The sequence below is a fragment of the Aulonocara sp. 'chitande type north' Nkhata Bay genome, linkage group LG20 (assembly GCF_057382095.1).
Source record: "Aulonocara sp. 'chitande type north' Nkhata Bay isolate Kocher_YH1m ecotype deep benthic linkage group LG20, A_spYH_male_GT1.1, whole genome shotgun sequence".
Classification (NCBI taxonomy): Eukaryota; Metazoa; Chordata; class Actinopteri; order Cichliformes; family Cichlidae; genus Aulonocara; species Aulonocara sp. 'chitande type north' Nkhata Bay.
Genome location: NC_141363.1, coordinates 23,465,651 through 23,537,417, shown reverse-complemented (window position 1 = coordinate 23,537,417; position 71,767 = coordinate 23,465,651). Strand labels below are relative to the sequence as shown.

Here is a 71,767-nt window from a genome sequence, read left to right as displayed (position 1 = left end):
ACACCGTTTTGTGAGTGAGTTGATTTTTTCAACGTCATACACACACTCACACGCCCCGTGTGAGTACGGGGAAACTTGTGAACACAAAAAATAAAATAACAATAATAATATTTGAAATCCATAAATGACAGCCAGTGACAAAAATAGAAACATGATGATTTATTTATTTATTTCTAAGCCACACTTGCAGACACATGTTCTCTTTGTTAGAGCACAAAATATAAATGTTTGTACAGGAAAGATAAAATTTAAGGCACGTTTTATTTCCCACGCACAAACCGCAAAACTACAGAAGAGTGTGAAGCTGCTGAAACTCAGAACGAACGATAAATTATATTTACAGAGCCACAGACTCACACCAGACTTCAGAACAGTCCTCTTTATTCACAGGTTTAAAACACACACACGGCTGCAGGTCTAAATCTGAGGCAGACCTGCAGTGTGTTCATGTCTCAGTTTTGTCTTCCAGGCTTTTTGCAGAAACATCTGTGAACCCGCAAAAGCAGAGGACATCACGTGCATTCAGGTGCACCTGATGTCTGTTTGCTCACTGACGCCATCGTTAGAAGGTTCATTAGCTAATCGCTGACCTTTGTTTACTCACATCACTGATGACAAGCTCCTGATGTTAAGCATGAACTAAAAGCTGAAACACGGCTGAGACTACACAAACTCCTGCTGCAGCTTCTTTTAAACCCTGTATATATATATATATATATATATGTATGTATGTATATATATGTATGTATGTATATATATATGTATGTATGTATGTATATATGTATATATATATATATATATATACATATATATGTATATATATATATATATATATATATATATGTATATATATATATATATATATATATATATATATATATATATATATATATATATATATATATATATATATATATATATATATATATATATATATATATATATATATATACATACATACATACATACATACAGGGTATTAGAGAAAATTGACATTTTTTGCCATTTTTCTTGTTTGTTTGCACATTATTATTGTGTACATATTACATATGTAACATTATTGTTAATATTATTATTAGATATCAAAGATACAATTTGATTAAGGGTTTTCCTGTCATAACTTCAATACAAATGCAATTACACACGTAAACAATAGGATCAAAATAAACTTTTAAAAAGTCTGTTGATCAAATGCTGATTTTCAAAACATTCTAGAGGAAAACAGATAAAATAATCTGAACAGTAACAGTGATCTTGGATGATGATGGAGGCTTCAATGGATTATTCTGTTTCAATCAATAGGTTCGTATCTATGACAATAATTTGATAAGTTTAACAGGTTTGTTTAGGCCTGGCAATACTGGAAATATTCACAAACTTTTGTTTTTGAAGAATGTTTATCTTTTTTGGGATGAAGCTATCTGGCAAAATGAGACAACCCTTTTAACCTCATCTGTATGTCTATCATGTGGCTATGATACTGGATTTTGGTTTGATGCATATGCAGGTTACAGCTGGGGAATGGCAGTATGTTGTGGATTGATTTGGCATGTTCAACCACTGTTACACCAAACTCTCTCACTTATAACATGATAAAGGCCTCTTACTCAGTGTCATGGATTTTCTATACTTTTGGGGACACAGGGCCAAAGTCTGAGGCAATAAGTCAGATCAAAGAAGGCAATGATTCTAAAATGGGAGTTTACTTATGTCATTATATATATCCAGGAATATGTGCCTGAGGATAGTTGTCATGAAATCAATATTAAATCAAAGTATTCCTTAATTACCACAGCTGACACGAGTTCTCCATAGCTGCCTGCTGTCTCAGGATCTGTCTCCAAAAAGGACCAGGGAGCGCTAACATGTTATGTTCTAAACTGATGAAGAAAATGCACATTAAACATAACATAAACTTACTGAGTGAAGTAATGTCAAGAGGATTCCTTTAGCTCCTATTGGGTTGGTTCCTTGATCAATGCGATACAGAATCATTAATCTGGTTTTATGTAATGTCCTTAAAACATGTCAAAATGAGGCTCACTAGTCTGTGTGGCCTCCACATGCCTGTATGACCTCCCTACAACACCTGGGCAGATGCTCTCCTGATGGATCTCCTCCCAGACTCCAGGACTAAAGCATCTGCCCACTCATGGACATTTTGTGGTGCAGTTGGTGGATGGAGCGAGACATGATGTCCCAGATGTCCTCAATTGGATTCAGGTCTGGGGAATGGGCGGGCTGCACCAGCATATGGTCTCACAAGGGGTCTGAGGATCTCATCTCAGTACCTAATGGCAGTCAGGCTACCTCTGCCGAACACATGGAGGGCTGTGCAGCTCCCCCAAGAAATGCCACCCCACACCAAAACTGACCCACTGCCAAACTCATGCTGGAGGATGTTGCAGGCAGCAGAAGGTTCTCCACGGCGTCTCCAGACTGTCACAAGTGCTCAGTGTGAACCCGCTTTCATCTGTGAGGAGCACAGGGCACCAGTGGCAAAGTTGCCAATCTTTGTATTCTCTGGCAAATGCCAAACATCCGGCACGGTGTTGGGCTGTAAGCACAACCCCACCTGTGGACGTCGGGCCCTCATACCACCCTCATGGAGTCAGTTTCTGACCGTTTGAGCAGACGTGCACATTTGTGGCCTGCTGGAGGTCATTTTGCACAGCTCTGGCCTTTCTTTCCTACCCCACAGTACCTTACCATTCATTTCCTACTCTTTTACTTCTTCTTTGATGACGGTTGTCTTTCTAGATAAGCAATTTCCATTTGCTCTGGGGCGAGTCACTGGCTCGGGTGCATTCTGGGACTGTCAGTTCACCAGTGTGCTGGCATGCTTCTTAACAAACACACCACTACAGCAAACATCTCAATTGTACTTGTTGATTTCTTCGACAAAACACTGAACAAAAAATTTACTTGTGAGTGTGCTGCCTGGTGCTTTTAAATTTTGTGATAATTTGAGCAGCCCAGAAAGCATCCCATAAATTAAATTATGTTATCGTATCTGAACATGTACACTAGTCATTAAATTAGATGGGAAAGAATGATTCAGGGTAAACAACTGCACCAAGGAAATTCCATTTTTCTTCTCAAAATGTAAAATGTCTGTTGAAAAATCACATTAAACAGAGATGTGATTAACTTTTTATTTTACCAAACATAACATCAATGATGACACAATCGGTCTTCATCAGAAGTGCTCAAATCACTCTCAGTGGCATCGTCTGGAATGTCCTCCTCCTCCTCCAAGTCCATTTCCAGGAGTGGTTGGTGGCTGAGGATTCTCTTGTACACGTCCTTTACTTTGAGCATTTCAGCTTTCAGTTCACTTTGTTTTTTTAAAACCAGGCTACAGAGTCCCTTCTGTGCATTCTCCGACATGCCAACAAAGGAGGCTGTAAAAAGAACAAAACAAATAATAATTATGAGTAAAGTAAAAAAAACAAACAAACAAAAAAAACCTCACCTCATAAACACAAGGAATTAGGATCCTGTAATTAAAAATAGTTTTTAAAGGGAGAAGGCAGTGTTAGCTAGCAATCTAGATATAGGTAAAAGATCCAGTAAGACTTTAGCATCTGCTCTTATTTTCAATCGATTCATCAAAAAATTAATAAATAAAAGATGTGCTTACAGTCTGAGGAGATTGTCCCCAACACCACAGATCGCATTCGCAACACTGTCCAGTGAGACCGCATCTCTCTGCAAAGGATCATCTCCTCCTCTCTCGGGCGCCTCACAGCCATCACCTTCTCAAAGACCTTTCTCTTTGTCCGGAGGTCAGCAGCAGCTACAGTTTAACAACATCAGATGGGAAAACATAGTAGCATATTATGATTCAAGAACAAAACATTCAACTACTGCTCAGATACTGGGAGTTTGTTTAAAAAGGATATTTATAAATCAAGAGCTTACGTTCACATCTGTAGCCTTCATGTGCTGCATTATCATTGGATAACAAGTATGTTGGTGTTCAGGTTTATAAAACCAACTAGTACGACATCATTTCAACCCAATTTGATGAAACGCAACAACTCTGCCATAAATTCTGCTTTTACAAGGCTTATTTTTCATTGTTTGTTGACACTGTCAGAAAGATCTTAATTCTTCCTTAAGTTCTTTAATGAGGCCATGGTGGGTCCTATTGTTATACACGAGTGTATTATATTGAGAATCACCTTCAGCCCATTTCTAGACATCGGCCACCCATTGCTGCAGTGTGTCGTCATCCACACCCAGCTCATTTTTGGTCGCATTCAGGCTCTCCACTTGTTCTCTAAGGATCCTTATGATCTAAGAATACATTCATAAATGTCATTCATATTGACATTAAAAGAGTACTGGTGTTTTTCCCCCATTACCACACACATTAAAATGGTTTTTGAAAAAAAAAATCACCTTTAGATATCTCTGGCTCAAAGTGCGGCCCAGTTGTTCCACTTTCCTTTTGTTCCAGCCCAAAGCCAGGAGGGTCAGCATGTCTGTTCGCCCTGCATTTCAGTTAGTATACAAATAAGAATTAATGAGCAGGAGACTGAGTGGAATCTCAGACACGGACACATACCTGCTTTAGACATGTACTTCGTTGTGATGGCCGCCCTAGACAGGAAACTGTTTACTTGTTATACCTCGCATTTCCAAGTGTGAGCCTTTGCATGCATGACGGAGAGAAAAGGACGCATTGACAAGAGGTTCCTCAGCTCAGGGCACTGCTGAGCCACCTTGGTTAAATAGGGGAAATATTTACAGGCCACATTGGAGCAAAGGAACGTAATATGTCCTGGGACGCTAGCTGCCAACTTCCTCTGGAGAAAAAGAGGGTAAGCAAAGATCTCCCCTTGAAACATGTCCAATGCAGCTAAGAGGACTCCGTGGCGACAAACAGCTATTTCCATGCACTCTTCATCCAACTTCCCAGTGGACTTTTTGGACGACTCCTTTGCTGCAGTCCAAGATGAAGATCCGCACAACCCTTTCCCTGGGACCTATACACTCAAAGATTTTAACATAAAAGACATGGCATGATTAAGCCCTATCAGGGACAAACTTTTTAAAACAAATGCATAACAATTAGCTGAATTAGCCTTAAGTCACACGAGACCTCATATCTCCCCAGGACAGCACTGATAACACAAAATAAAAATCATGTTGTTGTTGTTTTTTTTTAAATACACATGGTGACAAAATTAAGTACACATTAAGATAAAGTAAATAGTATTACGACAACACCAAGAGAAAAATAAAATAAATATCCACTGTTACGAGTTCAAAATTGGGGATGGAGAGCTAATAAGTTATTAGCCAGTAAATGACTTGGCAATGTTCATGTAATACAAATTTATGTATTTTATTTTTCCTGGAGGGCAACAAGATGGCAGCTGCAGTGTAAGTCAGACTGTGAAATAAAAGATCAAAGAAGACTTAAACAGTATTTAAATATTCAGGCTTTTTCAACATTTAGACAAATTGTGTTTGAAACTCAAACTAATCTTTATAGTATTTGTTTTATTTTACTCCAGAAGCAAAAGATGTTTTCCAAAAATTGGGACAAACTGTTGTTTAATTTTATGGTTGGTGTGGTCCTGAGAGTCGTTGAGCTTGTCTTTGTTTTTAGGGTCACAGGTTTCAAGCTGGTATCAAGGTGTGAATCATAAATGAGCCCCGCCTGGTCTCCAACAAGCCTGCCCCATAAAAGACTTTTTCTTTTGTTTCGGCCCAAATCATGTCTGTGGATCTTTTCTTTGTTAGTAACACTAAACATGTTAAAAGCTGAATTAAGGCAGGGTTTATTTTCCTGAGTTAAATTCTTTGCTAAAAAAGTTAAAAAGCTTAAATTTTCATGTTCTATTGCTGTGACACAGGTGAGTGGGTCAAACATGAAACAGGAAGTTGACCCAGAAAAGCACAGGCTGAGGAAAATGACTTAAGTGTCTTTATTGTAAGATCATAAACTTGTTATAGCTAGTTTGTTGAATAAACTGATGGAAACAGGAACATGATGAAATCAATAAAAGTGCTCATTTTTGTGTTTTTGAATGTTGGTTGTCATTTATTTTATTCACACAAATGCAGTTTGGATAAGTGCTGATGGTCCTTTGTTAATTAAAACCAAACAATCACCATTCCAAGGTTAATCAATACCACTGAAACAGATAACAGACAATAGCTGAAACTATCTTTAATCAACAGTCAACTATTAGCTTCAATTAAACTGACTCAACCAATGAGAGCATCAAATTTGGATTATATGGTTTCAGCTAGGACTAAACCAAAAGTTGTATTTTTCATTAAGTGGATGAGAAAATAAAGCCTGTAAAGTTTAAAACTTTAATTTCATTTAATCAATGTTGAACTCTGAGATTAATCCAGTCAATTTTTATTTTAATTGCTACTGAAATGTTGAATTCACCACTGATGATAATGTTTTTCATCTATATGGATCCATTTCCACAACTTTTTGATCACCACTTCAGAACAACAACTACCTGGATACACAGGATCAAGACTGAACTCTGACATTAATCCAGTGAATTTTAACAACAGTCACGCTAAAGGACCATTTAATTGATTAAATCATGGTTAGTTTGTTACAATATGTGTAACATAACTGTTGTCCAACATGCAGCAAATTTGTTGGAGAAGCTCAGAAGAATCAAACTCAACATCTGGTGCATCTCGGACATCAAGGAATTTGGTGCTTTTGACGACCTGTTGACGACGGCTGTTAATCAAGGTGTGGATTAAGCGTGCTAAACGAGGTCCTCCCAGTCTGATCAAACTCATTATCTTGGTGCAATTCAGAAACAATACGCTCAGGCAAAAACTGGGTCGACCCCCCTCTGACACCTTAATGTGGGCTTAATGATGACACGATGCCCACGTCTCCCAAAGAATTCACACCTGTATTCATGTAAACTCAGCCGCACTCACCTTGATTCAGACCCTGAAACCTGTGAGCCTAACGTTTAATGCAGGAACAGTCAACGACTCTTAGAGGAGTAGACAAGGGCAGAAATGTTACCACGGACAATTTTTTCACATCGCTTTCACTTGCGCAAAAACTTCTTAGACGGAAAACCACCATCCTCGGCACAGTCAACAAGATTCGCAGGGAAATTCCTCAATCCACTCAAACCCCCACTCCCCTCCCTCCAGAATTCCCAGGTAACAACCTAATATACATATGAATGACTAGCCAATTTAGCTTCCACTTGGCTGAAGCTAAAGCTTAGCTAAAAGCCTACCAGCCATTTGGCTGCTCTCCGGGTTTTAAAGGTAGAAAGGTAGAAGCCTGGGGATGCTACTGTTAAGGAAGAAGACATTAGAGGTTACTTTGGGCAGTCACAACAAAATGAGATTTCAAAGTAAGAGCCTTGCAATCCCCAACAGATTGAAAACAAAGAAAGAAAGAAACTTACCTGACATGGATCTCCTTGTGACAAATCCAACATGTGGAAGAGGAAGCCGAGTTCACAAGCCAAACAAAACTCCTTGTGGCACAAATGATTCTGAACAAGGCAGCGAACTGGCTCCAGGAAGTATAACACCTAAGATGCAAACATAAAAGACCCATGGAACATTTGACAAATTGTCTCATATTAAAAATTAAATGTACACATTGTGAACCTTCAGCTTCTTACCTGGATCATGCAGTTACAGTAGGCGTTGGGAATCTGCGGCTCCAGGCCAGCAAACAACGTCCTGTTGTAATGTTTGAAGTCAAAATCTTCCTGTCCACGTTTAGAGTATTTAATTGTCACCTGAAGCACAACAAACACATCTTCGTCACATGTTTTGGAAATCAAAGCTTGTAGCAACACTCTAGAAATTGTTACATATCATATTTAACTGTATCTCTATGAACACCAGGGTGAAACATAACAAGTCCAACCTTTCTGTACTTTTCGGGAACAGTGTGAAGGAGCGGCTCTTCATCACTCTCTGTTAGAGATTCAGGGATGTGGTTGTAATAAACAGGTGACCCTTCTTTATTTGCAGGGACCTGCAAACAACAAACAGGGAAAAAAACTTAAAATACACCACGTGGAGATGGGTTTAACTTTTTTTGTAAATTTATTACAATATTGTAAAAATGACAGTTTAAAAGAGAAACAAGTTTTTTACATACCTGGTTACAGAGGCAGGCGGAAGGATTTTCCACAAAACTGTTGAAGCCAACAGTTTCAATAGACGAGAGAAGTTGGGAAGAGGCTCCACAAAGGAGATGGAAAGAAAATAGATGGAACAGAGAGAAAAGACACTAAAATTAACTGGATCACCTGCCAGAGGAAAAACATGCGAGAAGAGAACAACAAAGCAGGGAAACTACAGCAACCACCAACATAACCGTACATTACAGTGAATGCAAGATCGACAAGTTCAGCTCAGTTTTGCTGTTCCATAACTGATCAGAATTATTCCTGATGAGCAGAAACAGAGAGACAGAGCGGGAGCGCAACCTTTCGATCATTATTATTTCGATCCCTCTCTCATATTCAAAACATCAATGAAAGAATATCTGATTGGGACCTGATTGAAAAGCTGAGTAAAATGAGAAAAGTATAAACAATTTGTTTCATTGTGCATATGGATGAAATATAATGTAGATAAATGGGACAAAGGTTGAACTGAATGTTAACATTCATCAGATCACAGCTCAGGTTGTGTCAAACCAGCAAGTAAAAACATTTTTGAGACACTAGAGGATGTTACCCTTCAGAGGTCCTAAATGTACTAAATGTAATTGATAAATATAAGTTATTAGCCAGTAAATGACTTGGCAATGTTCATGTAATACAAATTTATGTATTTTATTTTTCCTGGAGGGCAACAAGATGGCAGCTGCAGTGTAAGTCAGACTGTGAAATAAAAGATCAAAGAAGACTTAAACAGTATTTAAATATTCAGGCTTTTTCAACATTTAGACAAATTGTGTTTGAAACTCAAACTAATCTTTATAGTATTTGTTTTATTTTACTCCAGAAGCAAAAGATGTTTTCCAAAAATTGGGACAAACTGTTGTTTAATTTTATGGTTGGTGTGGTCCTGAGAGTCGTTGAGCTTGTCTTTGTTTTTAGGGTCACAGGTTTCAAGCTGGTATCAAGGTGTGAATCATAAATGAGCCCCGCCTGGTCTCCAACAAGCCTGCCCCATAAAAGACTTTTTCTTTTGTTTCGGCCCAAATCATGTCTGTGGATCTTTTCTTTGTTAGTAACACTAAACATGTTAAAAGCTGAATTAAGGCAGGGTTTATTTTCCTGAGTTAAATTCTTTGCTAAAAAAGTTAAAAAGCTTAAATTTTCATGTTCTATTGCTGTGACACAGGTGAGTGGGTCAAACATGAAACAGGAAGTTGACCCAGAAAAGCACAGGCTGAGGAAAATGACTTAAGTGTCTTTATTGTAAGATCATAAACTTGTTATAGCTAGTTTGTTGAATAAACTGATGGAAACAGGAACATGATGAAATCAATAAAAGTGCTCATTTTTGTGTTTTTGAATGTTGGTTGTCATTTATTTTATTCACACAAATGCAGTTTGGATAAGTGCTGATGGTCCTTTGTTAATTAAAACCAAACAATCACAATTCCAAGGTTAATCAATACCACTGAAACAGATAACAGACAATAGCTGAAACTATCTTTAATCAACAGTCAACTATTAGCTTCAATTAAACTGACTCAACCAATGAGGGCATCAAATTTGGATTATATGGTTTCAGCTAGGACTAAACCAAAAGTTGTATTTTTCATTAAGTGGATGAGAAAATAAAGCCTGTAAAGTTTAAAACTTTAATTTCATTTAATCAATGTTGAACTCTGAGATTAATCCAGTCAATTTTTATTTTAATTGTTACTGAAATGTTGAATTCACCACTGATGATAATGTTTTTCATCTATATGGATCCATTTCCACAACTTTTTGATCACCACTTCAGAACAACAACTACCTGGATACACAGGATCAAGACTGAACTCTGACATTAATCCAGTGAATTTTAACAACAGTCACGCTAAAGGACCATTTAATTGATTAAATCATGGTTAGTTTGTTACAATATGTGTAACATAACTGTTGTCCAACATGCAGCAAATTTGTTGGAGAAGCTCAGAAGAATCAAACTCAACATCTGGTGCATCTCGGACATCAAGGAATTTGGTGCTTTTGACGAGCTGTTGACGACGGCTGTTAATCAAGGTGTGGATTAAGCGTGCTAAACGAGGTCCTCCCAGTCTGATCAAACTCATTATCTTGGTGCAATTCAGAAACAATACGCTCAGGCAAAAACTGGGTCGACCCCCCTCTGACACCTTAATGTGGGCTTAATGATGACACGATGCCCACGTCTCCCAAAGAATTCACACCTGTATTCATGTAAACTCAGCCGCACTCACCTTGATTCAGACCCTGAAACCTGTGAGCCTAACGTTTAATGCAGGAACAGTCAACGACTCTTAGAGGAGTAGACAAGGGCAGAAATGTTACCACGGACAATTTTTTCACATCGCTTTCACTTGCGCAAAAACTTCTTAGACGGAAAACCACCATCCTCGGCACAGTCAACAAGATTCGCAGGGAAATTCCTCAATCCACTCAAACCCCCACTCCCCTCCCTCCAGAATTCCCAGGTAACAACCTAATATACATATGAATGACTAGCCAATTTAGCTTCCACTTGGCTGAAGCTAAAGCTTAGCTAAAAGCCTACCAGCCATTTGGCTGCTCTCCGGGTTTTAAAGGTAGAAAGGTAGAAGCCTGGGGATGCTACTTAAGGAAGAAGACATTAGAGGTTACTTTGGGCAGTTACAACAAAATGAGATTTCAAAGTAAGAGCCTTGCAATCCCCAACAGATTGAAAACAAAGAAAGAAAGAAACTTACCTGACATGGATCTCCTTGTGACAAATCCAACATGTGGAAGAGGAAGCCGAGTTCACAAGCCAAACAAAACTCCTTGTGGCACAAATGATTCTGAACAAGGCAGCGAACTGGCTCCAGGAAGTATAACACCTAAGATGCAAACATAAAAGACCCATGGAACATTTGACAAATTGTCTCATATTAAAAATTAAATGTACACATTGTGAACCTTCAGCTTCTTACCTGGATCATGCAGTTACAGTAGGCGTTGGGAATCTGCGGCTCCAGGCCAGCAAACAACGTCCTGTTGTAATGTTTGAAGTCAAAATCTTCCTGTCCACGTTTAGAGTATTTAATTGTCACCTGAAGCACAACAAACACATCTTCGTCACATGTTTTGGAAATCAAAGCTTGTAGCAACACTCTAGAAATTGTTACATATCATATTTAACTGTATCTCTATGAACACCAGGGTGAAACATAACAAGTCCAACCTTTCTGTACTTTTCGGGAACAGTGTGAAGGAGCGGCTCTTCATCACTCTCTGTTAGAGATTCAGGGATGTGGTTGTAATAAACAGGTGACCCTTCTTTATTTGCAGGGACCTGCAAACAACAAACATGGAAAAAAACGTAAAATACACCACGTGGAGATGGGTTTAACTTTCTTTGTAAATTTATTACAATATTGTAAAAATGACAGTTTAAAAGAGAAACAAGTTTTTTACATACCTGGTTACAGAGGCAGGCGGAAGGATTTTCCACAAAACTGTTGAAGCCAACAGTTTCAATAGTTTGTGGGATTTCTGGGTCCATCCCAGAAGCCCACCTGTTGAAAAGAAACATGTTTTAGATCGGTGGACAAGGAAGAGAAAGACGAGAGAAGTTGGGAAGAGGCTCCACAAAGGAGATGGAAAGAAAATAGATGGAACAGAGAGAAAAGACACTAAAATTAACTGGATCACCTGCCAGAGGAAAAACATGCAAGAAGAGAACAACAAAGCAGGGAAACTACAGCAACAACCAACATAACCGTACATTACAGTGAATGCAAGATCGACAAGTTCAGCTCAGTTTTGCTGTTCCATAACTGATCAGAATTATTCCTGATGAGCAGAAACAGAGAGACAGAGCGGGAGCGCAACCTTTCGATCATTATTATTTCGATCCCTCTCTCATATTCAAAACATCAATGAAAGAATATCTGATTGGGACCTGATTGAAAAGCTGAGTAAAATGAGAAAAGTATAAACAATTTGTTTCATTGTGCATATGGATGAAATATAATGTAGATAAATGGGACAAAGGTTGAACTGAATGTTAACATTCATCAGATCACAGCTCAGGTTGTGTCAAACCAGCAAGTAAAAACATTTTTGAGACACTAGAGGATGTTACCCTTCAGAGGTCCTAAATGTACTAAATGTAATTGATAAATATAAGTTATTAGCCAGTAAATGACTTGGCAATGTTCATGTAATACAAATTTATGTATTTTATTTTTCCTGGAGGGCAACAAGATGGCAGCTGCAGTGTAAGTCAGACTGTGAAATAAAAGATCAAAGAAGACTTAAACAGTATTTAAATATTCAGGCTTTTTCAACATTTAGACAAATTGTGTTTGAAACTCAAACTAATCTTTATAGTATTTGTTTTATTTTACTCCAGAAGCAAAAGATGTTTTCCAAAAATTGGGACAAACTGTTGTTTAATTTTATGGTTGGTGTGGTCCTGAGAGTCGTTGAGCTTGTCTTTGTTTTTAGGGTCACAGGTTTCAAGCTGGTATCAAGGTGTGAATCATAAATGAGCCCCGCCTGGTCTCCAACAAGCCTGCCCCATAAAAGACTTTTTCTTTTGTTTCGGCCCAAATCATGTCTGTGGATCTTTTCTTTGTTAGTAACACTAAACATGTTAAAAGCTGAATTAAGGCAGGGTTTATTTTCCTGAGTTAAATTCTTTGCTAAAAAAGTTAAAAAGCTTAAATTTTCATGTTCTATTGCTGTGACACAGGTGAGTGGGTCAAACATGAAACAGGAAGTTGACCCAGAAAAGCACAGGCTGAGGAAAATGACTTAAGTGTCTTTATTGTAAGATCATAAACTTGTTATAGCTAGTTTGTTGAATAAACTGATGGAAACAGGAACATGATGAAATCAATAAAAGTGCTCATTTTTGTGTTTTTGAATGTTGGTTGTCATTTATTTTATTCACACAAATGCAGTTTGGATAAGTGCTGATGGTCCTTTGTTAATTAAAACCAAACAATCACCATTCCAAGGCTAATCAATACCACTGAAACAGATAACAGACAATAGCTGAAACTATCTTTAATCAACAGTCAACTATTAGCTTCAATTAAACTGACTCAACCAATGAGAGCATCAAATTTGGATTATATGGTTTCAGCTAGGACTAAACCAAAAGTTGTATTTTTCATTAAGTGGATGAGAAAATAAAGCCTGTAAAGTTTAAAACTTTAATTTCATTTAATCAATGTTGAACTCTGAGATTAATCCAGTCAATTTTTATTTTAATTGTTACTGAAATGTTGAATTCACCACTGATGATAATGTTTTTCATCTATATGGATCCATTTCCACAACTTTTTGATCACCACTTCAGAACAACAACTACCTGGATACACAGGATCAAGACTGAACTCTGACATTAATCCAGTGAATTTTAACAACAGTCACGCTAAAGGACCATTTAATTGATTAAATCATGGTTAGTTTGTTACAATATGTGTAACATAACTGTTGTCCAACATGCAGCAAATTTGTTGGAGAAGCTCAGAAGAATCAAACTCAACATCTGGTGCATCTCGGACATCAAGGAATTTGGTGCTTTTGACGACCTGTTGACGACGGCTGTTAATCAAGGTGTGGATTAAGCGTGCTAAACGAGGTCCTCCCAGTCTGATCAAACTCATTATCTTGGTGCAATTCAGAAACAATACGCTCAGGCAAAAACTGGGTCGACCCCCCTCTGACACCTTAATGTGGGTTTAATGATGACACGATGCCCACGTCTCCCAAAGAATTCACACCTGTATTCATGTAAACTCAGCCGCACTCACCTTGATTCAGACCCTGAAACCTGTGAGCCTAACGTTTAATGCAGGGACAGTCAACGACTCTTAGAGGAGTAGACAAGGGCAGAAATGTTACCACGGACAATTTTTTCACATCGCTTTCACTTGCGCAAAAACTTCTTAGACGGAAAACCACCATCCTCGGCACAGTCAACAAGATTCGCAGGGAAATTCCTCAATCCACTCAAACCCCCACTCCCCTCCCTCCAGAATTCCCAGGTAACAACCTAATATACATATGAATGACTAGCCAATTTAGCTTCCACTTGGCTGAAGCTAAAGCTTAGCTAAAAGCCTACCAGCCATTTGGCTGCTCTCCGGGTTTTAAAGGTAGAAAGGTAGAAGCCTGGGGATGCTACTGTTATTAAGGAAGAAGACATTAGAGGTTACTTTGGGCAGTCACAACAAAATGAGATTTCAAAGTAAGAGCCTTGCAATCCCCAACAGATTGAAAACAAAGAAAGAAAGAAACTTACCTGACATGGATCTCCTTGTGACAAATCCAACATGTGGAAGAGGAAGCCGAGTTCACAAGCCAAACAAAACTCCTTGTGGCACAAATGATTCTGAACAAGGCAGCGAACTGGCTCCAGGAAGTATAACACCTAAGATGCAAACATAAAAGACCCATGGAACATTTGACAAATTGTCTCATATTAAAAATTAAATGTACACATTGTGAACCTTCAGCTTCTTACCTGGATCATGCAGTTACAGTAGGCGTTGGGAATCTGCGGCTCCAGGCCAGCAAACAACGTCCTGTTGTAATGTTTGAAGTCAAAATCTTCCTGTCCACGTTTAGAGTATTTAATTGTCACCTGAAGCACAACAAACACATCTTCGTCACATGTTTTGGAAATCAAAGCTTGTAGCAACACTCTAGAAATTGTTACATATCATATTTAACTGTATCTCTATGAACACCAGGGTGAAACATAACAAGTCCAACCTTTCTGTACTTTTCGGGAACAGTGTGAAGGAGCGGCTCTTCATCACTCTCTGTTAGAGATTCAGGGATGTGGTTGTAATAAACAGGTGACCCTTCTTTATTTGCAGGGACCTGCAAACAACAAACAGGGAAAAAAACTTAAAATACACCACGTGGAGATGGGTTTAACTTTTTTTGTAAATTTATTACAATATTGTAAAAATGACAGTTTAAAAGAGAAACAAGTTTTTTACATACCTGGTTACAGGGGCAGGCGGAAGGATTTTCCACAAAACTGTTGAAGCCAACAGTTTCAATAGACGAGAGAAGTTGGGAAGAGGCTCCACAAAGGAGATGGAAAGAAAATAGATGGAACAGAGAGAAAAGACACTAAAATTAACTGGATCACCTGCCAGAGGAAAAACATGCGAGAAGAGAACAACAAAGCAGGGAAACTACAGCAACCACCAACATAACCGTACATTACAGTGAATGCAAGATCGACAAGTTCAGCTCAGTTTTGCTGTTCCATAACTGATCAGAATTATTCCTGATGAGCAGAAACAGAGAGACAGAGCGGGAGCGCAACCTTTCGATCATTATTATTTCGATCCCTCTCTCATATTCAAAACATCAATGAAAGAATATCTGATTGGGACCTGATTGAAAAGCTGAGTAAAATGAGAAAAGTATAAACAATTTGTTTCATTGTGCATATGGATGAAATATAATGTAGATAAATGGGATAAAGGTTGAACTGAATGTTAACATTCATCAGATCACAGCTCAGGTTGTGTCAAACCAGCAAGTAAAAACGTTTTTGAGACACTAGAGGATGTTACCCTTCAGAGGTCCTAAATGTACTAAATGTAATTGATAAATATAAGTTATTAGCCAGTAAATGACTTGGCAATGTTCATGTAATACAAATTTATGTATTTTATTTTTCCTGGAGGGCAACAAGATGGCAGCTGCAGTGTAAGTCAGACTGTGAAATAAAAGATCAAAGAAGACTTAAACAGTATTTAAATATTCAGGCTTTTTCAACATTTAGACAAATTGTGTTCGAAACTCAAACTAATCTGCTGCACACTTTCTCTAACTCTGCTGTCACAAGGACAGATACAGGAAGTCGCTCAAACCACATGAAACTAATCTTTATAGTATTTGTTTTATTTTACTCCAGAAGCAAAAGATGTTTTCCAAAAATTGGGACAAACTGTTGTTTAATTTTATGGTTGATGTGGTCCTGAGAGTCGTTGAGCTTGTCTTTGTTTTTAGGGTCACAGGTTTCAAGCTGGTATCAAGGTGTGAATCATAAATGAGCCCCGCCTGGTCTCCAACAAGCCTGCCCCATAAAAGACTTTTTCTTTTGTTTCGGCCCAAATCATGTCTGTGGATCTTTTCTTTGTTAGTAACACTAAACATGTTAAAAGCTGAATTAAGGCAGGGTTTATTTTCCTGAGTTAAATTCTTTGCTAAAAAAGTTAAAAAGCTTAAATTTTCATGTTCTATTGCTGTGACACAGGTGAGTGGGTCAAACATGAAACAGGAAGTTGACCCAGAAAAGCACAGGCTGAGGAAAATGACTTAAGTGTCTTTATTGTAAGATCATAAACTTGTTATAGCTAGTTTGTTGAATAAACTGATGGAAACAGGAACATGATGAAATCAATAAAAGTGCTCATTTTTGTGTTTTTGAATGTTGGTTGTCATTTATTTTATTCACACAAATGCAGTTTGGATAAGTGCTGATGGTCCTTTGTTAATTAAAACCAAACAATCACCATTCCAAGGCTAATCAATACCACTGAAACAGATAACAGACAATAGCTGAAACTATCTTTAATCAACAGTCAACTATTAGCTTCAATTAAACTGACTCAACCAATGAGAGCATCAAATTTGGATTATATGGTTTCAGCTAGGACTAAACCAAAAGTTGTATTTTTCATTAAGTGGATGAGAAAATAAAGCCTGTAAAGTTTAAAACTTTAATTTCATTTAATCAATGTTGAACTCTGAGATTAATCCAGTCAATTTTTATTTTAATTGTTACTGAAATGTTGAATTCACCACTGATGATAATGTTTTTCATCTATATGGATCCATTTCCACAACTTTTTGATCACCACTTCAGAACAACAACTACCTGGATACACAGGATCAAGACTGAACTCTGACATTAATCCAGTGAATTTTAACAACAGTCACGCTAAAGGACCATTTAATTGATTAAATCATTGTTAGTTTGTTACAATATGTGTAACATAACTGTTGTCCAACATGCAGCAAATTTGTTGGAGAAGCTCAGAAGAATCAAACTCAACATCTGGTGCATCTCGGACATCAAGGAATTTGGTGCTTTTGACGAGCTGTTGACGACGGCTGTTAATCAAGGTGTGGATTAAGCGTGCTAAACGAGGTCCTCCCAGTCTGATCAAACTCATTATCTTGGTGCAATTCAGAAACAATACGCTCAGGCAAAAACTGGGTCGACCCCCCTCTGACACCTTAATGTGGGCTTAATGATGACACGATGCCCACGTCTCCCAAAGAATTCACACCTGTATTCATGTAAACTCAGCCGCACCCACCTTGATTCAGACCCTGAAACCTGTGAGCCTAACGTTTAATGCAGGGACAGTCAACGACTCTTAGGACCGCCTTGAATCCCAGTGGAGGTTAAATACGTGGCTCTATCCATCAGACTTTAGATCTGGACTCCAGTTTTCTGCATTTCAAGAGATTGGGATTAAACCTGCAAGTACTACTATTTACAGAAGTTCCAGTTCCTCTGCAGGCTGATTTAGCTGAACAAGATTTTTGAAGCTCTCAGCACAAGATTAGGTGAATACTGGGCCAACCATCATAGGACTATGAACTCTCTTCACTGGACTCCTCACTGGTCTCCTCAGTGGACTCCTGGGGGACTGGAGCCCTCCATGAACTCATATCTGAATCCAAACCTCCACCAAGACGTGGGAGTGTACACACAGGAGCTGGCTGTGACCGTTCCTGAGCCTGTGCACGTAAGGAAGGGGATTTTTTCTGAGCTGCACAGTAAAGTTTCAGAAGCTGGCATCCCCGTCACTGCAACACATTTTGACCTGCAGCGGGAAATGCTCTGGATGGGAAACTACACGGTAAGAGCCAAAATGATGCTTCAGCAGAGTTTGTTTCTTCTACATTCACCTTAAACGTTGCACTCTGTAATAATATTTGTGCCCTTCTCTTAGGGTCATGTAAAATCCTTCCTTGGACCTACGATGGCACACTACTCTTCTTTCCAAGTGCACGCAACTGATGCCATCAGACACATACAGAGTTTGGACACAGGCGTGCTGTTCCTTTCTGAGTGCAACCTCAGATGTTACACTCGTGGAGGCCTCGTCATGTTTGATTATCGGTAAGTGTTACATTGACTGTTGATGATCTGAAGCTGTGAAATTATTCCTTATGTTATTGAATTAATGGCCATTTTTGGTGCTTTGCAGGATGGAAGAAGGAGCTGATATGCACAGTCTCCTCATGACTGATAACATGCTGCTCATGGGGGGATTACAAAACTATGTGGTTGAAATTGACATGAACACACTTCAAGAAACTCAAAAAGTAAGACACCAGGCTTATGTTTATCAAAATCCACAACTATCTATGCTTACACCACTGGCACATCATACAACTGACTTCACAGCGAGTGTCTGACTGTCTGCTGTCTTGATTGTCCTTTCAGTTCAGAGTGGAGGCACCTGGAGTGACAATAATGCGTCAGACCAATCGTTTCTTCGTCTTTGGGCACCCTTCTGGCAAAGTAAGTATCACCTGATTGGATCAGTTTGATGAGGTTTGGTTTATATCTCTCTAACACTGACCCTCTGCTGATAACAGGTGACCCTTCGAGACTTACGCACATTTAGGACACAAAAGTTTGACGCATTTCCTGGCGGCCTGTCAGACTTTGATGTTCACGGAAACCTTTTGGCTGTGAGTGGGTTCTCCAGCCGAGGGCTGAATGAACGTTTCCTGATGGTGTATGACCTCCGCATGATGCGAGCTGCAACCCCCCTTTGGGTGCATGTGGATCCTTTCTTCGTGCGCTTCCTTCCTACCTACACGTCACGGCTCGCAATCATCTCACAGACAGGTATGAAGCTGGCTTCAGGATTCTTTAGTCCAGTTTTCTGTAGCATAGTCTTACTATGTTTGGCCAATAAATGTGACACACAATTTCTTTGTGTGATTTGTGTCTTTGCTATAACTGCCTGCATTCTGTGTCTTTTTCCAGGTGAGTGTCAGTTCTGTGAGCCCACTGGCCTCGCCAACATGGCGGATATTTTCCACGTCAACACAAACGGCCACTTTCTCACAAGTTTTGAGGTCTCATCCAGCAAACAAGCCTTAGCCTTTGGAGATTCGGGGGGATGTGTGCGTCTCTGGTCCGATACTCGGGACGTTATGTTTAACGTCTACTCCAGAGAGCCCTGCGTTGTGGATGCACAGCCTCAGCTGGCCTGGAATCATAACCTGCAGCCCTGCTCTCCCATCCCCACTGCCCAGGCTACACCCAGCTCAAGGTAACACAATCACTAACGAGACTGAAGAGTTTGCATTAGAGCGTTCATAAATATTGTTTTCAGATTCAATAAAAGTTTGTAAGATAATGTCGAGTCTTCCCCAGTTGATATAAATGGTTAGTCTCACGTAGTTCCCATTAAAGGTTTCCATCTAAAACATGTTTCTTTTCAACAGGTGGGCTCCTGGGATGGACCCAGAAATCCCACAAACTATTGAAACTGTTGGCTTCAACAGTTATGTGGAAAATCCTTCCGCCTGCCTCTGTAACCAGGTATGTAAAAAACTTATTGCTGTTTTAAACTGTAATTTTTACAATATTGTAATAAATTTACAAAAAAAGTTAAACCCATCTCCACGTGGTGTATTTTAAGTTTTTTTTCCTGTTTGTTGTTTGCAGGTCCCTGCAAATAAAGAAGGGTCACCTGTTTATTACAACCACATCCCTGAATCTCTAACAGAGAGTGATGAAGAGCCGCTCCTTCACACTGTTCCCGAAAAGTACAGAAAGGTTGGACTTGTTATGTTTCACCCTGGTTTTCATAGAGATACAGTTAAATATGATATGTAACAATTTCTAGAGTGTTGCTACAAGCTTTGATTTCCCAAACATGTGACGAAGATGTGTTTGTTGTGCTTCAGGTGACAATTAAATACTCTAAACGTGGACGGGAAGATTTTGACTTCAAACATTACAACAGGACGTTGTTTGCTGGCCTGGAGCCGCAGATTCCCAACGCCTACTGTAACTGCATGATCCAGGTAAGAAGCTGAAGGTTCACAATGTGTACATTTAATTTTTAATATGAGACAATTTGTCAAATGTTCCATGGGTCTTTTATGTTTGCATCTTAGGTGTTATACTTCCTGGAGCCAGTTCGCTGCCTTGTTCAGAATCATTTGTGCCACAAGGAGTTTTGTTTGGCTTGTGAACTCAGCTTCCTCTTCCACATGTTGGATTTGTCACAAGGAGATCCATGTCAGGTAAGTTTCTTTCTTTCTTTGTTTTCAATCTGTTGGGGATTGCAAGGCTCTTACTTTGAAATCTCATTTTGTTGTGACTGCCCAAAGTAACCTCTAATGTCTTCTTCCTTAAGGCCAGCAACTTCCTCAGAGCACTTCGAAACGTCCTTGAAGCCAAAGAGATGGGCCTGATCCTCTCAAACTGTGAGGAGACGACAGGAACAGTCGAGCTAGGTCGCTTAATCCAGCGATGGAATCACTTCATCCTCTACCAGCTCTTCCAGGAGACACAGGAGCAGGAGGATCCACGGGCCTACAGGACGACCAGGAGCAGGTAAAACACATCGTTGTTGACCTGCATTCTTACTGGACACTGTCCCAGTCTTATCATTATGTTTGTTTATAAATGCAGAGTTTTCCTTCTGGTTTCTGAAACTGTGATTTGTGTTTGTGTTGCAGTTCTCTGGGCTCCTCTGGCGACTCTGTCATTAGAGAGCTGTTTTGTTCTGAAGTTGAGAACCGCAGCCTGTGTCTCTGTGGCATAGAAACAGTCTACTCCTCCCTCATGTTGCTGTTCAACATGCATTACCCCAACTCTCAAGGTGAGTCTGAGAGCACTGAGAGCATGGATATCTGTGACTGTGAATTACTCTGTCTTTGAAACTTGAACTATTAATGATTACATAATGGTTTGAATTAATTTAGTTTTTGAATGAGCAGAGGGAAATATCTGCTTGATTTGATGTATACACTGATATTCATTGTACTTTGACACTTCAGGAGAAAGAATAAAGGAGCACGACTTTGCTGAGATCCTGAAGAAAAGCATCTGCCTGCAGCAGAGATCTCACACATGGTGTGGAAACTGTGACAAGTATCAGCCCACAGTGAGTTACAGCTTTCATTCACTCATAATGACAATTCATTTATGGTTGGTTGTTACCTGTTGTGCAGGGTAATCATTTCTTTGTGTTACACTGTAGGTGCAGACACGCAACATTCGATGTCTCCCAGATGTTTTGGTGATAAACTGTGAGGTGAACAGCAGCAAAGAGGCTGAATTCTGGAAGGTTCAGGCCGAGGTAAGCCACTGATTCACTGTGTTTAAATACAGTTAAAAGAAAGTAATGATTTATCTGTTCATTATTTACATGATTGCCCATGTTTCTGTTTTTATAGTACGCCTTCAACAAATCCATGCAGAAGACAGATCAGGATCAGCGTCACGTGTGGATCCCCGCCACTCTCAAGATGTCCCTCAGCAAAAGTCAGAGACTGGAGATCAGCAGCTGGCCTGAGGGCGAGGAGGTGAGGACTTTAGATTTTCAGCTGATCTTTGCACTTGAAGAAATAATTGAGTAACTTTTCATCACCAAGTTAAAATTTCACTTCAAGATTAAAACCATATTTCCAGGAGCAATATTTTTAAAACATTATTACACTAATCTGTAGATATTGAACTATAGGTTGGTTTTAGTGTTTTTGTTTCTGTAACACATGAATTTCTCAACTGTTGTGAAATAAAAAAGTTTATCTTACAATTATTTGCACTTTCTGTTACTAGTTAAGTGCTGCTGAACAGGCGGAGGGAGCTTCTCTGTATGACTTGGTGGTCACGGTGCCGCACATCCTGGACGCTGGCGCGGGTGGTAATCTGGTCGCACACATCAAAGTGGGTGAGACCTACCATCAAAGAAAAGAGGTGAGCGACGCTTAGATAAGAAAATTTGACATCTGCTGACTACAAAAAGTTTCATTTTTAACATTCAAAATGATTTTATTATTTCAGGGAGTCTCTCGCCAGCAGTGGTACCTCTTCAATGACTTCCTCATTGAGCCGATTGAGCAGGTAAGGATCCTAGATAAGATTCCTGCTTGTTTATTCATGCTAACTTTAATGTGTGCAGTCATTTAAAAATGTTCTCCTTTTTGTTTTCAGACTGAGGCTGCACAGTTTGATGTGAGCTGGAAAGTGCCAGCCATCCTGTGTTACGCCAAGAGAAACTACCACACCAAATACGACCTCCGCAGTGAGTTTCAGCACAATCAGTCTGAAGTCAAATCCGACTTATATCGGACTCAGAAGCAGAGCAAGACAGACGCCACTTTCATCCCACTCACAGTCAGTGAGATGCCGCAGGCTGGTGACCTGGTGGGGCTGGACGCTGAGTTTGTAAAACTCAGTGAGGTAAGTCTGGCTATGATACCATCATTTATTATAATATAGGATCGAAAACAATTTTAAATATTCCTAATACATATTTTCAGTAGTTCAGCTAATCTGACTCAAGTATTTAAAACAAATTTGACCCCTGAATGTGTGCGTTTGCAGGAGGAAGCAGTGCTGCATAGCGACGGCACCAAATCGACCATCACGCCCAGTCAGATGTCTGTGGCCAGGATCACCTGTGTGAGGGGTCAGGGGCCCAACGAGGGGGTCCCCTTCATCGATGACTACATCTCCACTCAGGAGCAGGTGAGAAGCTGCAGAGAGAAAAGACCACGATGACCTAAAAGAATGAATATATAATGTTTCAAGGATCCACCCGCTAACTTGTCAATTTGTTCTTCCAGGTGGTCGACTATTTGACAAAATACTCTGGAATCGAACCTGGAGACCTGGATGCCACAGTATCCTCTAAGCATGTGACCACGCTGAAGTCGACCTACCTGAAGCTACGCTTCCTCATCGATGCAGGAGTTCGCTTCGTCGGCCACGGCCTGCAGAATGACTTTCGTGTCATTAATTTAGTGGTACGTTATTTCATCAGTTTTAAATTTCAAATTAGTTCATATAGTTTAAAGATGTGATTTTTTTTATAGATGTGCTTTGATTTTAATGTTTTTTATTTTCTGTTTCTTAAGGTTCCCAAAGATCAAGTTATCGACACCGTGCACCTCTTCCGATTGCCCTACAAGAGGATGATTTCTCTGAAATTCCTTGCTTGGTATTTTCTTGGTAAGTTAGTAGAAACAAAAAAAACAAAATCAAATCCAAATAATCCAAATATGAGTCTTTAATCGAATTAAATCACATTATTACAGTGAGAGGGATTAGGATCCAAATATGTAAACTGGATAATCCGCTCATATTACCGAAGTCAGTATAGTTCATGATGTTTTAGTTGTCATCAAACTCATCTTGGAATTAAATCTGAACAACAAAGTATTTAGAGGCTTTTTTGAGTTCATGCACTAAAGCGTACGTGTCAATTCCTCATATCCACACTGTAATCTGAAGCTGAACACTTTCATTTTAATCATTCCTGACCTTTTTTTCATGTCCACAGGCCTCAACATCCAGGGAGAAACCCACGACAGCACGGAGGACTCATGCACGGCCCTGAAGCTTTACAGGAAGTACCTGGAGCTGTATCAGGAAGGAGGGAATCATTACGTGATGAAGGTGCTCTACGAAGTCTACGACAAAGGCTTCCAGCTGAACTGGAAAGTCCCGGATTCGGACATGAGATAGTCCGTCTGAGTGGACTGAATGCACTCTCCTTCCATCCACGGGTGCTGCTGTGCTTCCCTCTGTGATGGGACTGTGAGCAACACCATGACCTGAAGATGCTCGGGCTGCTTATTTTGTATCATATTTTATAGTTATTTGCTTTGAGTCAGTGACTCAGTTGTTTTTATCATATCTAAATATAAGCTTTTTATTTCAGAGAGGTTTACAGGGGGGAAAGTGATCATTCAAAATATGAATTTGAAGCATTTTGTTTTTGTTTTAAAGGAAAAAGTCAAACTTGTTGCATGTAAATGAAGTCATCCTGAGCACTGTAAAATGTTTGTTGTTTGATACCAGGAAGTGGAGAATGTGCACGAATCCATGAAAATCTTGATTAAAACAGATTCCAACCACAATGAATTTAGTTTGTTTTTTTTCACCAGATTCTGTGAAATCTGTTGCACTGTTCATTTTCCAGCTAACTTTTTGCAGCTTTCTCAGAATTCAGATCAACGTTCAATTTTTCAAAAGCTGTTATTTCTCTTCTATAAATGACACATTTAGCAAGTTTGAAAAAATTGTCCTCAATATTTCACCTCGACATCTTTAAAATGCTCTAACTGGTAAGGACTGTGCTTCAAGTGCAGCATTTACAGCCACCACCAAAAGTAGTAACTATACTTTAATAGATGTGCTTCATTTAATAAAGCTTTAAGTCACATTTGAACGATTTTTTGATATAATGGTGCCCTCTGCTGGATAATATGCACACTCTTACCGTTCACTCTTACAGTTGTTTTTAAAGGTTTATGTCATTATTTTCATTGTTTTTCGGCTTGTTTTGTTTTGGGAACCATAAAATGAAATTGTTTGAACTCCTTGTCTGGTCTTACCAACAACTCTACAAGTAAAACTAAACATACAGTTAGTAATGATCCAGGAGATATGTTAAAAAACTACACAACACAGTTATTTCAATGTTCCACGAAAGAATGTGTAAATCTACACAGAGTATAGTAATCCTGTTCAGCTGGATATGTAGAGGTCAGGGATGAATGTGTTGTGTAGTCTCAATAATATTAAAGCAATAGTGTGATCACAATACTGATAACTGGGAGGCTTAAAAACGAGCTATTACAGTCTCAGAAATATTGTAATATCGACAATAATACTAAAATAAATCAGTACGAATATTGTTGTCAATATGTGGCGAGTAAGACAGTCAAGGCCTTTGAACCAGTTCAAGGCTCCGAAATCAACAGATTCTGTGAGAGAGAGGAAGCATTTTTTCAGGGGTATAAAAGTCCAAAGAAAGTTGTAACCTTTTCCGTGCCAGAGTATTGTTTAAACTTAAAAGTCAGTCAGAAGTCACCAAACACTCAGGACTCTTCAGAAGATCGTGAAGTAGACTTATAACACTACGAATGGCTGGTGTGAAGCTGATATCCAGGTCCAGATTTAGTAAGTAGAAATTTCCTTGGGGTGATGTACAGTGCGCTAATTCATGTGATTCATATACGAAGATGTAAATATTTAATTTCAACAATTCCCAGCCAAACGCAGCGCAAAGCAGCGGCTTACACATGAGCACATCCGCATCCACAGCAACAACCAACATAACCACAAGTAACAGTAAATAATAAATATTGAATGTTACTGAGCAGCACACAAGTCCGACAACACACACCTGTGTGCGTGTAGATCCATATATTCACAAGGGTTCTCCGTGTAACTGTCTAATAGTAGGTGTGGGGAGCCCTGCCCCCCAGGACATGAAGCAGGAATGGAGGAGATCAAGGCCCCAGACATCTACAAGCCCCCCAGAGCACGAGAGCAGTGTAGCAAAGTAACTGCGCGAATTGCTCGTTATTTTCTGCAGGCTGTGTGAGGCTGTGTCTTACTGGAGTCTGACACCGACAAGGTCACACTAACAGCTGCATTTTGATATTTGAATATCGTGGTTATGTTTTGACTGAGAGAACCATCCCCCGTTCCACGAAGGACCGTGCACTTGTGGGTCTCCAGCATTGCTGGGGCCCCAGTCCTTTCTCAAATCCTAACTCGCCTGTGCCTCGTGGGATGGGCGGTGCCCTTTACCTTCTTTTCCTAGCCACCAGGTGAGACCACGTAACGGAAGTCGGACCCTGGTCTCTCAGGGGTCGGTCTCTTGGTTGGGGAGTCCCCCAATGCACACATTGGTGAGACCTACGATTGGAAATTGGTCCTGGAAGGGGACCCGTGATGCCTATTGGCGAGACCTAGACTTGGAAATTGGTCTCTGGAAGGGATCCGTGATGCCAGTGTGTGAGGAGGCGGTTCTTCCTGCTTGGGGCTGTACCCCTCAGCGAAGGGGCCCCACGATGCCTGTTGGCCACACAGTAAACCCCAATTGGGTACAATTTAAATTTCATAACTTAATTTTTGGTGGGTAGGCAGAAGGGAGAGGAACCTGGCCCAGGGGTCTTGCCCTAAACATAACCACTCCCCTCTTCTCGCCTAACCCTAACCCTACTTAACCCCCTAAATTCATTGGCACCCAGAAAGAATTAAAAATCCACAAAGGATATGAATAAATAAATAAATGTCACTTAAAAAGCCTGCCTGCAAGGGAATAAAAGACCACACGGGACACAGAGAAAAGGGATAAAAACTTTATTAAGAACAGAGAGATAAAACCCAGAGAGGGACACTTAAAGATTAAAATTCATTGAGCTCCAGCCTGAGGAATGCGTTACAGACGCCGAAACGTCGCGAAGAAGAGCTCAACAAAAAGATTGATGGCCTACTAAACCCCCGTGATGGGCAATTTTTTGAACAATTATGTTGGTGGGGGTACCATCCCCCGTTCCACGAAGGACCGTGCACTTGTGGGTCTCCAGCATTGCTGGGGCCCCAGTCCTTTCTCAAATCCTAACCCTAACCCCTAACCCTAACCCTTTTTGGTCTTTTTGGTGGCTGCCACTAATCTTTAGGATAACCTCCCCGATTAACATAACAGGTGTCTGATCATTTTAAGACTCTGTTAGAAATCAGTTTACTCTGACTGGCTTTCAGCTTTAGCTGTTTCAGCTGTTTTATTGAGTGTTATGTTTTTATTGTGTATTTCTGTGCATGTTTGTTGATATAGTGATCATAAATGTACATTTTTTTATAGCCTGTACAGCAGGTATTTTAAATGAGCTTAAAAAATAACCCTAGTCTTGACTTCTCACTGAGTAACAAAGGCTTCCCCTTAGAGTTGTTTTTCCTGAGCAGTAAAACCTGGGCTGTAAAGAAAACATGGCAGGGAAAAAGAAAAGTGTCTGACTGCTGTCAAGTGCTTTGCAAAAAGTTTTATTATGACAAGTTTTATTCAGTTTAATCAGCAGCTGGATTGAAAACGTTATATTTGCTTGTAGGAGCTGCACTGAGATCAGAATAAACGCTGAATTTGTCTGTGTTGATGTGGTTTGGTCTTAGATTTTTCTTTCTAAGTTTTAAGAGGCGCTGATCTTGACTATTAAAATAATGCAAGAAGCTCTTTTTAGATACTGTTTTATTATATAATTTAATTTATGGTTGATTTTCACATTTGCTTCATTTAAAATGTAAGTGATTCTCTTGCTTCAGACGTTATATCGGTAACAATAATAGATCGTATTAAAGATGGATGTGTTTTAGGTTTTTAATAGTGAAGCTGACACAGAAGTGTCTTAAAGCTGCATTCTTTCTTATGCTACCAAGGGGCAATACCTGGCTGAAAGATTTGTTGTCCTGTCTGAAGTTGTTTGTTTGATGTTGTTTGAAGTTTCCAGATCCAGATGCTCCTTCAGTCCCCACAGTCAAAGCAACTGAGGCACCTCTGAGAGTTAAAAACGGTCTTTCAATGTGCAGCTGTTCTCAGAGGTGTTACAATAAGGACTTCACCAAGTTCAGTGGAGTTAGAAGTTCACATGAATTTAGCAAGTTAGTTTCAACCTAAATATGATAAACCATGTTCTAACTAAAATGTACAGCTCTACCTTCATCATACGACAGGGAGAAGACACCAAAAACCAATATCACTCACTCATGAAAGGGAACAGCCATGGAATTTATCCATCAGGGTCAACTTTATTTAGCATCAGTAGGAATTTGAATAATGGAGGAACCTTCATTTGATTTTAATGTTATTGAAACACAAAAACTCCCAGGGCTTATGTGGCTGGTAAATTAGCCAACTAAATTAGCTAACTATAAAATTATAGCTTGCAAAAATGATTGCTAGCTAAACCATATCCTTTTATTCTCTTAACTTGTGTTTTATGCAGTCACCAACACATTGAAAAAACACAAAAGTCTCCTTTCTGCAACGTTACAAGCTGTCAGGAGAGATATGTTGAATTTTAACATCCTCCTGGATGTCCAGCAGTTGGTTGTCCTGTCAACCGCAGCATAAACAATGTGGCCGAGAGAGGAAGCAGGAAAGAAAAAAAAAAAGAAAAAAAAAAAAGGAAAGAAAAAACCCCACGTTGCATGTGACAACTTAGTTCAAGCTATGCTGCTTCTTCACAATACGGTTATCTTCAGAGAAGGGGAGATAGGAGAATTCACCTGTGTGAATTCTCATGTGTCTTTTGAATGTTGATGAGGAAGCAAATCTTTTCTCACAGGTGCTACAAGAATATGGCTTCTCACCTGTGTGAATTCTCATGTGTGTTTTGAATGTTGATAAGTCAGCAAAACTTTTCCCACAGGTGCTACAAGAATACGGTTTCTCACCTGTGTGAATTCTCTTGTGTGTTTTGACCTTTGATAAGGTAGCAAATCTTTTCCCACAGGTACTACAAGGGTATGGCTTCTCACCTGTGTGACTTTTCGTGTGTTTTTTGACTTCTAATGAAGTAGCAAATGTTTTCCCACAGGTGCCACAAGAATACGGCTTCTCACCTTTGTGAATTCTCTTGTGTTTTTTGAATGTTGATAAGTCAGCAAATCTTTTCCCACAGGTGCTACAGGAATACGGCTTTTCACCTGTGTGAACTCTTAGATGTGTAATCATATTGTATTCATCCTGTAAAGTTTTTCCACACACTTCACATTGTACAGACTTGTTCTTTGTGTCCGTTCTACTTTTACTCGATGACACAGGAAGGTTGTCTACTCCTTGACTGTGACGTCTCTCATTCAGCTCTGTATTTCTAGTAGTTCCTGAGACCACATGCTGACTTTTTTCATTATCTCGGGTCTCTGCTTCAGGAGAGCTGTGAGAAAGGAGCTGCTCACTGTTTGGTTCTGGTTTACTGTAGGCACTTTCCTCATAAGCGGGTGTCACCATGAAGGTATCAGCCTCCTGCTTCAGCCCAAGCTGCTCTCCCTTCTGACTGCTGCCAAGTTCCTCCTTTTCCTCTTTAATCTGTGGATTCTCTGGTTTCTCCTGGTTCAGACTGGAGTTCCTCTCCTGGTTACAGACCTGCTGGTCTGTAAGAACCTCCTCTTCCTCAAAAGCATGCTGCTGTAGGGCATCTGAATGCACAAAGGGGAAAAGATGATAGTAAAACAAACATTTGAGAAAATATTTACTGGTCTGAACCATTAGCAGGTCTCTACATAGTGAGCCTGTTGCTCACATATACCACTAAAATTAAAGTCTACAAACGTGACAAATTATTTGGGCACTGATGCAAATGTTTAGTTCTGACACTCTTATTAGCAAATTTCAAAGTTCAGCTTCTTATGTCTTTGATATATAAAATAAATAGATGTTTTTTGTTAAATGAATGTGGATGTCTGAATTGGCCGCAGTTACAAGAAGGCATGCTGGGGAAGAGCTCTCTTACACAGTAGTAACCGTTTTGGCTGTGCTTGAAATGCCATGAAAACACTCTTCTTGTCTAACAAATTTAACTTTAGAAACTCTGAATTCCATATTTTCCAAAACAGAATAGAAATATTTATTCATATTACCCAGACCTGTAAACTGTTCAAATTTACCATTTCCATGCTGCAGAGGAAACATAATTCTTTAACTTAAACTGATAACAGAACAAAATGAAACTTGTGTTGTTGACTTTGTGTCTCTGTGTAGATTTTGTCTGACCAGTGAGTGGAAATTTGAAACCCAGATGTTTCACGTCTTTCATTCTGGTGAATTTTTACGTACTAATTTTCACCGTTTTGCACAGGTTAATGGTGGAAATGTGTTTAAATAAAGAACAGAAAATCAGGCTGAAGAGATTCATTCATGTTGCTTATTACTTTTTGACCTTCAATTCTCTGACAGTTCATCAGTCTGTCGGAGGGTCAACACAGAAACACAGACAACTATTCACACTCATATTCACACCTATGAGCAATTTAAAATCACCAACTAACCTAACCCGGCTGTTCGTATGTCTCTGGATAGTGAACAAGGGGAGAACATGCAAACTCCACACAGAAAGGCTTGGCTACTTGGTAGAGTCAAACTCAGGACCTTGTTGCTGTGAGGCAACAGTGCTAACCACTGGTCCACTGAGCTGTCTGTGAGTTATATTCACTTTTATTAAATCAACATAGTTTTACATACCTATTCTGTGTAACTTTATCACAGGTTTCCAGATGGTCTCCAGCAGTCTGAGCTGCTTTTTATCAGTCCAGACAATAATGCCTTCAGCCTCCTGCTTCAGCCCAAGCTGCTCTCCCTTCTGACTGCTGCCAAGTTTGTCCTTTTCCTCTTTAATCTGCGGAGTCTCTGGGTCCTCTTGGTCCAGACTGGAGTTCCTCTCCTGGTTACAGACCTGCTGCTCATCCAGATCCTCCTCTTCCTTACAGTCATGTTGTTTTGGGAGGTCTTGAGGAATAAAGAAACACAAGAACAATAATCACTATTGTGTGATACAAAAACTATATATTTTTTATATTTAGTGATTGTTACGGCCCTAGCAGGGCCTCCTCCTGAAGGTGAGCTCTGGGCCAGAGTGCCATGTGAGTGGTTACAGCTAGTGAGCTGAGAGTTTGTGGTGTTTGCCGCTAGTGAGCTGTGTTATTGTGGTTTGCAGCTAGTGAGCTGCGTGTCTGTGTTTGCAGCTAGTGAGCTGCTCTTTCTTTTTGGCTTATGTTTTACTTTATTGACCAACGCCTGAGTTTTGTTTGTTTTCTTAAATGGTGATAGCGGCTCTTTTAGGTGAGCTACTTTAATAAAACTGTTTAATTTAACCCGTTTGCCTCCTTAACTCTTTTTCCTCACCCGGACACTTTTTGTTACTTCCCCCTCACCACCTAGACCCCTCAGGGGAACATAACAGTGATATAAAAACTAATATTTTTAAAAGCATGAATCAAAAACCAAGAAATGGTGATCAGCCTATCATATGACCCATTACGAGCCCCACGCACACGCACGCTCAGGGAAATAGTTGTGCACACTCACAGCAAGGATCCTCACTGTGAGCAAAGACACAAAGTTCACCAAACTAAAATGCAATGTGACCACCATGAAAACATCAGTGTGTGTAAGGAAGAGGACTCCCTTACTGTATTTATTTATATTGTATTGTCTGTATAGCACTTTAGAGCACACCTTTCACTTTATTAAAAGCACCTTATCAAGCAATTTATGAGCATTGCACTTTAAGCATGGATTTGCACACAAGAAGTTTAAATATTTGTTGACTATTTATTGGGAATTTTAGGGTCAGTTGGTGGCCTTGTTTCAGATCCTGCACAGCTGTTCCTCGTCAAGGAATGTGGTGGTTGTCTGTCAGGAGAGAAGAATGGTGATTGAGATTGTGATTAAGGTTTACCAATAAGGAAAACTAAGGCAAATGTGTGTGTGAAATCTAGGGATAAAAGTGGTGCAAATAAGTGTTTGTAAGTTAATGATTACTCACCTTTCTTGCCTGTGTCCTCTTCAAGGTGTTTGGGCAAATGTTTCCCCTGGGGTCCAGACACCATTTAAAGGTTCCGGGAGAGACCATTGGTAAAGAGAGTGTGGTGAATCTTTTTGTGCTTGGGTTTCTGGGTTTTTATAATATTGGGTTTGGGGTAACATTAAAGTGTGAAATATTTATTAATATGTAAATGTGAAAATGTATTTATGTATTTATTTATTCTTATTGATATATTGTGTACTGTGGTGGAAGGTTGGGATTTAAGAATTGACCTGAGAGTGGAATAATGGTTAAGTCTGTGACAGCTGAACATATTTAAGGCTGCCAGTTGTCATTAGAGGGTGGATTTTTTTTTGTGCTGTGCAGAAGCTTGACAAGTTAATTGTTGTAAGGAGAGCCATATAGCAAATAAATACTTTGTTCCACTACGCTTGCCTTGGTCTGTCTCACTGTGTTTCCAGCCGCTAAGGGCTGCCCTGTTACAGTGTGTAAAATCCTTTTTTAAATGAAACTTCACTTCAGCTTCAGAGAAGGCTGTTAACAACTTGTTAAATGTGTATTCCGCTGACATCTAACTATATTTTACTGCACAATCTCAGTGTTTACAGATGATCTAAAACACTAATGCCTGATGTACTCAACATTGGAATCTGTTAGAGAAAAAATTGAAATAAATAAATGAATTAAAATGTATTAAAACCTAACCTATCAGTGACCATCGACCTGCACCAGTTCAACATAGTCCATCACTGAACATTGAACTACAGCACTGATAAATTCAATTTATTTATTTATATAGCGCCAAATCACAACAACAGTCGCCTCAAGGCACTTTATATTGTACAGTGGATTCTACAATAACAAATACAGAGAAAAACCCAACAATCATATGACCCCCTTTGAGTGAGCACTTTGGCGACAGTAGGAAGGAAAAACTCCCTTTTAACAGGAAGAAACCGCCGGCAGAACCAGGCTCAGGGAGGGGCCGGGTCATCTGCTGCGACCGATTGGGATGAGCAAAGGATACCCAGTTTAACATATTCTAGTAAAGCTAATCATACTGAAGAATCTCAGCTTCAACAGCACATTGTTAAAAACATGTCCATACCTATGATGTGTGAGTTTCTGTCAGGTTTCCGGTTGATATCCTGTCTGCGTAGACGGTTGATCTCCTCCTCATACTGGATGATGGTTTTTTGAACCTCTGAGAAGATTTCTTCATAAACAGCAGTTAGTCTCTCCTTGATGAACTCTCTCAGATACTGTACTGAACTCATTGCTGCTTCAACTGAGACTGGGCGGATCAATACAAGCATCAATAGAAGTGACACAGATGTTAATATTGGTATCAGATCCACACTAACTTGACGGGATCAATACTTTAGCTTCTGTCTCTTCTCTAGGTTCAGTCCGCTTCTTCAGCAGCAGCTATGTCTGCAAACACACTGCTCCACTACCACAGTAGTGCTGTCCGCCTCCCTTCTTCTTTGGGGGTTGATGGCGTTTGACATATCAGCTTACAGATGCATTTATCCCACCTTCTGGACTGGAGTGTGAACAGGAGAATAGCAGGGAAGACAATTATATTCTTTCATCAGTCTTATAATTCAATACTACAATTTTCCATTTACGCCTAGATTTCTGGGTTTAATGTTTTCCATAACACGTTGTATGCCTGTATTAAATTAGGTAACAGTTTGAGTAAAAAAGTAATGAGGACCTCAGGTTATGGCTGAGCAAGTACAGCGTCAGCAGATTAGAAATACGTTTTGATGACGGGGCTACATAGGGCCTTGGAAAATTCACAAAAAAAATCTTCAAGTCAATTCTCAAATTAACAGGTCACCAGTGAAAAGAAGCTAAAACAGGGCTCATGTGTTCTCAATTTTTGGTTTTAAGTAAGAAGTAAATGGTAAATGGCCTGCATTTGTACAGCGCTTTACTTAGTCCCTATGGACCCCTTTGCACTTTACACTACATTCAGTCATTCACCCACACACACACACACACACTGGTGATGGCAAGCTACACTGTAGCCACAGCTGCCCCTGGGGCGCACCGACAGAGGCGAGGCTGCCGGACACTGGCGCCACCGGAGAAGTAAGAAGTCTGACTGTTGCATTTAGGATCAGCTGTAGTTTCTGTAAACTTTGTTCACCATTTAATTTCTTTAATTGGGTCATTCGCTGCACTGAGTTTAGGAATGTCAATGGGAAAGAGATGTGCAGCTGATGAAACCTTCACTGATGAAATTATGTTCACTATTTGTTCAAAATGTATTTCGAGAGATGATTAATCAAATTTACGAAGATTTTGGAGGAAGTAGTTAGTGTTGCTGTGGATTTGTTTTGCATCAGTAAAGTAGCTAGCTTGTTTTGTACACTCCATTTTTGTATATGCAACAATGTCGAGAATAACTGAGGATGTTAGAAAGATTTGGGACACAAAATGTGGATTTTTACTGTTTATGCATATATTAAGGGCAGAGCAGGCTGTACCCGCTGTGGAGACTCAGGTCTTTTGGAGTGAAGGGCCCACTCCTGAAGACCTTCTATGACTCTGTGGTGGCCTCAGCCATCTTTTACGGTGTGGTCTGCTGGGGCGACAACATCTCTGTCGGGGACAGGAAGAGACTGAACAGGCTGATCCGGAGGGCCAGCTCTGTTCTAGGATGCCCTCTGGACCCAGAGGCATGAGTGACAGGAGAATGGTGGCTAAGCTGTCATCCCTGCTGGACAGCATCTCCCACCCCATGCAGGAGACTCTGGCAGCACTGAGCAGCTCCTTCAGTGGCAGGCTGCAGCACCCATGATGTGGGATGGAGAGATTTTGCAGGTCTTTCGTCCACTCTGCTGTCAGACTCCACAACAAAGACTTCCACTGATCAAACACACACAAACCCACACATGTGCAATAGCAATAACACTAAGTGCATTACTCTTTTTCTGGCATCGCTGTATTATACTGAATTGTATATAGCATTTGGATTCTATTTTATTTGATTGTATGTAGTATTTTATTTTATTTTATTCTATTCTATTGTGTACAGTATCTTATTGATATCTTATTCCAGTGTTGTTCTCTAATTTTTCTATGCAACTTTGCACTGTCCACTGCTGTAACAAAGAAAATTTCCCACGTGTGGGACTAATAAAGGTTATCTTATCTTATCTTATCTTATCTTATCTTATCTTAAATAAATATATAAAAAATAATTTGTTTCAAATTGCTTTTAAGAAACTAAAGTTTGTTCTCACTTTTCTTTCAGGCTGAAGACAACTCAAGTACTCTTCATTACTCTGAAGTTGATTTTTCCCACATTCCTGCCACCAACAGTGCTCCATCTCGTAATGCAACTGATGCTATTTACTCCACACCTGTGGTATATACCAGCCCTTCCAGCCACACCAAAGATTCTTCATCACCTCTGTACTCAGCAGTTTAAAAACGGTATTAATGCTGCCGATGGCACCTTCCCTCTCACAAAGATCAACAGGTGTTCGTAATTCATAGAAAATGAGGTTCTTTTCTGCTTATTTAAGTGAACTGAATGTTCAAACTATTAGCCTCGGATTAATTTATTTAATTACTTAGTAATATCTACTTTAACTTAACAGATAATTGCATGCATACTTCTTGGAAACTGGAGTATTTTCCATTAACAAATACAGGAAAACCCAACTGACATGGAACATCCATTGCTGTGTGAGAGCATGCAGTGGTCTCAGCTCAGTCAGCAGGTTGTTCTTGGAGAAACATCCATAAATGGAGTTAGCAAAACAGCTTCTTTCACATATAGAAATTTACCTCAAGTGATGTCTTTCTTGCCCAAACCCAACAAAACTGAGACTGAAAAGTGAATAATGGCATGAAAAGCTGCAGAAAACTCAAAAACATTGTGTCAGAAAACCCTAAAGACAAGTTCACTAGAGACAGTTTCTGTATACTTTCTGTTGGCAATGTAAACAAGCAAAAAAAACCAAAAAAAAAAAATGGGTGAATTGATTTAAAATATTCTTTTAATAAAGCTTTTGGGACTGCGCTCTTCTTGCCTCATTATCCAGTGTTTTCGATCATACTTGGCTCCCATAATCTCTATAATACATGGCGCAGTCTTATTGTTCAGGCCTGAAAGTGAAGCTGATTTGGAAGGTTCAACAAATCCAGCAAATCCAACCACATGTTAGACTTTAATGTGAAGATGCCTAAATCCACAGATGAAACAAAATGCAACCCACCATAAAAAAACAAATAAATGAGCAAAACACCAAATTGAATTATAGGCCCCCAGCTTTGCTCACAAACCTGCTTGTTTGTGTAATTTTGTACTGACACAGACACTGAAAGTACTGTGTTAATTGTTTTTATAATCTTAACAATATCACAGTTCTGTGGGTTATTGGATTTGCACAAGGATCTTTGTGTTCTTATTTTAGTTTGCTTCACTGTGCTCAACCTGATTTTTAAATCTTAATTAAAATAAACATGAACATCAACAGTTTTAACTGTATGGTCTTGATTGCAGAATATTTTTATATATAAAGGTACATGGACTGGTTCTTATATAGCAATTTTTACTCTATTTGAACACTCAAAGTGCTTTATACAACACGCCTCGTTCACCCATTCACAGACATTCATTCTTTTTTCTACATCTAAATTGTTTCCATCCAACATTTACACACATTTATACTTATGCATGTTTCTGCTATTAATTCATAAATACAAACTGTCCTCTAGTGCAAATGTAGTAGTACAGGTCCTGTTGTGCCTGGTTATTTTCCCCTCTGCAGCTGTATTGTAACACATGGTGAAGTTTTTATTGCTATTGTAAACGTATTTATGGTATAGCGTCTGGTTCTGTGTGAAGTCAGATGGAAGAGGACTGTGCAGTGTTGTACTGCAAGACCTCCCTCTTCTATGTGGTGATAACCCAGCTATAAACCTTACCAGCATCTACAACGCTGGTATTTTTTCCCAGTGAGGAAGCACTACATCATAGTCGATGGATCAAAAAGGCACCACCTAGTGGCGATGTATGAGAACTCAGAAACGGTGGTGTCGTAAAACAAATTTTCACTTCCATCTTTATTCATGAATGGATGCAAACACACCTTTTCTGCATTCATAATTTTAACAAAAATGAATTGTCTGCACCACAAGTTTGACTGAATGAGACCAGCAAAGTTGGAAAATAGAATACGTGTTTGGTGCAGGTAATCTAATTTTTAAAATCAAAAAGAGGAGGGGGAAAAATCAAGCTTTCAAATTTGCGTAGAAAGAACAAGAGAAAAAAAAGGTTTGCCTTCAAATGTCAAACTACAAACTGCATCACAAAGCCACAGCACTGTCTAATAATAGTGCAGACAACAAGACAGCAAAATTTATTATAAACTGTGTTGTTTGCAATGACTTTTATACTGACTTTTTATATTGTTCACATAAGTTTGTGACTTTAATATCAGAGAATTTCATATATTTTTCCTTTTTCTTTGGAGTAATATTTTCACTTCATGCAAATTTTTAGATGACTGCTTATTCAAACTTCCTATTGGGAATTGTTTTAATGCAACGTTCCTTGTGAAATCCAATGAAAATATAGTTACATCAACATAAGAAGAATGTGATAACTCGAAGGCAAAAAAGCTGTTTTGATAAAAAGGCTACATTTAGTTTTGACTTTTATGAGATTGCATCATGATGTTTTCTATTTTGTTGTTATTTTAAGTAACGCTTCATCTGGTGAACAGAACAAAAGCTCACTGGCACTAAAATAGTTTCTCTGAAACCCAACGATTAATTTGTGAAGCAGGATTTCATCTCATCCAGGTTAGCCCTGGGTTCACTTTTCAGAAAAGCAAATTATTAATGAGAGCTAAGGACTAATCAAAACTCACTATTGCATTGCTACTTTTTTGTACTACAGCGTAATCAGCTGATTCTGTGCTATTTCCACCTAATCACGTTTATCTTCACAACCACATCACGCCTTCCTTTGTTAACTTATTTTTCTTTAGAATTTCTTCTTAATAGTTTAATAATTATTCACCATTTACTTTACTACTTTTGTTTTTGTCATTGCACTATTTTTATCTACATTTGACACACAAACTACCCTGTGTAGTGTCTTTAAATGTCCATCATATTTCCATGAGATGACACATAAGCCAAGGGACGTAACATTGTGCATTGGCCTCAATATACAGAAACAGAGATATTTTTGAATAGTACAAAATGCACACAAATGAAGGGTTTGTATTTTTCTGAAATATCACTGATGACATTTGTTTCCTATGGATATAATTATCATTATAGTTAAAACAGTAATAATAATAATAATAATGGATTGGATTTATATAGCGCTTTTCAAGGCACCCAAAGCGCTTTACAATTCCACTATTCATTCACTCTCACATTCTCTCACATTATCACAAGCTACGGTTGTAGCCACAGCTGTCCTGGGGCAGACTGACAGAAGCGAGGCTGCCATATCGCGCCATCGGCCCCTCTGGCCATCACCAGGAGGCGGTAGGTGAAGTGTCTTGCCCAGGGACACAACGACCAGGACAGAGAGCCCGGGGATCGAACCGGCGACCTTCCGGTTACAGATGCGCTTCCCAACCCCCTGTACAGTACAGAGTACAGTACTCTGTACTGTACATATACAGTCAATTTCTAGTTTTCAGCACTCAGGTACATGTGTGATTTTGGATGAGGATAACAACGTGAGATCTTTTCAGGGTATAGAAAACATGAGATATAATATAAATAAATAAGTAGAAATGCAGAGCTGACGAATGGGTCTCATCATTAAGAGAAGTGAAAGGTTCCTGGTTTACAAGTGAAGAAGGAAGACAACAGCATTAAACCATCAGAACCTTAACATGAGAGCCTGTCACTTTTTGTTCTGCTTTATCGCTGTAATCTTGTAATTTTGTGCTTTCTGGGTGTTACTTGTCTTTGTGTCAAGAGTTTTGATTTTTTTATATAATTTGATCAGCTTCATGAAATGTGCTTTTTTCTGTTTACTGAGCAATCTACATGTCTATGTGACTTTTCACCTAATAACTTTGTGATGAACTTATTCAGCTACTAAATCACTTCCTGTTTTTAGAGAATAGATGTAGAGAAGATAAACCGCAGCTCTTTCCGAGAACATGCAGTTGTAGAAAAGGGCAAGAACCTGTTGATTCTGAGTGACGTTGTTATTTTTACACACACACACACACACACACACACACACACACACACACACACACACACACACACACACACACACACACACACACACAGAGACATAAGACCTATAAATAAACTACGCAGGCAGACGCAGAGTGCCGATCTCAGAAGTTGCTGCTCACGCGTGTAAAAACGACTGCAGTCTTTGTGTTTTCTAACTCAGGTGTCTTAGCTGAAGAATTACAGGGTGATCTAAAGAAATCCCCTGTCATTTAGTTTTCTTTTAATTAATCATTAAGTTTTGCATGGTTGATGAAACATTTTAATGGTAAACTGTTTTAATATATTTGTTATATAGTTTTAAATATATTGTTATTATATTCTGTTTCTTATGTATATTGTTATTTTCTGTGGTTCTCGTGCTCGTTTTTCTGCCTAGAAATGGTTAACTTGTTGTTGAATATCCAATGAAATATCCACCCCTGTACTTGGCTTTTCATTCCACTGAAATATACCTTAGAAACTAGTCTTAAAAACAAGGATTAAAATAGATTTAGAAAACATATTTAAATAAACTAAATGTTAATGTCATTTGCTCTGTTTGTCAAACCGGTTTCTGCTTGGAGCTGATGCAGCAACAATGTTACTTTTTTTAAAATGTGAATGATAATGAGAGAAATAGCACTGCATAGATGTTGACACACTGAAGTCTCTAAATATTAAGCAACACATCCTCATTTCACATGCGAAGCTCTGCTGTAAAACACACATTACCTCCCATTGCTCTCATGCAGACACACAAAAATGACAAAGATGATATTTTCTTTGTTCACAGCTTCAATCATTTCAACATCAAACAACACTTCGCAACTTTTTCAACATCAGTCTCCACAACAACAATAACACAGAATTTGAACTTCCATGACTCAACCATGACAGAGAGTCATTCATCGGGCTCAGGTAGGTAGGTGTGATGTGAGCGTGGATCCATCCACGTGTTTATCAAAGCAACTTGTCCCTGTCCTCCTTCAAAGTAAAGTAAGAAATTGGGAGTTCAGCTGAACTAATTTGAACAAGTTACGACTTTTCACATAAAGTGAATTAATTGTACACAAAAATATTTCAACAACATATTTATTACAGGGTACATATTAACTATTGATTGTTCATCATTTCTACAGCACTGCACGGCGGAAACTTTGGTCAAGTCAATAGAGTAATTCCCACTTATAGAATAATGGAAGGAGAAAACAGAGTTAAATGCAAATTTTCTTACTCTGGAACCAACAAGTTCTTCTGTAAGGGAAAATGTGAAAAAACAAATATCCTAATTGCAACAACAGAGAACACAGCTAAAAATGGCAGATACAGCATTCAGTATGTAAAAAAATGTATTCTGTCATCTGATATTCTGTATGTGAGGATCGCACAACTGAAAAAGTCTGACACGGGACCATACATGGGTCATTTGAGACAGACTGCAGGCTATAATATCTGTACACAATAACCTCACTAATATTTGGTAGGATTGAGGTCAGGGTCATTTGAGAAGTGTAATGTTAGCTTGCTTTTTTCCAAAACTTGTTTTGAATTGTGTTGGGGATCACGGTCCTGAAGCTTCACCCCAGTTTAATTTAAGTTTAAACTGCAGAGCTGTTGATTTGGGTGAAGCTGAAATATTTGGATGTAGTCATTTGTCTTCATTATTCGATCCACTTTGTGCGATGTACAGTACCACAGCAAAACAGCCCCAGACCATGATGCTACTTGGCAAAGTGCTGACACATCCAAATAACTTTTACTTACATACAGTTATTTGAACTGATAATCTTGGAATCTGCAGTTGTTTAGAAATGGTTCCAAGAGATCTTCCCAGTTCGTCTAAATATACATTTCTCCTTCTTGGATGGTAAAAAATTAAAGTCAGTGTAAGTATATATTTGAGTCTGTATGTATACTTTTGATGTTGTGTTGAAAATCCAGAATAAATTCAAACTTGTTTACCCGGTTCTATTTTCTTTCTTTCCTGTATGAAGGCAGTAATTTCTTTTCTCAGATTTAACTGGATATTCTGTTCATGTCCAATGATTCCAAATAACTGCCCAAATTGCCCAAACTGCCCATCTAAGTACCCAGATATGTTTCAGTATGGCTGCCGAGTAAAAGGGCTTTCCCCTGGAGAAACCTCTGCAATTTGAATGTAAATACTGATCCATAAAAACTCTGTGGACTAAAAGTTCCTGCCACAAAGTTGTGCTATTGAGTAAATGAGGAAAATTCTCAAGCAGACGTGTCACAAAAGAAGGAAGTGTCCTTATTCTTACCTGCTGCACGCAGTTAAATCAGATTTTTTGTAGCAGAGGTTTCTAAGGGTAAGCCAACACATGTTGCTTAAAGGTCTGTTAAAAATAAAAGTAGTGTAAATTACACAGCTCCACAGTGTCGGCCTAATCTCTGGTTGGTATGGGCAGAAGTCAAGAGGCTGCTGCTGGTAGTGTTGCAGTTGTGGGAAGGTTGGCCTACTTGCTTAAGTCATGGTTTTAATGTCACAGCCTGTCTTAGTATTCGTCTTGACCACATGCATGTCTGTCTGCCTGCGGTGCACCGTCATCTCAAACTAGCAATAAGTTTTGCAATATGGAGATTTATATCTTGAACAAACAAAGACTTTCATTAAAACTATATCAGGAGTAATTTTCTCTGTGCAGAACCCTTTGGTTCTAAGAAATGTTTGACTGAATTGAAATCCATTAGTGCTGAACAGTATAAATATCAGAATTTTATATCCTACAGCACAATTAAGGAACTGTGTGTTGAGACTCACAGAAATCCAGCTGAGTACGGCTTTAGAATAACTTTGATTGTAGAGTAAAAACAGTTGCTAGGCAGTGTTTGCAGTTTGACGGGTTTGTGTTCATTGTTTGACCCGATGAAACTACAATACTGCCATCCAGTAAATTCATACATGTAATTTAATTAAACCCAAACAGTAGAAACTAAATAAAGCTAAGAAAACCAAAAGGATAAATAAATGGATTCTGTAGGACCACGTTTTTTTAAATGAAGAAGGGAAGAGTGTGTATCTGTGTGTGATGTGTTTGAAGGAGAAGTGTCATCATTTTAAAAAACCCAAAAAACACAAGTTCCTGTTTGTGAGTGAAAAAGGAAGAGAAGCAGCATGAACCCACCAAAGCCTCGATATGAAAGTCTGTCAAGCTTTACTCTGTTTCATCTTCCTCAGTGAGTAAATTAACCTCACATTTCTCTCATTTCTCTGTTCTCGTCATCGCTGGCCTTTATCTTTGTTTTTTAGGAGATCGTCTGTAAGTTTTGTTCCTCATAAACAGTTTTGTCTGCATACTGTTTCATCACTCACGCGTTTTTTTTTCAATGTGGTGTTTAAAGTTGAAAACATCCTCCTGAGATCCAGAAGAAAAAATGTTTTGATATTTCGATTTTAAAAAATGTAAGCATTGCAAATTTCTTTTCAGAATCATTATTTATCTATTTATTTATTATTTTCTGTCCCTTGAAGTGGAGATCAGGTCTTATTTGATCACACGATGATATGATCCTATGAATCCTATGAAGGGAAACATCTTTCCAAGGCAGCCTTGTTGAATTCTGTTTAATTTTTCTTCTTGTTATTTCTCTGGACTGCCCAATCTTGAAGAACCTGTCTCAACTCATTGAATTGGCTATAAATACGAACCGGTAGACTCAGATCCTAGTCTCTCTAAGGCCACAGATATGTTGAAGAATGTTATTGTTCCAGAATGTTTTCATCTTTAATGCTAACTTCAGAAATAACCATCTCCCTCTTATTTGTGTACTGATTTTGTTTTCTAAAACCTGGTTGCCTGTTTTCTTTTTGGCGTAATGAGAGGACCACCTGTTCTGTAGTTGCAGGCAGCTTTGTTCTGTTTTCATATTTCATCCTGAAAATAAGTTCAAGCCAGTTGCAGCATTGTTAAAAATGAAATGATAAAGACAAGAAGCACACAGTTTAATGCACTTTTAGCATATATATTATGAATAATGTAAATTGGTCATTAAAATTAAAGTGGACTTAAACAGTATTTTTAAATCACTAAATGCTACAAGTATTTTACAGAACTTCAAAGTTTTTTGAATGACTCACCATTTAGACCTTATGAAGCCTTAAAAAATTCATGTTTTTTAAGTCAATGTGTCAACAATTTTTTCAAGCTAAAAAGGAACAGCACAACCTCATGGTGACAAACTGAAAACCTTACAACATGTGTTAAACAACAATTTCAAAAACCTCATCTGACAGACAAATACACAAAAAGCAAATAAAGAAGTCATCACAAACAAAACTAAGCCTGTAACTAAGCTTTCGAGCTTAGCCTGACGCTGATGTCTTTTTGCAGCTGTAAGGAAGAATTGGAAGACTTCTGTTCACAAATTCAAAAGTAAAAGTAGAGATTTTAGGTGAAATTGAATTGAAACTAATTTGAGCTATTTTGTTTTAAATAATTACATCTTTTCAATTTAGTTTAAAATATTTATTCAGACTGCAGGTAACTGTTCATATTTTCAACAGACCTGCAGAATGGAAACACTGGACTTGCCAACGCTGAAACTCTCGTCTATGAAGGAGTGGAAGGAGGAAACATCACAGTCGAATGCAAATTTTATATCCTTGGAAGAAAGACATTGTTCTGCAAAGACGAATGTGAAAAAGGAAACGTTCTCATTGAAACACCTGATTACACAGCCCAGAGCGGCAGATACAGCATCAAATATGAAAAAAATTATTTCTCAAAGGATATCGTGCACGTGAGCATCACACAGCTGAAAAAGTCTGACTCAGGATGGTACAGATGCACACTGGACACAACTTTACAACCATGTGATTTCAAGATCTTTGTCAAAGAAGGTGAGTCTCTACTAAAAAATCTTCTTCATGTTTCTGAATCAACATTTACTTCTCAGCTTGTTTTCTATTTAAATAAACTCCATATGTTATTACTTGCATGCAGACAAACAAACAAGGAAAAAATCAGACAAAAGACTTGCTTGTTCACAGCTTCAATCATTTCAGCATCAAACACAACTTTCTTCAACATCAGTATTTCTCTTTTCAGGCTCTACAAAAACAGGAAATAATTTGAACTTCCATGTCACAACCACAATGCAGTGGAACTAGTCTTAAAAACGAGGATTAAAATAGATTTACAAAATATATTTAAACAAACTAAATTTAAACATTGTTTTCTCAGCATTTTTAAAATATCTGTGATAATAAGAGATGCATGGATGTTGACACACTGAAGTCTCTGAATGTTAAGTATCACATCCTCATTTCACATGCAAAACACACATTAACCCCCATTACTCTCATGCAAAAAGTCTTCAAGCAGGAATCTTATAGTTTTGATTGCTTCTGTGTTTGCAGCTTTAATCACGTCACCATCAAACAACACTTCACGACCTTTTCCAATATCACTATTTCTCTTTTCAGTCTCCATGACAACAACAAGAACAACAACAATACCTGACTCAGGTACGTCATGTGTGCATGTCTGTGTAAATGGAGTGTGCATCCATCCATATGTCTGTCAAAGAACCTCATCCATGTTCATGAATGAAACATCAACAGCTGTGTAAGCACTGGTCTGATTTATTACTGAAAATGCAGAAATGGTAAACGGCCTGTATTTGTATAGCGCTTTACTAGTCCCTAAGGATTTACACATTCAGTCATTCACACACTGGTGATGGCAGCTACAATGTAGCCACAGCCACCCTGGGGCGCACTGACAGAGGCGCGGCTGCTGCTCTGACCACTACCAGTAGGGTGAAGTGTCTTGCCCAAGGACACAACGACCGAGACTGTCCAAGCCGGGGCTCGAACCGCCAACCTTCCGATTACAAGGCGAACTCCCAACTCTTGAGCCACGATCGCCCCACAAAAATACACAACTTTGTTAGAAGTAACAGAAAATGAAAGTATTGGCACTAAAACAGAATTATCAAAGTAAAAATACAATTTATTTCATAAACAGGGACATTATATTTTTTGGATTTTAACTTTAACGTCTGTTAACTATAAAATGGACTTGCTTCTAATTTTCTAGGATTGTGGGATTAAATTACATTTCGTAACATTAAGCTGAAACTATAGAAGAAGAAAAGTTATGACATAGATGTAATGAAGTGAACAGCACAGCAGTTAAATGAAATGTCAACAGCTTTGAGGGACTTTCTCAGAGCATCACTACATGTGGTCTTGATAAAAGATAAAAATAAATTCTATCTATAATTATACACGTTTCACTACAACAGTCACAGACAAAGGAAAAGCTCAAGTGAGTGAGTGTGGGTCTGAGTCCTGTCAGGGCTATATGCATCTACAGCTAGAAAATGTAATCTTCTTGTATTGTGGCAATTTCTATCATGTTGTTGGTGTTGAAACAGTGACTACACTTATTTTATTTTTGGCTGTATTTTCAAGCATGAACCCAAAAGCAGAAGAGAGTTTGAAGCATCATCCTGCTGATAGATAGCACCAGTTTCAAGCACAACTGCGTCTTATACACATGAAGTTTAGATACAGTTACTTATTTGGTTTCTTTGTTTTTTATGGTTTTGTTTTGTTTTTGATTTTGTTTTTTGCAAAAGCTGCCTTCAGAGGAATCATATTCTCTCACAAATCTTTAGAAGGTTTTCTTTGCAGATAAAACTAAACCATATAAGTGTCATTTTATTTCACTTCAACTCATATTGATACTGTATTTGCAAAAACATAAAATAAAATGTGGTCTTTTTTTTTTTTAAAATCTAGACTCTACTATAAAAAAATACTTTAGCTGTTTACATGGATTTACTCCTACTGAAATGCAGCACTTGATTACGCTCTGCCTCTCCTCATACATCTAGAGCAGCGGTCCCCAACCCCCGGGCCAAGGACCGGTACCGGTCGATTGGTACCGGGCCGTGAGAGTTGAGGCTCAGGTGTGAAATGTATGGTTTTCAGGGTTTTTATCGTTTTTCAGCGTTATTTTATTATAGTTTTTATTGTTAACTCGGTTTTCCTGGGTCTTTTTACGTGTGTTATGAATAAATCTTATTTTTTTCGGTAACGGCACTAGTTTTATTTTGTTGTATTTATCCGCGACACCTTAAAGGCCGGTCCGTGAAAATATTGTTGGGCATAAACCGGTCTGTGGCGCAAAAAAGGTTGGGGACCGCTGATCTAGATGATGAGGTGAGGATTCAGAACATTTATTCTGATTAGTGCTCAGTTCTAAACCATGAAAGCGTCAAGAAAGAGCTGTTTTTGTACACCGAAAATTCACCAAACTTGAACGATAGTATTTCAACATGAAAAATCGTTTGTGTCTACAAACATGTGTCTAACACGAAAAGTTCACGAGCTCCTGTAGGACTATGTTGTGGTTTATATTTTATAGATTATTTCCTGTAATGTATTTCTGTTTCCTAGCGGTAACCTGCACCGAACATGCTTCACCTAATTGAATTCATTCTATTCAATTTAGTTGCTTGACGGATGATCCATACACAGAACAATAATGTTTTTACTGAATTGTGCTCTTCCTTAAAAAGAGTAAAAGGAAAATAAATCATACTTCTTTAACAGAAGCTCTTAACCAGTAAACATGAGGCCTAGTCATCCATCCAAAAACACCAACGCAGCATCAAATGCACACACACACAAATGCTACACATGTGATCAGGGATGATAGTATTTCACTTTATATTTCACCAGGATTTACCAGGAACTGTGCGTCTCCACCTCTCTTGTCTTTCATCCAGGTTTCTCCTTGCATTTGGTTGTAAGTATAACTATGGTGGTGGTTCTGCTGCCTGTTGCTCTGCTGCTTATCTACAGAAAATGGGCTGGTGGCTCTTTCGGTGAGTTACCTTCCAACATTATCTGCACATTTGATATTCATTAATTCAAAATATTTCTTTTGCCACTGATTGGTTGCTGACGTGCCCAGGTTACGTCACAGTTTATATCCAACAGGCAAAAGCACTCACATAGCACTTTGCTGAAAATGTTTTAGGTTCTGAAAAAACATGTAAGAATTCAAAGAATAAAGTTAATAGTAACTTTCTGTCTTTTCTACAGGTCTGAACAGCAGGAGACACTCAGAACAAGGCCAGACTGAGGTGACTTATCAGTTACTTGTTTACTCTCTTTGTCATCTTAAAAAAAAAACTGTACTATTGAGCTGGAAAGAAACAAAAGATCAGGATTTCCAATTTATGTTTATGTGCTGATCTAATGGGAAACTTTTAAGTAATATTGCACTTCAGCATGTGCCTAACATGCATTAACATTATACTACACTAAAAAACTTTTTGTTTGTAATTTGAACATTAATAATCCAAAAGAATCATCACCTGATTTTTTAAATCCCACTCAGCTTATCTCGGTCTTTTGTGCCGTGCAGCTTAGTGTTTTAGTCACAATGTTGCTGTTTCCATCAACCCAAGTACGAGATCTGACAGCAACCACACACTACAAGAAAGTAACATATTTAGTAGTTTCAGAAGCAGATGTGTTTTTTCTGGATATGTATGAAACTAAACTCAAGATAAAAACAAAAAAATTAAGACTTCACTGTTTTTCGCTGCTTACATGTTTGGTTGAATAAATATTTGTCCTCCACAGGGGGCAGCAGTGATCAGCTTTCATTCAAATAGTGACATTTTCCATCGTATACTTTTACATTTGAAATAGATTTTTTTTTAGGTCTGGTTGGTAAAACAAAAGCAGCGTTTCAATGACTCTGCTGTGTTACAATAAATTCATTTTATGAAGCTGAGCAAACTGAAAAACTGCTAATAAATAAATAAATAAATAACTCCACTTACACCACTTCTCTTTATACTAAGCAAGTATAAAACACACAGCTTCTGTTTCCATCCTGACATTAAAGACCTGTAGTATGTCATCAACTTTAGGTCTGTTGTGTCACTGCTATTGTTGTGTTTCTGTCTTTTCTTCTCAGTTCAGTTAATTTATTGTTGTTTTTTTTCCCAGATTAGTCTCAGTGAACGCTATCATCCAGTCTCCTCATGTGAAGACTCGATCTACCAAAGCCTCAATATGGCGAGCAGAGATCACGACCAAATCTACTCTACACTCAGACACAATAACCAGTTTTCAGACATGAGCTCCTGTCAGACTGAATGACTGCATGAAACATGGCAATAGTACTTCTATTGTTTACGTTACCAGGCTCAGTGACGTGGATTTTGTCGTCAGACTTTGAGCTCAAGGTTTTGTGCAGACGTCCACGTGCCTGCCAACTTTTAATGATGGCAGATATGAGTCATTTGCAGATGACAGGAAACTCCTCTACAGTGCACCAACTATGAGTTCAAGGAAATGTAACGGAGTAGTGTCAGAGACTATTGTAAAATTATAATATTATTTTATGCCATGTCATACCCCTAGTTAAAGATTGTGAATTATTATGTAGTTTTAGTTTGAATTATTCTCCTGAATTAGAGGAAGCTGATAACTATTGCATTAGTTAAACTGATTTGCATTACATTAGACTGCTGATTTATTGTGATGAGAACAAAGCAGAACGAGCAGCAGTGGCAGCAGCTGAACTCTGACCTGAACAAAAATCTTGACTTGGCTGGGAGAGACAGAGGAAGAGCTGGCGCAGCAGCGTAGACTGGAGCTTGGCACGGACATCCAGACGATTGAGCTGCGTATCAAAACCAACTGGACGACACTGGTAACTGCAGCAATAAAATAAAGGCTAAAAGCTCCTTGGACAGAGGTTCTAGGCTGAGTAAGTGTGAAGGGTATAAGGTAGCACCAAATAAAGCTGGGGGAGAACTGGGGAGTGTCATCTGTGCCGGCTACTGTTGTAACAATAGTTTTTCTTACATCTGAACTGCGCAAACACAGAGGTCATCTCACATATGGTTTGCCCATCAGGGGGACAAAGGACCTCAGGAGTGAGAAGAGATGAACCCGGCCACACTGGATTATAGGGTGTTGGTGAGCTCATTATTCTAATGAGCTCATCAGGGGGAGTGTAAAATTATAATATTATTTTATGCCATGTCATACCCCTAGTTAAAGATTGTGAATTATTATGTAGTTTTAGTTTGCATTATTCTCCTGAATTAGAAGAAGCTGATAACTATTGCATTCGTTAAACTGATTTGCATTACATTAGACTGCTGATTTATTGTGGATGAATGATATTGTTTTATGATGTTATAAGAAATACTGTTTGCAGAAAGTCATCGCCTTATTTGTCTGATTAGAAGAGAACAGAGTGTGCTGGAGTTTTCTGCCCCATCTCAGCAGGAGCAGATAAAACAGGGAGCCAAGGTCGTAGCTTAGGCGCCGTGTGAGAGAAAAGCATGTGAATGTTTAGGCTTTTATGATAAGGTGGGGGCACCAGAGGCTATAAGAGTTTGATTAATGCTCCACCATTTGGAGATCTGAGGCTGTCTGCATCAGTGTCCATCTCCCACGCGTGTGACTATTAAAATCATCATTTGACTTAACCCGGCCGGACCAGTGTTGTTATTGTGGTTTTTCTCTTGTCTCCATCCCCAATTTTGAACTCGTAACACTATCTTGGTTTATTTTCATACACTTGATTTATTCCTAGTTTTTTAAGGATGTACCAGCAGCCTTAGCACGCATTCAAAATGTTTTGTATTTAAAATCTGTGTAACTTTCCTCCAGATAGTAAAACATAAACATAATGGACAAATCTGAACCTCAGGGGAGTGACTTTATACTCTCTAATATCAAAAAGGACAAAGATATTGAAAATGAAATAACATAAAATAAAACCTGTAATATCATGAAAATTTTGGATGTAATTCATTTGCCTTTTTTTCCCACCTGTCCTGATTGGTTCTTTTGCCATCAGAATTGTTGTCTAAAGGCAAAGAAAGAAGTCCAACGGATTTACTTTACCAAATGGACCATCCCAGCCTTGCCGTATTGGTCTATTTGTTTCACCTTTGCTTTAATTGATTATTTTATTTTATTTTCACTTGCTAAACACGGGACAGACTTGACTGGGGGAAAGAAAGGGGAGAAAGAAAGAGGGAAAGAAAAACAGCGGGGAAGAGGGACGGTGATAAAGGGCAAAAAACAAAAACCAACAAAACAAACAGACAGAAAATACAAATATCAATCACCTGGATCACCTGCTGAGAAAGAAAAAAGAGAAAACAAGCAAAAAAAAAGAACAATATAATAAACAACATCATTGTGATGATCTATGTGAATATAACAGTAAATACTAAATATTAAATATTATTGTGCAGTACGTAAGATCAACAGAACACAGTGTGCTTTGAGGTAGGAGCCAAAAAGGGTGTAGTTTGTGTGTGTGAGCACCCGTGTGTACACCTGTGAGCATGAGCGCGCTTGTATTTAAAAGGTTCCTTCATGTAATGATCTGCTGGAGGGTGTGGGGAGTCATCCAGTCACTCAGCTGTGCCAGAGTGACCGAGCCACAGGTCGAGAGGCTGAGGGCACCCCACCCTCGAAGGAGCCCGAGCGAGCCCCAGGCTCCAGGCCCTGACAAGAAGCCACCAAGGAGTGAGCCGGTGCGTACCTGGATGCCCATCCCCGAACACAAAGAACCACCAATGCACCGATGTCTGAGGGCGTCTGCCAATGGCAGGGGGAGTGGTGGGGGGAGATGTCCCCAGAGAGGTGGCGTCTGATACCCGACCTGACATATAGACACAAACATACAGGCACACACAGATACAGACATCTATTCCCACCCTCATGCTCTCATATGCAGTTACTCAGCACTCACCCAACATGGAGACAGACATAAATAGACACTGTACACACAATCGCACTCCCCACGCGTACTCTAAGCCCCAGGTCTACTTACCCTTGCTCCTGGAGGGGGAAACTGCACCCAGACCCAGGTGGTGTTACCCTTTTCCCTGGGGTGGAGAGAAGCAGACCGCCCGACTCTGCAGCAGCAGGGAGGCCCCACATTCCAGACCCCAATCGGACGGCCAACTCCTCCTCCCAGCCCCCCCGCCCAACAGGCAACAGAAAACGGGGGTGTGAAGACGCCATACCTCCCTCCACCCGCTCATATGTAGTGTTGATGCATGTGTGTTCTAAGGTGATTTAAAACCCAGGGGGCATGGACCTACCTGCCAGAGAGCAGCAGGTAAGCACATAGCCCCTCCTGATAGTAATTTGCTTGCACTATTCATTGGTTCCGGGATTCTTGAGCCTCGCATGTCCCACAGGGACACAAGTGGACAGGTCACTAGACTGTCTCACGTGAAAGTCTTCTGACTATAATAAAAGTCTTACGAGTCCCACAAAGAGAGGAACATCTGATCACCCTAACTGTGAAGCACAGCCAAGCATTCACTTGATAGACAGTCTTTCTTTTCTTTTCTTTTCTTTTCTTTTCTTTTCTTTTCTTTTCTTTTCTGTGTATGACGTCAGTTAGAGGGGATATTTTAGATGTTGCAATCTTTGACACACAGCTCAGGAAGCTCCACCCACCTGCCGTTACAAACTCATGTTTACAAGCCAATCAGGAGAAAGCTGACTTAAATGAAGGCTGGTCTTAACGGAGGGGTGAGCTGAAAGAGGATGGAGGAGGAACTGAGGGAAGCAGTAGTACACTGTCAGACAATTATTTAAAAGAAATTTTCATTGAAGTCCATACAGTCTGTTTTGGTAGAGACAAAAAAAGAACTCTGAAAACCAAAAGAGTAAAGTTTTGGAGGATAATTTAAATGGAAACAGACACTTATCATGTCTCTGTGGAAAAACTGCAGACAGGAGGAGTGTTTATTTTAAGGAAGGGGCACATTAATAAGAGAAGTGACAAGTTCCTAGCTTGTAAATAGAGAAGGGAGAGAATCAGCTTGAACTCTTCGGAGCATCAGTATGAAAGTTTGTCACATTTTGTTCTGCGTCATCTTCCTCCGTAAGTAAATTTTCTTCTTCTTCATATTTAATTTTCTCTCCTCTCGGTGTTTATTTGGTTGCTTTCTTATAAGAAAGTTGACCTCTAGGTTTTGTTCCCTGTTGAACCGTTTTAACCACAAACTGTTTCTGTCTTTCTCTGTTCCTGTGGTTACACATAGTGTAAGATCACTCAAATTTTGTTTCGTCCCACTGCCTTGCCCAGAAATGTTTTATCTCAGTTTGTTTCCAGTCAAATGTTTTTTCTATAATGTCTAAAAAAATTAACTTTAGGTTGCCTTTTCTCACGCAGACAGTTAAAATGCAGACTGTAGTCTTATACTAATATATCTGTATGGAAGTAAATAGTCTGTTTCCAGTTTTATTTATTTAAAATACTTTATCATTGGACTGCAGTGTTTTACATGATGGTAAGAATTGATTCTTCCTGTTTTCTACAGACCTGCAGGATGGAAACACTGGACTTGCCAACGCTGAAACTCCCGTCTATGAAGGAGTGGAAGGAGGAAACATCACAGTTACATGCAAATTTGTGATCCTTGGAAGAAAGACATTGTTCTGCAAAGACAAATGTGAAACTGGAAACATTCTCATTGAAACACCTGATTACACAGCTCAGAGCGGCAGATACAGCATCAAATATGAAAAAAATTATTTCTCAAAGGATATTGTGCATGCGAGCATCACACAGCTGAAAAAGTCTGATTCAGGACGGTACAGCTGCACACTGGACAGAAGTTTTCAACCATGTGATTTCCAGCTTGTCATCACAGGAGGTGAGTAAAAACAATCTTCTTCATGTCCCTGAAGATGTGAAAGTCTCAATGATCACAGTTCCATATCTTTCAAATAACCTACATGTGTCATATTTACACTACACGTTTAGTTTCATGAGTTGTGCTGTAAACACACATTCACACCTATTACTCACAAGCAGACAGAAAAGCTGCTTCAAGCAGGATTTTTATTATTCTGATTGTTTCTTTGTTCACAGCTTCAGACACTCCAACACCTCATGAGCCTTTATCAACATCAACATTTCTCTTATCAGCTTCCACAACAACAACAACACACTTCAGTTCAGGAAGCTTCACACCTTCATCAACCTCTCCTGAAACACTGTCATCAGGCTCAGGTATCATATATGCACGTGTGAATGTGTGAGTGTGAATCAGTCTCGTGTTTATCAAACAACCTCCATCCATGTCCATTAATGACACATCAGCAGGAGTGGAAGAGGCACTTTGAATTATTCCTGAAGTATAATTAAAAACAGTTGCGGTGAAGAAATACACAACTCTGTTAAAAGTAAAAGAAAAAAAAGTATTCACATTAAAATAGAATTAAAGTACCAAAAGTAAAGTACAAGAGTCATTTTATTTTAAGCTAAACTTCAAAGTTATCAAATAAAAGTAGTGCAGTATGGCACAACATCTGAATGAAGAACTCAAGAAGTTTAAACCACCGGGCATTAAAAGCTGAGTGAGAACATGCCTGACTTCATTAGAGTTTCACTACATGAGTTCTTAGTGGCAGACAAAGATGTTGTTGGTCCATCACTCAGCAGTTTCTCAGATTTCTTTCCATGAATTTATACAAGTATCAGTGTAACAGTTTGTGTGTCTTTAGTTGCATCAGTTAACCTTTATTGATTAAGAGAGTAACACTAAAACTCTGTTCTGCTGATGTGCAGATAAGATGCTTTACATGATTCTGACTCTGGTTCTTGTGATCATCGTCTTATCAGCAACTTTGCTGATTTTCTACAAGAACAGGAAGGCCATTAAACCCAAAGGTGAGCCTACAATAAACACACAGCAGTGTTTCATCTTTACAGCGCACATCACCCATTAATTTCCTGGAGATTAACCCGACATTACAGTTAATCTAAACTTATGCTGCAGACCTAGTCATCAGGTATGAACTTAACACCCACTGATCTCTGCTGCTGACAGAATAAAAAACTGACTCATGTACATTTTGTTTAAATTCTATTGTGTCTTAACGAAAAAGCTGAGATATCTTACAAAGTCAGTAGTTTTCCAGCCTGGCTTTAAACAGGTCAGACTATCAATTATGTTAAATGATGTTTGTTTTATGAACTGCATTTTCAGGACCTCCTGTGGAAACAGAGTATGCCAACATTACACGGGTGAGTTTTAGGAACTGTGAGACACCTGAGTTTCATTATCGCTTTATTTGTATCCACCATCTGGTTTATTCTCCTTCTCCAGGCCAAGCAAGAAATAAGAGAGGGGGCCCCACAGAGGAAGGTGGAAGTGTCTTCAATTTACACCACTGCAAAAGGCCCCCAACCAGATGGAGCTGAAAACATCGACCTCTACAACCTCACCACCTGTTCTCAGAACAAAGTAGATACAACTCGTTTCTTATTTTAAACTCTGATGTCCAAATCCAGGACAAACCAGTCTGAGTAATGAAGTAATTCATCAGTAGTCATGGATGGATATTATACTATTATTATGCCCTGTGGATATACTGTTGCATTTCTTTCTGCCAGCTAATAGCAATGACTAGAAATGGCCAAATTCAATGCACAGGATTTGGGTCCAGTTTATTAGGTACAAACACTTTCGTTTTATTCACGAGACATTTGTTTACTTTTTGTTTAGATATAACTTAAAGAGCAATTCAGAAAACATGGCTGAGGGTTATGTTTTTAAAGATTTCACACTCAAAATGTGGGTACAACTTATGTGTACAAGAAAGAATGATGTCTCAGGCTGTAGCTCCATAAACCTTTATTTAATTACAAACACGTTTTTAAGGGTCTGAAGGTTGATCTCACTTTTCTTTCAGGCTGAAGACGACATGAATAAAGTTTATTATGCTGAAGTGGATTTTTCCAACATTCCTGCCACCAACAACACATCCTGTAGTAAAACGGATGAAGTCGTCTATTCCACACCTCTGGTACATACCAGCCCTTCCAACCTCACCACAGATGCTTCACCTCCTCTGTACTCTGCAGTTAAGAAACAGTATTAATGCTGTTGATGGCACTTTACCTCTCACAAAGATCAACAAGTGATTATAATTCAGACAAAACTGAATGTTCTTTTCTGTTTATTGCAAATATTAATGTGCTTTCAATCAGTTAATCTCAGGTTAAAAATGTTTCTTTATGGTAGTTGATAGTTTAGTTTAACTTAACAGAAAACTAATCCTGTTATTCCCATTAATATTTCCATAGAAACTCTGTAGGACAGATTTAATGAAACAGTTGCATAAAGCTCTGCAAACTGACCTGTGAGTAGTACATTGCATTTAGCTGTTGGATTTCCAGATAGTAATCCTATAACCAAGCCTGTGTCTGTAATCATGCAGCATTATTAGAGATCCCTAATTGTATTTTTTACTGTGGCTAACAGTCTGGATAGAGGTTTACCTCAAGACCATTCTGTCTCAACTCATGCTCCATAACTTTGGCTAACGGTGTGCATGGTTAATCATTTTAAAAGCATTTATTTTAATCAAATAGTAGTTTTAATCAAATTAAGGAAGCTGCAAAACAAAACAAAAGCAAAGAAATTGTTATTATATTATGTTATTATTCCAGTTTACTCTCACCAAAGCCATCCTGGTCCTAAACAACTTTTACCTGTGTATAAAATCACAGCAGAAATAAACTGTGACCTGCTACAAGCAGGTGGTTGACAAGCTGTCATGGTGGCTACATCCATCTTTCATATACATTCTCTAACCTCCAAGGACCTGACATCCACATATGTGGAAAATACATTTTGGGTTGTCGACACCAAAATACCCAATTTTGCTCTACAAGGGCCAGAGATCCACTTACGAGGACATTATACTGCCGCTGTTCTATCGAAATTTAAAACAAATGTCCTCTTATGTGGATCTCATTATTCTCAGAAACAAAAATCAGGTACAAAAAAAATAATCAGGTAATTCTTTGATTTTCCATTCATCAGGTCCCAATCAGTCTAAATAAGGCTCACATATCATTCACTCATACTAAGAGTAACTAAATACGTATTACTATATAATCTTAATAATATTACATTATTATTTTTCTGAGATATTGCATTTGCACATACGTTTTCTTATTTAAAATTGGTTTTATATTTATGTTTTAATATGTGGGGATAGGTTAATTGGATAATCCAAATTGCCACTAGGTGTGAATGTGCGAGGGAAAGTGAGTGCGAATGGTTGTCTGCCCCTGTGTGACTGGCGACCTGTCCAGGGTGTACCCCTCCTCTCGCCCTATGACAGCAGGGATAGGCTCCAGCGCCCCCCGCGACCCTGACAAGGATAAGCGGAAGCGAATTGATGGATGGATGGATGGATTTATGTTTTATTGAACAATGTTAATGTATTTTTTACAGTGTTGCTGTAAAATAATATTTCACTGGAAGGATTATACTATTTAAATAAATAAAATGTAAGAATATTTTGATGTGTTTCAAGGAAATGAACGATCAAAAGAAGTACATAACATGTGTTTTCTCAATAAAAATACTCCAAGTCTGGATACACATTTCTTCAGTGTCTGCATTGAAAGGCAATTTATTCTCCAATGTAGCTGTTGGAACTACAGGACCTGTTATCATACTGTAGAACTACAATACAACGCAAGTGTGTGTGTGTGTGTGTGTGTGTGTGTGTGTGTGTGTGTGTGTTTATCACATTTGTATGGCATGCAAGCAATGTTCCCTCTAAGCTGCGCACGTGCGCAATTGCGCACTGCTGGCACGGTCTCTGCGCACATAAATTCTGCGTTGTGCACAAAAAAAATCTAACCTGAATTTAAATTAAAATTAAAACTTTAACAATTCTGTTTTGCAGTGTTAGTCAGTGAGTGACTGGCTGCTCCCATATGGGATTAGAACGATGCCACCTTATCCCATAGTCCAGCCAATGATGCCTATATATGCAGCCAATCAAGGTCGTTGACAGGCTATGACAGCGTCCTTATGCGCCGACACCGGTGTTTTAGCGAGCAAAGCGGTGTGGCTGATGTGGAGTGAAGCCACGTTAATGACAACGTGTACAACCATTGGAGATGTGAGCAGGACAGACGGAAAAATTGACGGAAAAAGTGTGGACTTTATACCAGTTTTTAAATTCTGTTGATCGGCCACGTAAAACCAGAGTTATGATAAAAAATATGCAATGTTTGGTTTTCTTCCTGAATACTGTCGTTGTTTATATTTACTGCAGGAAGAAACGGTAAAAACGGCATTTAAAAAAAAAAAAAAAAGGCTTGAAAGCACTCTCCAGCTGTGAGCAAAAACAAACCCCACCCCCCTGTCCCTTTCCTATTCGTCCAAAAAAGTACCATGTAGACCAATCGAAAAATGATATGGCAACATGGCATCTAGTTGTTAAGAAACGGGGGGAAGTTTTAGGAGTGACGGCGGTGCTTTGAGATGTGAGAGATTTGAGACGTTTAGCGCAAATCTTGTGTAGTTAGTGTGTAGTGTAGTCAATAGTTTTATTGTGTGTGTCAGAACAATGAGGCGACTGCTGAATGTTACAGGAGTGACAGGAGTGACACATCTCCTGTTGTCAGGCCTGCAGGTATCAGGCTGTTGTTCTTCTTTATCTCATAGTGGACAGAAATTATTTTTGGAGTGGCACAAATAATTTGTGTGGCATCAGATTTGATGCAGAACAGCTGATTGTTCTGTAAATAGTTTGAAATGTTTATTTAAAAATGCCTTGGCTGCATTTAAAAAAAATAACTGCAAAAAAACTTTGTTGTTTGCCAAACTCAGTAACTTTTTTGAAGAAATAACTATATAATTAACTGCCCAGCATTGGTCATTATATACTGTATTTTGCAGACAGAGTTACAGGACTCTCTCCCAGACCACAGACTCATACTCATAATACAAGTCAGAGCTTTATAAAAAAAAAAAAGAAAGAAAAGAAAGTTGTGTTTTCGAAATTGGAGTTTCAATTTCAATTTCAATTTTATTTCTATAGCACATTTAAGAGTCACAGGTACAACAAAGTGCTTCACAGACGAGCCATATTTGCAGATTTACAACAAAAGAGAACAGTCAACAACAAAGAAATACAGTTATAGGATGGTAATATTATTACAAGCACGAAGCGGGAGGAAATTATACTAAGTAGTTTGAAAGGCGAGCTTAAACAAATGGGTTTTTAACCGTGACTTGAAAGATTGAATAGTTTCCGACGCACGGACATCAACTGGCAAGCTGTTCCAAAGTTTTGGTGCAGCAAAAGCAAAGGCACGATCCCCTTTCGTCTTTAGTCGAGACATTGGTTGCATTAGGAGCCCCTGATTAGAGGATCTGAGTGCCCTTGTGGGGATATATAAATTAAGAAGGTCAATCAGATAACTAGGTGCCAGGTTATTTAAAATTTTAAGTTCTACATACTACACAGGTCATGAACAAGATTTTTTTAAATTTTCATTGTAAGTGGGCTAAAGCAGTTAATTAAAAGTAGCCTAACATAAATGTAAAAACTGACAATGAAAACTGTCGGTTTAACCCTGCCTGCGCTGGCCTGACCTGCAAAGTTTAAGGTGTGCACTGCACAATTTACCCCACAAGGTTGTGCTGTTGAGTCAGATAAGTTCTCATGCAGAAGTGGCATAGAATAGAGATTGAAAATGTGACGTCATTCAAGGGGAAAACCGCAAAGGATTGTGGTAACTCATGGCAAGAGCTACTAGCGCACACAGGCTTTCAATTGAAATCAGTTACACAGCGATAAAAAGAAACCAAAAATGGCAAGAAGCTGTTGTATTATTAACTGCACAAGCTGGGCGAGCAACAGCCGCGTGAAGCCGACGGGTAAAGCGATTGGTTTTTATCGGATTCCGGCGTGGAGCAGAAATATTCCAAGCCATGTCTCCGAAGTCAAGAAGAGGCGACGGATGGCCTGGATTGCCGCTATCCAAAGACCTAATATAACGTTCGAAAACACTCCACCTCACATGTTAGTCTGCTCCAAGCATTTCCACAAAGGTAAGTGTTTTGTAGTAGTTAATACGTCTTATTTGGCGCTGAACAGAAATCATCGCGCTATGCTCCTTTGATCATAAAATGATCTTGTCTTTGTCTGTATGCATGTGTGTTTTTCAGCACCTGTCACTACGGAAACTACAGCTGAGATCCAACCACAGCAGATAACTCCACAGCACGAGGATGAAGATCTGCAGGACTGTAAAATGTGTTCTCTAAGGTTACAAGAAATAGCACACCTGCAGGAAGAAAACCTAATATTACAAAAAGAACTGTCCAAAAGGAAATTAGACATGGAATTCTTGAAAGATAACAACTCTAAAGTTAAATTCTACACAGGGCTGCCTTCTTTTGCTTTACTAATGGGGGTGCTACAACAAATCAGCCCGAGCTTGCCAGACACTGACAGGAAAATTTCCCAGTTTCAGATGCTCTTGTTGACTCTCATGCGTTTAAGACTCAACCTTCCAATTGCACATATTGCACACCTCTTTGATATTAGCCGGACAACCACATCCACTGTATTTAACATTACTGTAAATGTGCTATACGCTCACCTCAGTCCACTGGTGCACTGGCCGGGAAGACATTGCATACAGGCCAGTATGCCACACCAGTATGTTGAGATGTTTGGTGACCGGGTGACAGTTATTGACTGTTTTGAACTGTTCATAGAGAGAGCACAAAATTTATGCGCCATGGCGGAGACGTATTCCACATACAAAAGTAGACACACAATGAAATATCTCATTGGCATCACACCACAAGGGACCATCTCTTTCATTTCTAAAGGATGGGGAGGGCGTACCAGCGATAAACGAATAGCTGAAACATCTGGCTTTCTACAGAAGCTGTCACCTGGGGACACAGTGCTCGCTGACCGGGGTTTTGATATCAAGGAAAGTGTTGCCTTAATGGGTGCCACTTTAAAAATCCCAGCATTTACACGGGGTCGTAGTCAGCTACAAGCAAAAGATGTGGAGGACACACGAAAACTGGCACATGTCAGGATCCATGTTGAACGCGTTATAGGCTGTCTACGGTCCAAGTACACTATCCTAAATGACACCATCCGTTTAGGTTTTGTGGTGCCATGTGAAGGTGAGAACATGACTTTGCTGGATAAGATAGTCGCTGTGTCATGTGCGCTCACAAATATGTGCCCAAGTGTTGTTGTGAAGCATGCAAGTGATGAATAACTGTTTTCCAATTTGTTGTATCAATTGTTTGTTGTGGTTGTTATTGTTTTGTTGTGCAGCTGTTTTTTTATACAAATCAGCAAATAATGCACAACGGTATACTATTTTGCCTTTGTCCTGTAAGCTTCTGTCACGGTCTCGCTGGCAGACCGTGGGGATGTGGGGAAAGGAGGACCCAAAATGCAGGACTCTACAGTGCAACAGTGTTTATTTACAGTGGTGACAATCCAAACAACAATAAATCCCCCGTGCGATCCCAACTCCCGTTCCGTGTCTTCTCCTTTAGCCCGTGCTCCGTGCTCTGTCTCCGTTCCCTGTGTACTCTCTGTGTGCTGCCTCCTGGTCGCCACAATTCCTCGGGAAGTCACTCAACGATCCAGCGTCGAGGAGCTCTCAGCCACACTGTTTTGAAGCTCCTCTGACGAGGCTTGATCGGCGCCAGGTGTGTGGATTCCTGGGTGGGACCGGTCAGCTGGCAGGGCCACACCCACCAGGCCTAAAAGTGCCTGCCACGACCGCACCCTCACACACACACACACGCACATAAACACCTGACAGTACACCAACACGGAAAGCAGGACAGCGGACACAACCATAATAACAATAATCACAATAACCACGATAATAATAATAGTCCACACTGCTCACAGACCCCGAATCCCTGGAACTGGGTCCGTGACAGTACCCCCCCTCTAAGGGTCGACTCCTGGCGACCCCAAAACAAAACAAACAAAAAACAGGAAAACCAACCCAGGGCGGGCGGCGGGGGGAAAACAGGACGGAGGGCCGGAAAACCCCAGTTCAACAGTCCAATCACTGCCATGGTGATGGAAGCAGAACGCTTCAGGCGGCCTGCCACGGATCCGGTGGCAACGGCGTTGCAGCTCCGGCGGGCGGCCACGGGTCCGGTGGCGGCAGTGTGACTGCTCCGGCGGCCTGCCACGGGTCCGGTGGCGGCGGCGTTGCTGCTTCCGCCTCCGCACAACGCACGATACCCGATGTACCGGCCAGGCTGCAGGACGTGGCGGCCGGGCTTCAGGACGTGGCGGCCGGGCTGCAGGACGTGGCGGCCGGGCTGCAGGACGTGGCGGCCCCTCCGGCACGCAGACCGCCAGCTCTGGCTCAGCGGATCCCTCCGGACCTCCAAGCTCCTCCGGTGGCAGCGCGGGCTCACCAGGCTCGCTGAGCTCCTCTGCTGGCAACGCCGGTTCCTCCGGCTCGTTGAGGTCCGTCAGCAGCAGTGCGGGCTTCTCAGTGGGTGGCTCGCTGGGCTGCTCCGGCTCACAGTGCTCCTCCGGCGTTAGCTCGCTGAGCTCCTCCAGTATTAGCTCGCCGAGCTCCTCCGGCTCGCCGAGCTCCCACTCGGGCACGCTGAGCTCCTCTGGCTCGCCGAGCTCCCGCTCGGGCACGCTGAGCTCCTCCAGCTCGCTGAGCTCCCGCTCGGGCACGCTGAGCTCCACAGCTGGCGACGCGGGCTCCTCCCGCTCGCTGAGCTCCCGCTCGGGCATGCTGAGCTCCTCCGGCTCGCTGTGCTCCTCCGGCCGTGGCGCGGGATCCCCCTGCACACTGAACCGGTCACCTGGCGGTGACGATGGCGACATGGCAGCAGCAGGCGGTGGATGTGGTGGCAGAGTAGTTCCAGCAGGCATACCAGCCTCCAACACAGCTGGCTGTAGGAAAGCTTTAGAGTCTGGCTGCGGTGAGGCACGCCGGCGGCGCAAGCGTCGCTTCTTTAACGATGCCGGGGCCGGCGTATCAGGCTGAGGGTCCACCAGCTGGCCGGACAGGAGAGCAGCTGTGTGATTTTGAGCCGCCGGTCCTTGGTCCGCCGACTCAGCAGGTGCCGCAGAGGTGAGTGGAGATGGGGTGAGGTGCAGAGGGCGAGTGAAACGTGTCCCCCGCAATGGAGGGTCCAACAAGCGAGCTGCAAGCGACGGCGGGGAGGCTATCAGCCTATGAAAAAAGAAATAGGCAGCAAGGGCTCCCAGGGAGTTTGCCACATCCTCCTCGCCCGGACAGCCCAAACCAAACAGCTCAAAACAGGAACTTTCCCTCAGCGTGGTTATAATCGAAATTAGTCTCTTAATGTCCAAAAAGCTCACAGATGAGGTGATTGATGATAAGAAGGAATCAAAAAATACGACCTGTAAGTGTCTCTGATGTGGATCTGCCGCCTGGATAATGCTCCGACAGTATTTCCAGAGCTGGGCGAGCAATTCCTCCTGTGAGACGGTCCTTGAGTCCGCTGGGCCCATAATGGCTGGATCGTTCTGTCACGGTCTCGCTGGCAGACCGTGGGGATGTGGGGAAAGGAGGATCCAAAATGCAGGACTCTACAGTGCAACAGTGTTTATTTACAGTGGTGACAATCCAAACAACAATAAATCCCCCGTGCGATCCCAACTCCCGTTCCGTGTCTTCTCCTTTAGCCCGTGCTCCATGCGCTGTCTCCGTTCCCTGTGTACTCTCTGTGTGCTGCCTCCTGGTCGCCACAATTCCTCGGGAAGTCACTCAACGATCCAGCGTCGAGGAGCTCTCAGCCACACTGTTTTGAAGCTCCTCTGACGAGGCTTGATCGGCGCCAGGTGTGTGGATTCCTGGGTGGGACCGGTCAGCTGGCAGGGCCACACCCACCAGGCCTAAAAGTGCCTGCCACGACTGCACCCTCACACACACACACACACACACACACACACATGCACATAAACACCTGACAGTACATCAACACGGAAAGCAGCGGACACAACCATAATAACAATAATCACAATAACCACGATAATAATAATAGTCCACACTGCTCACAGACCCCGAATCCCTGGAACTGGGTCCGTGACAGCTTCAATAGTAACATGTAACACTGTTGTCAGTTATAAATAAAGACAGTCCTGATGAAAGACTTGTGCAACACTTACTTTATTTGTATTGGTTCTGACACTGTATATTAGTACAAACTGAAAAGAAAGAGATTGCGTCGGCCCATTCTGGACATAAAGAGATAATTTACAGCACAGCTGTAAAGTGCAGTGGTGCAAATCGGCAAATATTTACAACAAAGTATGACTGTTGTGACAGACATTTATAGCAATGTAAACATCTTATAATTCACTGTAAGTGACAGAACACCAGGTAACACAAACCATAGAGTGCAGAGTACAGGAAGATGGGTCCACCTTAAAGTGACACTAAACATGAAATCACAATAAAGTCCTTCAATATAAGAGAGTTGTCTCTGAACGGGTGTAATTGAAATACTGTCTGGTTAGTTTTCTATGCAAGCTTTTTTCTTTCGTTTTTTTTTTTGTCACGGTAACATCCATGGAATGTGGCCCTTGTGAAACACTGGGTTCTGGACCAGTGTAGTGATTGGCCAAGAGCTCAGGCATCACAACTTTGTAGAAGAAATCCTGAGCGACAGGCAGCATTTTAGCCCACAAGTCTACATCTGGCATCACACGTGTAATAACACAAGCTTCTGTTGTCCACACAACAAAGTCACAAAAGTGTATTGGAACCGACAATGAACTTCTTGCGGTGCTGCAAATGCGTGCATTTGATGCGGCGCTTGGATCGTTTTGCCACGAGTTACCGGCATGCAGTGCGCGAAAGTCACGTGGTCTGTCAATCTCTATAAAAGTGTTTGATTATCGCTTGTAGCTGATGTTGCACAATGTAGCAAAACAAGCAGACGGTAAGCCAACACATGTTGCTTCAAATTCTCTTATAATAAATGGAAATTAAAATTAGTTTAAACAACACAATTTCCATCTAATCACAGCAGAGATAGTGAAGGTAGATGAGTTTCAAAACCTTGGATAAGTCCAGTCTCCTGGAAAGAGGTTGGACTATATCCCAGTATCCCCTTGGCTTGCTACCAATACGTTGGTGTTTCTCCCTGTAGACAAGAGGGTTCCCTGAAACCTCTGGTCAGGTAATGGCCGGGCTTCTTGGAGTCCCAGGGTGGGGTGCTCCACCTGGTGACTCCCATCGTTTTGGGAGACTTCAGTGCTCATGTAGGCAATAACAATGTAACCTGGAGGGGCACAATTGAGAGGAACAGTGTGTTCTGTTACTGAATTTCTGTGCAAACCACAGTTTATCAATAACAAAGACCATGTTTGATCATAAGGGTGTCCACCCTCGGCCAGAAGGTCAGTGATTTTACAATTGTATCAGCAGATCTGCAGCTGTATGTTCTGGACTCTAGTGAAGAGAGGGGCTGAGTGTGAAGCAGCGTGAATGAGAATCAGCACCTCCAAGTCTTAGGACACCTCAGTCAGAAGTAGGTGGAGTGTCCACCCCGGGTCAGAAACAAGTTATTGGCCCAAGTGGAGGAGTTCTTGAGGTCTGGTTCACAAGTGAAGACAGAGGATAGCAGGACATCCACTGACAGATTGGTGTTGTGGCTGCAGTGATGCCAGCCATACTGGTCCATCATGGTGAAGAGAAACCTGAGTGTAAATACAAAGTTCTTGATCTACATCCCTACCCTCACCTATGGTCACGAGCTCTGGGTAGTGTTTGAAAAAAAGAGATGGCAGATACAAGCAGCAGAAATTAGCTTTCTCAGAAAAGTGGCTGGCCTCCCCCTTAGAGATAGGGTGAGGAGCTTGGCTATCGGGAGGGGCTCAGAGTAGAGCCGCTACTGCTCCACATCAAAAGGAGCCAGTTAAGGTGATTCAGACATCTGACAAGATTTATTATTATTATTATTATTAATATTATAACTTTATTTCAGACATATACAACCTCCTGGGTGAGGTGTTCTGGGCATATCCCACCAGGAGGAGGTCCCAGGGCAGACCCAGGACATGCTGGAGAGATTATATCTGTCAGCCTGAACGCCTTGGTGTTCCCCGGTATTGGAGGTAACTGGGGAGGTCTGGGCTTCCTTGCTTAGGCTACTGCCCCCATGACCCAGATAAGTGGAATTAGTTTTGCTGTCACTGAAGTTTAAAATTAACGCCATCCAGGCTTTGATTTCACTGAAACATTCTAACAGAGCCTTTAATGAGCTGCCATCATTTCACGGTGTGGGACGGAGAGATTTCGCAGGTCTTTCCTCCCCACTGCTGTCAGACTCCATAATAAAGACTTTAACTGATCAAGCACACACATCCATACATATGCAATAATACTAAGTGCAATAATCCTTTCTGTCATCGTTGTATTTTTACTCAGTTGTATATAGTATTTGTATTTGTATTCTATTTTTATCTTATTGTATATTTATTTTATTTTATTCTACTGTATATAGTATTTTATTCTATTCTGTACAGTTGTGTACTGTATTTATTCTTATTGTATTCTAATTTTTGCCTCATAACTTTTGCACTGTCCACTTCCTGCTGTGACAAAACAAATTTCCCACGTGTGGGACTAATAAAGGTTATCTTATCTTATCTTATCTTATCTTATCTTATTTGTATGTATGACCTCTGTATCTCTGACCTCTGATGGAGGAATCCAGACAGTGAACATCCAGCAACATCAGTTACAATGTGTTTCCTCAGCACACTTTAAAATCAACTGGGTTGTACGAGCCATTTATAAATAAGGGCGTTATGTCTCAAACAAGTGACAATTTTCTTACAGAAAAGATGAACAAAAATGGGCGTTTGAACTTTAAAAAGCACAGGCTACATAGCCCACTTCTCCTTAATGCACGTTCACTTTCTATATCTTAAATACAACTTCTGCTTCTACCCTGAAACTCAAACTTTACAACAGGTCATGGCCGCAAAGTATTCTGTAATTCATTCCCTCACATATAAGAAGATGAAACACCACATTTTTTTTACCTGTTCTGCTTTTTCTTATTTTCTGTCAGACGCACATTCTTATAATACTCACATTCAATATGGCCAACTGAGAACCTACCTGATTATTTTTGCTGACCATGTCCAGCTTTATGATCATAATGTACCTACCATCTGATGGTTCCTTCAAGTAAATAAAGTGCTGTGTCACGAAACTCAAATGACTTCAAACTTGTTTACTGAAGATGAAAGTGAGTTAACTGTACTTAGATGATCTTCACGATCACCCAATCTCAGTACAATTGAGTAATAAGGTGAGTGAATACATTTTTGTTTGAAATTTTCTATTTTGATGGCTCAAAACTTCCTCTCTGTCAGTGTCAAAACTTTTTTAGTAGTCGAGTTGCTTTTAGATGATGCAGTGTTTTTGGTTTCACACGAAACTGGAGTACAGCCAGACAGCTAAATTAAAGTGAATTTGATCAAGTCTGAAAAGTCTGCTTTGTGAGACCCAGGACAGACTTCCAGAAACCAAAAGAATCAACTTCTGCAACTTCTGAAGGACGATTTAAAAGAAACCCATAAATAAATGGACACTTAATCTTTGACTCTGCAGTAGAAAAAAACCCATCAAAGCGCAGGAGTGTGAATTTGAAGGAGGGACTGCGAGGATAAGAGAAGTTAGAAGTTCCTTGTTTCCAAACAGAGAAGTAAGAGAAGCAGCATTAAACATTAAGCCGTCAGAACCTCGAGATGAAACTCTGTCACATTTTCTTCTGCTCCATCTTCCTCTGTAAGTAAATTCTTATTATTTCTGATTTATAAAAATGTTTGCAGGTTTTGCACTACATCAGAAAGAGTGCTGAAAGCAGAAGCAGAGGCTGTCTGTGAGTGAATGTCCACAGCTGGATGCTTCGATACTGAACCGCGGTCACAACATCCACACTTAAAAAAAAAGTTTGTGCGCCTTCAGCGTTTTGTACGCTACAATATGGGTTCGATATTCATGGTGGCTTTAGGTGCACCTCGTGCATCTATACTCCCGAACACATCAGAATGTTTAAAAGGCTGGTTCAGTTTAATTTTGCTTTCTTGGGATAAACATCTGTAATTACTTTGTTGTTCTATTTGATGCAGTGTTTTATATAATTCAGGCTAACATCATGACTATAAGGAAGCTTTTGAATTTTTTTTTTATGTCAAAACAAGTTCAATTTTTCATCAGCAAATTCTACAAAATATCATCTAATTTCTTTATCTGTGGATTTTCAAATACCTTACTACACACAAGTCAGTGGGATAATACTGTTGAATTTGATGCAGCAGTAACAGAATTACAGTATACTTTGTTTGAATGAGGACATACCCACCACTTCGAGTTTTCCAGGTAACTTGTGGCTTTCAGTAAAGAATAAAAGGTCCTGGTCTTGGCCAGTAAGTCACGTTTCTGTGAAAGCTAAACTGCAGCAATCTAACTGTGGGCAATAACTGGCAAAAGACAACAACGTTATTTGTGCCTTTTTACTAAGTTCAAGAGGAACAGCACAGCTTAAATGTTAACAGACTGAAAACTGAATATTACGCATCTATTTCAAAAGCCTGAAAGCAGATCAATTTCTTATCTCAAACAACTAAAAGGTCAATTTTTAAACTTTTAACTCTGAGCTGAGCTGTTCTTCAGCAGATGGCTTGTGTCGATGTCAGGAAGAAGCAGGGTGATTTTGTTCAAATGAAAAATATAAAGAGAGTGAATTTAAATGAACTACTTTAAAATGTTGTTCTGAATTACAGTGAAAAATCATCTGTCTTATTTTAATAAAATATCATCAAACTGCAGTGTTTACAGGAAGTTGGTAATAATTGATTGTTCATATTTTCTACAGACCTGCAGGATGGAAACACTGGACTTGCCAATGCTGAAACTCCCATCTATGAAGGAGTGGAAGGAGGAAACATCACAGTTACATGCAAATTTTATATCCCTGGAAGAAAAACATTGTTCTGCAAAGAAAAATGTGAAAAAGGAAACATTCTCATTGAAACAGCTGATTACACAGCTCAGAGCGGCAGATACAGCATTGAATATGAAAAAGAAAAATTCTTAACTCCTATTGTGCATGTGAGCATCACACAGCTGAACAAGTCTGATTCAGGACGGTACAGCTGCACACTGGACACGAGTTTTCAACCATGTGATTTTCAGCTTCTCATCACAGGAGGTGAGAAAAAAAATCTTCTTAATGTCCCTGAAGATGTGAAAGTCTCAATGATCACAGTTACATATCTTTCAAATAACCTACATGTGTCATATTTACACTACACGCTTAATTTCATGAGTTGTGCTGTAAATACACATTAACACCTATTACTCACATGCAGACAGAAAAGCTGCTTCAAGCAGGATTTTTATTATTCTGATTGTTTCTTTGTTCACAGCTTCAGACACTCCAACACCTCATGAGCCTTTATCAACATCAACATTTCTCTTATCAGCTTCCACAACAACAACAACAACACACTTCAGTTCAGGAAGCTTCACACCTTCATCAACCTCTCCTGAAACACTGTCATCAGGCTCAGGTATCATATATGCACGTGTGAATGTGTGAGTGTGAATCAGTCTCGTGTTTATCAAAGAACCTTCATCCATGTCCATTAATGACACATCAGCAGGAGTGGAAGAAGCACTTTGATTTATTCCTGAAGTATAATTAGAAACAGTCGCAGTGATGAAATACACAACTCTGTTAGAAGTAAAAGAAAAAAAGTATGTCCCTGAAGATGTGAACTTCTCACTGACCACAGTTACATATCTTTTAAATAACGTACATGTGTCATATTCACGCAACAAATTTAGTTCAATGACTTGTGCTGTAAACACATATTAACCCCTATTACTCACAAGCGAACAGAAAACCTACAGAAAAATGATTATTATTATTATTCTGATTGTTTCCTCATTCTCAGCTTCAAACACTTCCTCAACACACCTCATCAGCCTTTTTCAGTATCAACATTTCTTCTGTCGGCCTCCACCCGAGAAGCAGTCTGATTTATTCCTGCACTATAAGAAGAAACAGCCACAGTGTAGAAATGCACAATTTTCATATAAGTAAAAAAAACAACAACCCCCCCCCTCCCAAAAAAAAAAAAAACAAACCCCAAAAAAACCAAAATGGTATTGACATTAAATTAGAGTTAAAGTATAACAGAAAATTAATCTGAACTTATAAAAAAGTGAAGTCCTCAAATAAATGTAGTGCTGTGAAGGGCGTCAGAGTGTCACTGCATGAGGTCTTGATGGCAGATAAAGATGTGATCAGTCAATATTTGACTTCAATGGTTCTCAGGTCAGGCCAGCCCAGGCAGGGTTAAACTGACAGTTTTCATTGTCAGTTTTCCTTTTGTTGATAAAGGTTGATAAAGAAATATTGTTGCATCATGCTGAAAATCATCACTGCTGATTTTTGTAGTCCCTGCAGTTTTACAGCTTCTAGACCTGCTGCTTGACACTTCACCAAAAGATCCTTTTATCTCATCTGGAACATGAAGTCAGAATCAAAGGCGTGGTTCTGACATGATTTAAATCATATCTGACCAATTAAAACTTCTCTGTACATTTAGGATTGTTCCACAACAGCACCACTTACTACTCTGTTGTTATAAGATAAGATAAGATAAGATAAGATAAGATAAGATAAGATAAGATTGCCTTTATTAGTCCCACACGTGGGAAATTTGTTTTGTCACAGCTGAAAGCGGACAGTGCAAAGTTATATAGCAAAAATTAGAGAACACTGTGAATACAATAAGAATAATATACTGTACATAACTGTACAGAATAGAATAAAATAAAATATACAGTAGGATAAAATAGAATACAAATGCTATATGCAACTGAGTAAAGACTTTGTAAACTTTGTCAGAAAAAGAGTATTGCACTTAGTCTTATTGCACCTGTGTGGGTTTATGTGTGTTTGATCAGCTGCAAAAGTCTTTGTTGTGAAGTCTGACAGCAGTGGTTCCCAAACTTTCTTTGCTAGGTCCCCCTTTGTTTTATAAGAAAATATTCGTGCCCTCCTGAACAAACATATCCTCCAACCACACACACCCATTTTTTGTTTTCAAACTCCATTGCTGTTTATTTAACTTTTTGTAAACAATTAGACAAATAAAAGTAAACTGCAATAAATTACAGGTTACAATACAATAAACTTTTATCTCTTTTGAATAACAAAAACAAACCATCTTTATGGTGTAATTATTCAATGTGTAATTGTTTTGGTTTTTTTTTACTGTGTAATAATATTCAACATTGCTATCATTTTTCAAAAAAAACCTCTCTGTGCAAAATGGGCTTGAAAACATAAACAACCGTCGGATACTGTTTGTCCGGGGGAACAAATTGCGAGAGGATCTGCCTGATATTATTTGCATCCCACTATAACTCTACTGTAACTATACTGTATAAGGATATAACATCTCCAAAATTACAGTAGTAGTTGGTCATTATAACACATGAACATTACCTGATGCTGAGTGAAGCAGAGCAAAGTTAGAGAGGTTTTATTAGAGACACAGATAAGCGTTTTGCAATTTGGCATAATTTTAAAAAAGTTTAAATTTCTGCGTACTGAACAGCAGAAATGAGGCTTTCTTGTCAGAGATCATTTTTGGGGGGGAAATAGTGGCCGACAGTGCTGTACATGAGTTGTGCATAATAAGAGAATAAATAATGCAAAAACCAGAGATTTTTAGACTGGAAACTGTTCTTGAAATACACTGAGAGAGGGGGGGGGGGGGGGGGGGGGGAGAGCAGGAAGTGTGATTAAGACGGAATTAATAGTAAGAAGGAATTAACGACAATATTTATCAAACATGAAGTGCAGTTCTGATCTTCTTTTGCTGCTGGTTCAGTGTCTTTTGGTCAGAGAGTGACAAAACCGGCAGCTTCAGAAGCTGTGAGATGTCGGCTTTCAGCCCCAATGGCGTGTCTGTGTACGTGGCGTTGGGTGAGAAGCCGACATCTCACAGATCCGTGTGATGTGTCAGGTCCGCTTTGTGTTTATTTCTGTGGGTGGAATCTGTTTAGCTGCTCTCATTTACTGTTTTATGATCACTGTTACATATCTTTCAAATAACCTACATGTGTCATATTTACACTACACGCTTAGTTTCATGAGTTGTGCTGTAAATACACATTAACACCTATTACTCACATGCAGACAGAAAAGCTGCTTCAAGCAGGATTATTATTATTCTGATTGTTTCTTTGTTCACAGCTTCAGACACTCCAACACCTCATGAGCCTTTATCAACATCAACATTTCTCTTATCAGCTTCCACAACAACAACAACACACTTCAGTTCAGGAAGCTTCACACCTTCATCAACCTCTCCTGAAACACTGTCATCAGGCTCAGGTATCATATATGCACGTGTGAATGTGTGAGTGTGAATCAGTCTCGTGTTTATCAAAGAACCTTCATCCATGTCCATTAATGACACATCAGCAGGAGTGGAAGAAGCACTTTGATTTATTCCTGAAGTATAATTAGAAACAGTCGCGGTGATGAAATACACAACTCTGTTAGAAGTAAAAGAAAAAAAAGTATGTCCCTGAAGATGTGAACTTCTCACTGACCACAGTTACATATCTTTTAAATAACGTACATGTGTCATATTCACGCAACAAATTTAGTTCAATGACTTGTGCTGTAAACACATATTAACCCCTATTACTCACAAGTGAACAGAAAACCTACAGAAAAATGATTATTATTATTATTCTGATTGTTTCCTCATTCTCAGCTTCAAACACTTCCTCAACACACCTCATCAGCCTTTTTCAGTATCAACATTTCTTCTGTCGGCCTCCACCCGAGAAGCAGTCTGATTTATTCCTGCACTATAAGAAGAAACAGCCACAGTGTAGAAACACACAATTTTCATATAAGTAAAAAAAACAACA

The 71,767-nt window shown here is 39.7% G+C and overlaps 4 protein-coding genes across 6 annotated transcripts; 3 read left to right on the top strand and 1 right to left on the bottom strand.

The window, feature by feature from the left end:
• Positions 1-17,767: 17,767 nt before the first annotated feature.
• LOC147305629 (PAN2-PAN3 deadenylation complex catalytic subunit PAN2-like) lies at positions 17,768-24,336 on the top strand. The gene is made up of 22 exons (XM_086277045.1): positions 17,768-18,034; positions 18,128-18,297; positions 18,386-18,503; positions 18,625-18,702; positions 18,780-19,035; positions 19,177-19,465; positions 19,641-19,737; positions 19,864-19,974; positions 20,106-20,225; positions 20,319-20,447; positions 20,561-20,760; positions 20,886-21,028; positions 21,207-21,313; positions 21,410-21,508; positions 21,606-21,734; positions 21,991-22,128; positions 22,216-22,275; positions 22,366-22,614; positions 22,759-22,902; positions 23,001-23,180; positions 23,292-23,385; positions 23,717-24,336. The coding sequence occupies exons 1-22, from the start codon at positions 17,768-17,770 to the stop codon at positions 23,899-23,901; spliced, it is 3,363 nt and encodes a 1,120-aa protein (XP_086133171.1). The 3' UTR covers positions 23,902-24,336.
• Positions 24,337-27,969: 3,633 nt separating this feature from the next.
• LOC147305628 (uncharacterized) lies at positions 27,970-33,176 on the bottom strand. The gene is made up of 3 exons (XM_086277820.1): positions 32,818-33,176; positions 30,407-30,670; positions 27,970-29,364 (listed from the first exon to the last, which is right to left on the bottom strand). The coding sequence occupies exons 1-3, from the start codon at positions 33,023-33,025 to the stop codon at positions 28,385-28,387; spliced, it is 1,452 nt and encodes a 483-aa protein (XP_086133946.1). The 5' UTR covers positions 33,026-33,176; the 3' UTR covers positions 27,970-28,384.
• An 8,872-nt stretch (positions 33,177-42,048) lies between these two features.
• LOC147305627 (uncharacterized) lies at positions 42,049-56,335 on the top strand. 3 transcript variants are annotated; one of them, XM_086278346.1, is made up of 7 exons: positions 42,049-42,128; positions 43,456-43,791; positions 52,847-52,987; positions 53,546-53,647; positions 53,967-54,004; positions 54,087-54,224; positions 54,673-56,335. In XM_086278346.1, exons 1-7 carry the CDS (start codon positions 42,089-42,091, stop codon positions 54,859-54,861), a joined length of 984 nt encoding a protein of 327 aa, XP_086134472.1. In that variant the 5' UTR covers positions 42,049-42,088; the 3' UTR covers positions 54,862-56,335. The 3 variants fall into 3 exon arrangements, with proteins under 3 accessions (XP_086134472.1, XP_086134473.1, XP_086134471.1); XM_086278345.1 differs by lacking the exons at positions 42,049-42,128; positions 43,456-43,791 and adding exons at positions 51,524-51,853; positions 52,293-52,628; XM_086278347.1 differs by lacking the exons at positions 52,847-52,987; positions 53,546-53,647; positions 53,967-54,004; positions 54,087-54,224; positions 54,673-56,335 and adding exons at positions 44,377-44,418; positions 46,692-46,790; positions 47,011-47,051; positions 47,929-48,700.
• Positions 56,336-58,561: 2,226 nt separating this feature from the next.
• On the top strand, positions 58,562-60,282 carry LOC147305626 (uncharacterized). The gene is made up of 2 exons (XM_086277824.1): positions 58,562-58,844; positions 58,962-60,282. The coding sequence occupies exons 1-2, from the start codon at positions 58,604-58,606 to the stop codon at positions 60,038-60,040; spliced, it is 1,320 nt and encodes a 439-aa protein (XP_086133950.1). The 5' UTR covers positions 58,562-58,603; the 3' UTR covers positions 60,041-60,282.
• The last annotated feature ends 11,485 nt before the right edge of the window (positions 60,283-71,767 follow it).

Bases quoted from the DNA above. Each gene is read 5' to 3' on its own strand.
- LOC147305629 (XM_086277045.1), top strand. From the start codon at position 17,768: ATGAACTCTCTTCACTGGACTCCTCACTGGTCTCCTCAGTGGACTCCT. The intron at 20,226-20,318 runs GTAAGAAGCTGA...TTTGCATCTTAG, and splicing joins ACTGTAACTGCATGATCCAG to GTGTTATACTTCCTGGAGCC. The intron at 23,386-23,716 runs GTAAGTTAGTAG...TCATGTCCACAG, and splicing joins CCTTGCTTGGTATTTTCTTG to GCCTCAACATCCAGGGAGAA.
- LOC147305628 (XM_086277820.1), bottom strand. From the start codon at position 33,025: ATGCTTGTATTGATCCGCCCAGTCTCAGTTGAAGCAGCAATGAGTTCA. The intron at 30,671-32,817 runs GTATGGACATGT...TTATTCCTCAAG, and splicing joins CAGAAACTCACACATCATAG to ACCTCCCAAAACAACATGAC. The intron at 29,365-30,406 runs GTATGTAAAACT...TTGTGCATTCAG, and splicing joins GATAAAGTTACACAGAATAG to ATGCCCTACAGCAGCATGCT.
- LOC147305627 (XM_086278346.1), top strand. From the start codon at position 42,089: ATGAAAGTCTGTCAAGCTTTACTCTGTTTCATCTTCCTCA. The intron at 43,792-52,846 runs GTGAGTCTCTAC...CTTTGTTCACAG, and splicing joins CAAGATCTTTGTCAAAGAAG to CTTCAGACACTCCAACACCT. The intron at 54,005-54,086 runs GTGAGTTTTAGG...CTCCTTCTCCAG, and splicing joins AGTATGCCAACATTACACGG to GCCAAGCAAGAAATAAGAGA.
- LOC147305626 (XM_086277824.1), top strand. From the start codon at position 58,604: ATGGCAAGAAGCTGTTGTATTATTAACTGCACAAGCTGGGCGAGCAAC. The intron at 58,845-58,961 runs GTAAGTGTTTTG...TGTGTTTTTCAG, and splicing joins CTCCAAGCATTTCCACAAAG to CACCTGTCACTACGGAAACT.